Here is a 62,157-nt window from a genome sequence, read left to right on the forward strand (position 1 = left end):
TGGCTCTGCTTAAGGCAAGTTACATGCTCCAGACCTAGAGACTGGAGGTGGGTGAGGTAATATCTTTTATTGGACCAACTTCTGTTGGGGAGAGAGACAAGCCTTCATATTCCAGCAGCGGTAACACTGCATGCCCTGAAGTGAGTTGTCAACAGCAGGGATTGAACCTGGGATCTCTGCTTGAAGGGGTGCCTTAAAAGCATGAGCCTCTACTGCCTGAGCTAAAAGACTCAGCCCTACTGCAGCCTTATTAACCACTATATGTGGCTCAGCCATGACTGGAGGGAGACAGAGCCACACTTGAGTTGCTACACAACTACCTACTCAACAAGTCTACCCCCCTCCTGGCTGCTGAAAACCACTGAAGAACAACTATGGCTACTAGTAACAAAAATCAACCGCCCCCGCTGGGAAGCAAACCTGCCAGCCTCCCTGAGAAATGCAGTAGTCCGCTCAATCCTCAAAAAGCCAACACTCAATGCAGGAAAATGTACAGCTATTGCTCCATAATTTGGTTATTAGGCTCATGGAGCTCCTAACTTTCTTGGTCTGGAGCTGTTTGGCTTGATACCTCTGGAACCAAACCTTCCATAACTGGAATTACCCATGTTGTTAATATACACTACAAAGCAGCTGCAGTCACTGTTCCCCCCCCCCCCCCCCCCCAGTGATTATGTAAATAACACTCTTGGATGGGTCACTCACAGGGATGGAAACTAGAACACCTTGATCTAAGAGCATGAAATGCTGCCACTTGAGCTAAAAGGACTGGATCCATCAGCTTGGAGGCAGTAGCAGAATCATAAACCTCTTACATGGTCCAGCCACTAGAGGGGGACAAAGATCCGCACAGTGGCAGCATGGATTACCCTCGGAATAATCAACTACTAATAATCTAGTTTGGACAATGGCCCAATCAAGACCAAGTTTTAGATTCAGGGTATGGTGCAGCTAGTGTGCTACTGAGCACAGCCACCATTTTGAGCAACACTAAAAACCTCTCAAAAATAGACAAAATTCTAACCCAGACATACAGCATTCCCCAGCGTAAATGTTCATTCCCTTAAAACTCTTCCCCCCCAAAAAAACCTGCTTTGACTCTTAGAGCTCAATGAGATTTACAGAACAAGTCACGTTTAATATCTCTACATCCCTTGATCCAGGGATTTGTTGTCCCAACATATGTGATTGAAACGTAAGGGAAAAAATAAAATTAGATCATGTCAAGAAAAATAATTAACTCTGCTTAAATTCTCCAGAACATAGACTGAGACCAAGCATGGAAATTTTCAGCCAAAACTGAATTTGAGAAATTTACAAGCCACAGAAAAAGTGGAGTTGGAATGGAAATTGAAACTCAACCTTATATTTATTGCAGTCTGCCCCCGTACAGTGTAACACAGGACCCAGGAATCCTAAATCATACACATACAAAATGTTAAGCTAGAAAAAAAACAAAACCAGTTCAGTCACATGGAGATGAAATGCCAATAAAAACAGTCAGGCTAGAAGAGGGGTAGCTGTTTAAATGCAGAAATGGGGAGGGAAAGGGTTTCTCAAGGCTCCAACAGTGACACAGAAAACTCCGCTCACAAAAATAAATGCTCTTGCTATGGATTTTTGGGACAGCACGATGGCATACTCTACAGTATGTTCTTATAGTCTCACAGGTCAATAATCTGCATTTAACTAAGTCCCTTTGGTGTGTGATGGGCCATAACGCTTGCAAAACAGCTGCTACATGCTGAAATAATAATCAAGGAAGCTGAGAGCAGAGCTGACAATTGACTGTGCTAATGTGCCAGTCGAGACGTTGAGTTATTGATCTGCTGCATTTTAATGGCTCAGTGAGAGCTCACTGGCTGCTTTTGGAATTATTCACTTCATCGTTATGGAGATTGGGATCGTCCCCACTTCAGATTTCCACCTGCTGCAGGTCTCTTTCTGCCCATCTCCTTCAGCTAGAGTCCTTGAGGGCTACTAGTGCAAAGCAGCTCTCTAAGTCTCTCGTTCCGTTCACGACTGCTGGTTTCCTTCACATCGACACCTGGAGGGATGGAGGCTGAGCCTTAGAACACCAGGAAAAGCTACACTTTCTTGCAGTATATTCACCAAGAATTTACTTCATCCTCATTCCTTCCTCTCTCCCCCCAGCATAAGCCTCGATCCCCTTCAGACTATTGATCCCTCCCTTCTTCCCCCCTCAGCCTATATATAAATGAACCTTCTCACCTTTCTGACCTTCTACGGCTCCCCCTTTTTCCCCTCACAATCAAATCCTCTGGATTGGGAACTGACCGCAGGGGAGTGGGAATGTGGAGGTGTCCAAGCATCATGGAGGCTTTCTGGAGATGGGGACACAGGGACTCAGAGAAGATTTCCACTCTGTCCTTTGCCCCAACTGGCAGCTGTCCATCCCAACTTCCCTTCCCAACTTTCAGCCACCATGGCATTTTTCCAGGCTGTTGATCATTCTCGTCACCCTTATCTTCTTAAATGCTCCCTTTTAACCACTGGTGATCTAGTGGACCCACTCATTCTTTTGCAGGCTTCCTGCTTCACATAGACTTAAAGAATCTGGTTTGATTTTACACTTTTAGCTTTTTGCTCTTCAAAATCCATGTTGACCCTTCTGATTTCCCTTTTATATACTGCCTGCAGGAGTCAAAAAATGACTAAAAAAAGCCTTCCAGAGAGACTTCAAGAGCTCAGTCTATTTAGCGTATCAAAAAGATGGAGGGTGACTTGATGACAGTGTATAAGTACCTTCACCAGGAGAAAATACTGGGTTTCTAAAGGGCTCCTTGATCTAGAGGGAAAGGGCATCACAAGAACCAGTGACTGGAAGTTAAAGCCAGGCACATCCAAGTTACACGGTTTTAACAGTGAGTGTGACTGAGAACTGGAACAAACTACCAAAGGAAATGGCAGATTCTCCATCTCCTGGTGTTTTCATATCAAGACAGGGTGTCTTGCTGGAAGACGTGCTTTAGATGGGCAAATTTCTGGGCTCAATACAGCGGTAGCTGGGTGAAATTCTCTGGCCTCTGCTATACGGGAGGTCAACCTAAATGATCTAATGGTCCCTCTAGCCTTAAAATCCATGAATTCCAAATGCAACCTCTACCCAACACACACCCATACTAACAAACAGCTGCTTCCGAGGTGTTACCCAAGTGGAGACTGTCTGGTATTCTAAGGATTAGTGTAGAAATGTGATCCCTGCATAGCATCTAGCTATCCTGAAACAGCGAGAATGTCCCTAACCCATATGCCTGAACTCATGATTAATCAAGCTTCACTGGTGTCACTCTTTTCATTGCCTCTGAATATCCAGCTGAAAGTGGGAGGCAATTCTCCACTGCTTCTCACTCTGTTATTGGTACAGCTACACAGTCAGCTCGAATTTGTGCTTATTGGAAGTAAACAATGAGGACAGGCGACTATATGGTTCTGTCAGTCTTGCGTACCAATCAGCCGCCAGAGCTCCTTAGTGCTAGAGTTCAAAGAGGATGCGCATGTGTTATGAGCAAAAATCTACACACCCACCCCTTCATGCTCATTCAACAGAAGGTACAGTAAGTACACACTTGCACACACATCGCCAACCCCCGCTTCCAAGCCAAAGGCAGAATCAGAGGGGAGGTTATTTTGTTACCCATAGTGTTGTTCCTTTATTTAATTGACAATAAAAAGCCAGGGAGACACTGGACACTTGCCTACTAGGAAACTATTAAGAGGTGAATAACAAAACCATGGCACGTTGCCATGCATCTGCTGACAGAAGCGGGGAAATAGTGGTGAATTTTTGAACAAGTGACATTTGGAAGCCATGTTCTGGCAAGTCAGGCCTTGTGGTGACTGCAGCTGTTCATTGTCTCATGCAGTGGTTTCCTACTCCACACGCTACTTTGTGCCTCGATGTTAGCACACACGTCTGAGTGGCTGTGGTGGTTTTTCTGTTTGAAAAACACACTGCAAGCTTGATGAGAAAGTCAGCTCATTTGAAAGGTCACATGGTAAGAAGTTCTGATGTGACATAAATGCTGTACTGTGGTTGACATGAGAGATCTTAATGTAGCTGGGCTAGTCTAGAGATGCTGATTGGAGGCCACAGTTAAATGGAAAAACTGACGTGTTTTGTGACAAGAGTAACACTGAGAGCAAGAAGACAAGTCTGCATCCTACAACTGCCATCTTGATGTCCTGAGATCTTGCCCAAAAGTGTATGTTAAGCAGGCTCAGATCTGGGCAAGACTTGGCTAGGAAAGTCCAGGAAGTGTGTGTGGCTCAGCAAGTGGTGCTGTCCCCTCTGAATCAACCCTGAGCCAAAGCCCCGCCTTTTCAATAAGACACAAAGTCAAGGTCCTGACCTATTATGTTTCTTAAAGACCCTGTGACACTTTTAGCAGGGGGAAGATGTGACGTTCCCTTCTGGTGTTACCTGGACTGGTGATCTGCTAGGTCACTCCAATCCTTGACTCTGAGAGCCAGCCTTACCCTGCTCTGCTGTGAGAGCCCTCACTCCCGGGCTGTTCACACACAGCCTCTGGCAAGTAAGCTGCTCCTTGGATTGTGCAACTGAATGACACTAGACAATATCTCCAGTCCCAGACACAACCCTAGGAACCTCTATCTTGCAGTGTCCAGTTATGCCCTCTGAATATACAAATAAAAGGAAGTTCTTCTTCACACAGCGCACAGTCAACCTGTGGAACTCCTTGCCTGAGGAGGTTATGAAGGCTAGGACTATAACAGGGTTTAAAAGAGAACTGGATAAATTCATGGAGGTTAAGTCCATAAATGGAATGGTGTCCCTAGCCTCTGTTTGTTGGAGGGTGGAGATGGATGGCAGGAGAGAGATCACTTGATCATTACCTGTTAGGTTCACTCCCTCTGGGGCACCTGGCATTGGTCACTGTTGGCAGACAGGATACTGGGCTGGATGGACCTTTGGTCTGACCCAGTATGGCCATTCTTATGTTCTTATTACCTCATCACAGCAAAGTTTGTCATATTGGGTGTCTTTGGAAGGCTCGTGGTGTATTGACGATTGTTATGGTAGTGTTATAGTAATCATTGTTATAGTAATGTTGTAGGTTGTAATTTCATGTATATAGTTATGAGGCTGCAAATGTGTCCTCATGACTTAAAGCAAGCCCCGGCAAAAACTGTCAAGAATCAGAGAGGCAGTTCACACCTCATCAGGGCATATATGGGACAAACCTAGCCCAGCCTCACAGGAACAAAGGACACTGGCCTAGGCTACAACAAAGGATCTGTTGGACTCTCAAGTGAATAACCCCCCTTCCTTTGGTCAGTCTGGGACTACAATCATATTATAAGGATGAACATGGGTGTGCTGGGAGTTCCCTCGAGGTACAGATCATCACAGAAAAAGCATTAGCTTTGTTGTTGTTCAATACAGATCAGTACATTCTGCTTCACTAGAGTTCCCCTAAAGTTTCAGTTGGCTACAGTATTTATCTTCAATTCATTTTAAACAGAACTTAAAGTTAACCAGATACCTATGTCTCAGGAAAGGGGTGCACAACAAGGTCCTGGCAGGGACAACACCATGGTTAGAAGCCCAGCCTCCTTTCCCATCCCTGGCTGTGCGGAGCTGGACCTCTGAGCCTTGTTTGAGGACTCCCTCTTTGTCACCCTCCTGTGGCTAGTAGGTGTCTGATCCTCTGAAACTTCCATCCCATCTATCTGATGAAAAAGAGAAGGTGCTTCAGTCTCTTCTCTCCCCTCCACAACCCACTGGCTGCTACAAGACGGGTGGATTCTCCTTTCCACTACTCTAGCCCTCCCCCTTGCCTCAATTTTATTGGTTCGTCTCCCCAGTAGATAGCTCCAGTGCCAGATATTGCTCAACTTCCTGAGTCTGCAGCCAAACAGCTCTAGTACCTGACTTTGCTGGTGCTCAGAGTTTTCACCAAAAAAAGTGCTGAAATTGACATGGTTTTTGGCAGTGTCCCAGCTGCCCACAAGGATCTAGGTAGCTGCTAGTGAAACTGACCAGGCTCTTGTCAATTTCAGGCTTCAGGGTTTGGCAAGATAATAAACAACTGGAAAGGCAGACCCTGGACTGGACTCAAGAAGATGACACTGTAAGGCTTGCTATGCAGTCATAAGGGATACATAATTGGGTTGGGGGGTGGGGGGAATTAAAAAGAAAGCTTAAATTTTGAGGAAATGGATGGTTTAGGCTCTCACACATTCTCTAGGGGAAACTTCTCAGATGCCACTGCCAGTTGGACAAATATTATTGTCCACCCCAGTTCTAAATTTGCATAACACTGATGCATGCTAGTGTACCATTCCTATGTTTCCATCTAAAAGGTGGTTGCATTTCACAGAGGGGTGATGCAATTCTTGTTTATACTTGCATGTCAGATTCTCAGCTGCTGTAAACGACCATAGTTCTGCTGACTTCCACAGAGCTATGCCAATTTACACAAGCTGAGGATCTGGCCTACAATCTGTAACATAATGTGTTTTGAGCGCCTTTAGGTTGAAAAGTGCAATATAAAACACGTATTTCAGTGGGCAGGGGTCTGCACCATCTCAGCACAGGCCTGTCCCAACAGCTAGTGGCAACACTGTGTCCTGTGCCACAAAAGTGAAACACCATTTTGTCACACACAGTGTTTCACACCAGGCACACTTCTGCCAGTATTAAATATATGGGGGTCTGGATTTAAGATTCCTGAGCCCATTCCCAACAGCTGATACACCCTGAGACTGGAGGGAGAGCCCACAACGAGAGAATAACTCAGTGTGGACAAGAAACTACTTCGGCCTGAAAGCAGTACCGTTCCATTCTGGAGTAATAATCAGTGGAAGGTGGGTGGGAGCAGGCAGCACTGACTACAAGCCCCAGGAGTGGTAAACCACAGCCAGGCCAATGCTGCAGCATGAGGCCTGGGGCGCCGTCCAATCAACAAGCCAGTTCCTCAGTGCTGGAACCAGGGAGCCAGTTGCTGACTGCTGTCCTGACCACAAGCTTATGACACTTCCCTAAACTTGAAGGAACTTTCCAGTAAGAGTAGATTCACACATCTTGATACCCTCAGCTGCCTGGGTCAGTCAAGATTTTCCTGACTGATAGTGCGACTTACCTCATCCACTGTCTGAGTACAGCTGTGCCTCTGATTCCCTTCCCTGGCCACAGGCCGCCCTGTGGCTGGTAGGCTGGCTGATTTAGAGCTCCAGCCAAACCAAAACCTCCTTTTGTTCAGCAAACAGATGTCCAAATACACCTCAATGGCTTTTCACAATGGAATTAATCACCCTCTTTGGGCTACAACCCATTAGTCATGGCCCCCGTATGACCTCTCTCTCAGACAGTTCCTTGCTGCGTGACCATTTCCCCTCCAAGTCCTTGCCCATGGTTGCAGGGATTTCCATGCCACCAGTCAGTGGTGCTGTAGGGAAGCCCATTCCTTCCCTCTGCTACAGGCCCAGGGACCCTAAACAGCGAAGCAGCTGCCCAGCCCAAACTCTAAGCTACTTTGCTTCCCTTTTCCCCAGGGCCACTTCCTCTGCCATACAGCAAAGCCCCTGTCAGACTCCTTCCTCAGCCCCTAATCAGCCGGGATAGGAGGGTGGCCTTGATACAGACCCCGGTCACAGCCATTGAGAAAGTGGCTTGGCTTTTATCCTGGTTCCCACTTCCCAACAGGCCTTGCTTTCAGCCTACCCAGGGGAAATCAGGCACAGGTGAGAGCTTGGGCCTGAGCTCATCTAAAAGGCCCACTTCACTCTGCGGCACTGACTCTTGTCACCTGTGGGCAAAACTCCCTCTGCATGTTGTTATCCTCTATCAAAACCCTGTTCAACTGCCACATTTCTAAATCTCCTGTCTCTCATCATTCCTCATGGTTCCATCACCTAGCTTACAGGTCTGTAGAGAGATGCTGTCTCCTTTAGAACTGTCCTTTGCCTGTCTGATCCATTCTGTGGGGGATAGATCAGAGACAGAAAAGATCTCCCAGGACAACTGGCTCATTGGCTCCATTCAAAAACAACATTTCATTTTTGTATGGTCCCTTTCCTGTCTCACAAGAGCTTTGCATACCATGTGCACATCATCTCTGATGTGGAGGGTAGCACCTAGCTGGTGCACAGCACAATGCAGAGAAAGAAATGTTGACCAAGGACACTGGATATTCTTCCAGTAGAGGCTGTGGAATCTCAGGCTACGGTTACACTGTTCTGCAGTCCGCACTATGGGGGTGTTAATGGCAGAGTGCCCCAAAGTATTGTGCTGTCACTGCCCCATATGGGTGTTGCTGGCATGGAGTAAAAGGTAACTAGTTCAGGTTAGTGTAGACCTCTTTCATTCAGGACTACATTAATAGGAACTAGCTATCTTTGTAGTTCACACCAGCAACATCCACAGAGGGCAGTTACAGCACAACATTTTGGTGCGCTCTGCACTTCACACCCCCATAGTATCCACATAGTAGACACACCCCTAGTATCCACTCGGAGCAGACAAGAACTTGCCCTTTTATAATAATCCCCAGTGATTCAGTGCAAATGTAAATGTCTCAACTGATGGGATTTGACATTTCCAGCCATGATAGCTGAAATTCCTGCTATTCCCACCCATTATTAGTGTTCTGTGATCATGTATGATCCTCAAGCCCATGTGGCTTTGATGTCCACAAGAATGGCTGCATTTTGGCAGTGGGTGCAGTGGTCATTTTGGTGGAATTGAGGATGCTCAGCACCTTCCAGGATTAAAAACGTGAAATCCAGGCTCAATATTTCCATAGAGACCTGAGCTTTGGTAGCTCAGTGGTTTGAGCATTGGCCTGCTAAACCCAGGGTTGTGAGTTCAATCCTTGAGGGGGCCATTTAGGGATTGGGGACAAAAATTGGGGATTGGTTCTGCTTTGAGCAGGGGGTTGAACTAGATGACCTCCTGAGGTCCCTTCCAACCCTGATATTCTATGATTCTAACTCTAAGGATTTATTGGGATACTGCAAGTAACAACTCCAGCACACACCGGTAAGATTCAGAGTTACTACAAAAAACCATTTTCCAACCATACAACATACAAGACAACACCACTAAAATAAAGATATAGCACCACCTGTTGGTGGAGTTGCTGCCTACGCTGATCATTACAACTTCCCCCCTCTAGTTAAATAAGAATTTAAAACAATAATGAAAGTTTTAATATTGTTGCGACTCCTAGGAATCCAGGTAGTCTGTCATCCACACAGGTTTCCATCTTGGTCTGCTTACTTAAGAACATAAGAATGGCCATACTGGGTCAGACCAAAGGTCCATCCAGCCCAGTATCTTGTCTACCGACAGTGGCCAACGCCAAGTGCCCCAGAGGGAATGAACAGAACAGGTAATGATCAAGTGATCCATCCCCGTCGCCCATTCCCAGCTTCTGGCAAACAGAGGCTAGGGACACCATTCCTTACCCATCCTGGCTAATAATCATTTATGGACTTAACCTCCATGAATTTATCCAGTTCTCTTTTAAACTCTGTTATAGTCCTAGCCTTCACAATTTCCTCAGGCAAGGAGTTCCACAGCTTGACTGTGCACTGAGTGAATAACGACTTCCTTTTATTTGTTTTAAACCTGCTGCCCCTTAATTTCATTTGGTGGCCCCTAGTTCTTATATTAGGGGAACAAGTAAATAACTTTTCCTTATTCACTTTCTCCACATCACTCATGATTTTATAGACCTCTATCATATCCCCACTTAGTCTCCTCTTTTCCAAGCTGAAAAGTCCTAGTCTCTTTAATCTCTCCTCATATGGGACCTGTTCCAAACCCCTAATCATTTTAGTTGCCCTTTTCTGAACCTTTTCTAATGCCAGTATATCTTTTTTGAGATGAGGGGACCACATTGGAACACAGTATTCAAGATATGGGTTTACCATGGATTTATATAAGGGCAATAAGATATTCTCCGTCTTATTCTCTATCCCTTTTTTAATGATTCCTAACATCCCGTTTGCTTTTTTGACGGCTGCTGCACACTGTGTGGACGTCTTCAGAGAACTATCCACGATGACTCCAAGATCTTTTTATTAATTATTATTATTATTATTATTAGATTATTTGTAGTTAAATTAGCCCCCATCATATTGTATGTATAGTTGGGGTTATTTTTTCCAATGTTCATTACTTTACATTTATCCACAGTAAATTTCATTTGCCATTTTGTTGCCCAATCACTTAGTTTTGTGAGATCTTTTTGAAGTTCTTCACAGTCTGCTTTGGTCTTAACTATCTTGAGCAGTTTAGTATCGTCTGCAAACTTTGCCACCTCACTGTTTACCCCTTTCTCCAGATCATTTATGAATAAGTTGAATAGGATTGGGCCTAGGACTGACCCTTGGGGAACACCACTAGTTACCCCTCTCCATTCTGAAAATTTACCATTTATTCCTACCCTTTGTTCCCTGTCTTTTAACCAGTTCTCAATCCATGAAAGGATCTTCACTCTGATCCCATGACAACTTAATTTACATAAGAGCTTGTGGTGAGGGACCTTGTCAAAGGCTTTCTGGAAATCTAAGTACATGATGTCCACTGGATCCCCCTTGTCCACATGTTTGTTGACCCCCTCAAAGAACTCTAATATAGTGTTTCCCAAACTTGTTCTGCCGCTTGTGCAGGGAAAGCCCCTGATGGGCAGGGCCGGTTTGTTTACCTGCCGCGACCTCAGGTTCGACCGATCGCAGCTCCCAGTGGCCTCGGTTCACTGCTTCAGGCCAATGGGAGCTGCTGGAAGTGGCGTGGGCCAAGGAACATACTGGCCGCTGCTTCCCGCAGCCCCCATTGTCCTGGAGCAGCGAATGTGGCCAGTGGGAGTCGCGATCAGCCAAACCTGTGGACGTCGTAGGTAAACAAACTGGCGCAGCTCGCCAGGGGCTTTCCCTGAACCAGCAGCGGAATAAGTTTGGGAACTGCTGACCTAATAGATTAGTAAGACATGATCTCCCTTTACAAAAACCATGTTGACTTTTGTGCAACAATTTATGTTCTTCTATGTGTCCGACAATTTTACTTACTTGAGTCCTATATTCAGTTGTGGAGCTATCACTCATAGTTGGACCTAGATTATCAGTATATACAGGTTTCTTGTCCTCCAGGTTAGGCTTATCCAGTTGTAGACAGACTTTCTGTTGAAGACTGCAGTGGGTTGAGGTACCAACAACACCCCAGCAATTCTTCGTCCACAACTGGTCTCCTACCATGAGCCACAGGATTCTGCTGAGGTAACTCCAAATCTTCTTCTGCATCCCCCGGGATGGCTGTTGAGCATGCTCAGTGGTTGCCCTCCCCTTTCTTTCAATGGATCTGTGCACTAGGTTTTCAATGCACCAGAAAGGGAGGAGCTCTTGCTTTTTATATCAGCAAGGATATATTGTTTGTTTTCTTAACTCTTTCGTTAGGTCCCCTCCAAAAAGGAGTAAGTATGGAATTTTTTTTTTTTTTAAACCAGGCTGCTTTTTCCAGTTACATAGCCACATCTTATTTCCTTCCTGGATGGGCACATAATTCTTGTTTTTCCTGGCTTCCTGTACCTGGCATACTTGCTTCCAGCTCATCTCTTGCTCCACCTTTTGGAATGCTCTCCTCAGGTCATTGATGTAAGACTCCACTGCATCACCCACCTCTGTAGGTACAGGAGGCCTAGCTGGTTCTTGCTTCCTGAAGATCAAGTCACAGGGAAGCATGGGTTTGCAGAGTCCAAAAATAATCTCACAGGGAAAGTAATGGAAGGCTGAGTGCGAGCTGGTGTTTATGTAAAAATTACAACAAAAGATGTATTCATAGAACAGTTTTGTTGGCCCTTGCTGACTAAGGGCTTGCGTACACTTGCAGCGCTCCATCGGTGTGATTCCGCCACCATAGCACTGACTTGTCTGTACTACACAGTTTTGTTGACAAAAGTCAGCTTTTGTTGACAGAACAGTGGAGGTGTACACACTGCAAAGCTCCTCCCGCCGATGTAACTCCCCTGTTACACTGACATAATAAAACCACCTAAACGAGAGGCATAGGGCTTAGGCTGGTGTAGTTAGTTCCTTACATCGGCGGTTGGCTGTCATTCTTGTCAATTTCATGGCTCCAGTGAAGCTGGCTCCTGAGCTGGCCTGCTGCCCAGTCTCTGCTCCAGGCCAGGCTGCTGCCCAGGCTCCCCAGTCACGGCTCCCCAGTCACGGGGGTCACGGCTCCCCACTGGGAGCATGGCAGCCAACTGGACTCTGGGCTCACATCTCACCGCTGAAGGTGAGAAGCCCTGGGTGGCTGCCCCATGCTGGGAGTGTGGAGGCAAGAAACCCTAGGGGGCAGTAGGACTCCTGGTGAGGAGCTGCGTGGAGCTGAAAGCTCTGGCTCTCCACCCCCCACACTGCCCCTCTTCAATGGGTGGACGTGCTCCTGGTGAGGGTGCACGCCATGGACAGAAGGAGGATAGTGTGGACATCAGTCACCGCAGTAATTAATGCGGCGGCTGTAAGTCGACCTAACATAGGTTGACTTATCGCTGTAGCGTAGACATGAAGACGCTACCTATGCCAATGGCTGTATGCTGATGTAAGTTAGGTTGACATATGGTAATTTTATAGTGTAGATATGGCCTTGGACTCTAAACATGGAACCCCGCCCCTTTTAAAACATAGCTACCACTAACTGACATTATTTTCATCTAAAAAGAAGAGGAGTACTTGTGGCACCTTAGAGACTAACCAATTTATCTGAGCATAAGCTTTCGTGAGCTACAGCTCACTTCATCGGATGCATACTGTGGAAAGTACAGAAGATCTTTTTATATACACAAACCATGAAAAAATGGGTGTTTACCACTACAAAAGGTTTTCTCTCCCCCCACCCCACTCTCCTGCTGGTAATAGCTTATCTAAAGTGATCACTCTCCTTACAATGTGTATGATAATCAAGTTGGGCCATGTAAGGAGAGTGATCACTTTAGATAAGCTATTACCAGCAGGAGAGTGGGGTGGGGGGAGAGAAAACCTTTTGTAGTGGTAAACACCCATTTTTTCATGGTTTGTGTGTATAAAAAGATCTTGTATACTTTCCACAGTATGCATCCGATGAAGTGAGCTGTAGCTCACAAAAGCTTATGCTCAAATAAATTGGTTAGTCTCTAAGATGCCACAAGTACTCCTTTTCTTTTTGTGAATACAGACTTACACGGCTGTTACTCTGAAACCTATTTTCATCTATTCATTCGAAAAGTGAGAGTGCAGGAAATGGGAGCGAGAGATGGTGCTGAAGTATTCTGAAGGCAGGAAAACTGGAATCTAGGGACTGCTGTAGAGCAGGATCTTTTATAAGCTTGGGTCCCCCAACACTGAAATCCTAACTAGGCCCACGCTGTACTGCTGGTCATGGCTCTGTGGCTCCCGTACATGGTATGAGACCGCTACAATGGAGGTCTGCAGAGGCAATTCAGGATGGAGAAGGAAAGTGTTGAGTGACCGTCTGCAGGGTTGGTGAGCAGATGTGTCAGTTTATTAGGGTAAGCTGCTCTTATAAACCAAACAGCAAGTTAATAGCAATCTCATTTTAAAAGATGATACCCCTTAAGTGCACTGTTTTACTGTCCTGAGATTTTATACTGGCCACTAGACAATGTCACAGTTTCTGTAAGCGTCATGCATAAAAAAGATTGTCTATGAGACAAAGGAACTCAGAGGAAGGAAATTGCTGGGATCAGGGGTAGCTGAATTCTGAGTACATATAACCTTTTTCTACTCTTAGTATATTAAATTAAAATAAAACTGAGTCAGACCTTATTTTCCCTATTAATTCAGCTTGAGATAAACAACATAACAGAGGGAAAAAACAGGTCCAACCAGCTGAAACAAAACAATTATATACAGGCACATAGTCATAATAAAAGCAATTAGCATGCACGATATTAAAAACCTATCCCATCTTAAAAAGTCTGTGGGTCATAAATAGAGATGCATGAAGGATAGATTAGGAGCAAATCTCAACCTCTTCTGCCATCAATTCTCAAGTTAATTATCTGATAATCACCACAGCGTACATTTGCAAAATAAACACCCCGTGTAAATTTAAATCTGCATGTAAATAGAGTAAGAGTTAATTAACGCAAGGATCAAAATACCCAGTGATGTGAGCACTCCAGTGACTCTACTCCCCATTAAAGGGGAGAGTCTATGAGAACTTTGTGCTCAACTCCCTGATTGAACTACTCAGGGCTGTAGGGTTAGCAGCAAAGCAGCAGGTAGAATCACAAGGAACAGGGCAGCAAGTTGATCAGTGATCAGGATTCTCAAGTAACTTTCGGCCCGGATTCAGCAAAGCATTTAAGCTCAGGCTTGGGTCTATCCCTATTCAGCAAAGCAATTTACATATATAGAAGTCACATGCTTACATACTTTGTTGAATAGGTTTAGACATAAGCACGTGCTTCAGTGTTTTGAAGAAACAGGGGCCATAGGCTCCTGATTTTATATTAAAGCAATTAGCTTCCAGGATCAGACACTTCTTCCTAAATTCATGTTAGATGCAGCAGAGAGAGAGATTCTATTTGGTTCTCCCTGCTATGGCAGAGATTTTCTTCCTGCATCTTTCTTTTAAGGTCTTCTGTGGAGAGGAGGAGGGATTCCTAGGTTCTTTGTCTAACTCTGCCACTGACTCATGGGTCTTTGGCAAGTCACAGTGTCTCAGTTTCCCCATCTGAAAAATGGGGATAAATTCATGTGCCCCACCAGTGTACTGGGAAACTAAATAGCAGTTTGCAAAGCACCTTGAGATCCTTAAATGGAAAGTGCTATAGAACAGCGAAATATAAATCTCTCAGACCTTAACCTTGCCTAGTGACGCACAGACTAGGATTCCTTACTTTATGCAAATAGGATTCACATTCAAATGAAGCCTTTATGAAAGGGAGACAGCAGGAGCTGATATACCGTTGCCTTACACCTTGTGCAGTTATTTATCTCCGTACAAATCCAGTGCAAAGTAGATGTAAAACACTACCCCGATCTTACACAACAGCTCACAGGTCTGTTCAAGACATTGTGTACTGCTCTAAAAAGGAATTGTAGCCTGCTTCTACCTTAGAGCCCCTAACAGTGCAGAGTGTGGTATAAATGCCTAGCTAGGCTGCCTAATACTCTACAGTTCTGTCTTCACACAACTTGGACCTTTGCCTAAACAAACATCTCGAAAAGGTTTCACCAGCCCACCCTCTGACATGTGGCTGAAACTTATCATGCCCTCAGAGCCCTGCAACTAGCTCTCTGACTAGCTAGACATGCCAAACCCAGTCTGATGCGGCAGCAAAAATGACCCAGCAGCCACTGAATACCCCCGAAGCCTGGGTAATCTGCAGTAATGCACACAGGCTTCCAACAACCAGACACAGCTGCTTTCACCTTGTTCACGATGCTACTGAAGTCCTAAGCCCCCGTTACCCTGCAGAAGTCTAATGAAGTGATCTAATTACAGTAAGACTGCACCAGCTGGCATTTGCTGCCCTCCAACGAGACTTAGACATTTGAGATCTCCTAACATTGGGACAATTTCAGCCAAAATAGTATAAACTGAACAGAAGGCTCAAGACTGCCGCTTGGTGAATCCCCTACTGTTGAGGGCAAGGGACAAGGCAGCATCCAAACTGTCCACTCTCACCCTCACCAGAGCGTTACTCTACACCTTTTTTAATACGCTTAACAATCGAAGATCCATCCATTGGCAGAAGCTGACTCCACAGCATATCCCTACTAATACCAGGAAAAGCACCTTGAAGGTTTATGAAAAACCAATCCTACGTCCCAGATGCCCAGTGTCCTTATCAGCTAGAAACAGAAGGTGAAAGTGTTCTTGGCGGGTGAACAACACACCCTGCAAGCATGGCATCTCAGTCTCAGGATAGGCAGCGTTGAGTGCTCAGTGCCATAGGGCATTTGTCTTTGGGGAGAGTCAGGCACCACGCAGGGGCAGCCCTGAGTACCAGATCTGTGAGAACTATGGAGGCAGGGACCTGGTTCACGAGGTGGCCGGCATCGCCTGTAATCCCCACGGTTGTTCCCTGAAACAAAGGGAAAATCTTGTTCCTCAGCTAGGACTGAATCCCCAGCCAGTCTCCTGCCAGCTAATCCACCCCACTGCAAGCAGGTTGAAATAGCGCTAAGCAGTGTTCGTGCTCCGAGCCAGAAAAGCTGCATTGCCTCCCTCTGCCTACATATTGCAGCACAAACCAGTATCTGCATAATCAAGGATAAGGCAACAGGACCGTAAACTCTGCGATTCCCCTTTGGCACAATGGGATTGACTTGGTGCACAGGAGGGAATTTTCAGAATGGTGAGGGGGGACGTCCGTGACACAGCCCACACTGATGCCAGTGAGAGCTACGCTGCAGAGTTCCCATCATTTCAGACTTCCGTCGTTCCTCTCTGGATTTCCTGCCTCTCATAATGTTATCTGACTGAAGTGTACGTCCCACTTCGTTAAGCCCATAAGCCAGTGGCTGATGGTATCTGACTGACAGCCGTTTGCAATTTAAAATGGGCATATGCCTCAGATCAAAGCAGCAGAAGCGGGAACAGCAATTAGAATATCTCAGTCTCTCTCACTCCACTTTCATTGCCACAGAGTGTCTCACTGATTGCTGGAGAAATGAAAAGTCTTACAGTTCAGCCTTTTAGCCCCTGGCCGCTGCGTGAGGCATTCTTGCCACGTTTCACACTGATTGGTCATGGCCCTTCTCTTTCAAATTTGACAGCATGCCTCTTGTTGGCATTACCACCACACAAGGCGGACACAAAGAGTTGGTACCCCGGTTATCTTTCCATACCGCTGTTGGTATTCACGGATTCATTCCCAGGAGCTTTTTAAAAAATAATACAACTTTTTTTCCCCTGCCTGTCAGTTTTCATGCTCTATTGACACCAGTGCTCACTCTATCTGCAGTGCTCAGAAATGGCAGTGCTCACTCTATCTGCAGAACTGGTACGGAAAAGATAGTGCCGGCCCTATTCATCCACAGGACTCAGTCCTGACCTGTGAATTCAGGCTACCTGGTCCATTCAGTCTCCCTGGTCCTGCGGAGAGAGTGCTGACAAGAGTTCTAGATTAGCCTCAGATATGGTGCTGGTGTATTTCCTTGTTATAAGAAATCCTGCCCACTAAGAATTGGACAGAGCCCCACCAAATTCAATTCACAGGCCACTGAACAGCCATTAGATAATAACTTCTGGTCACTCACTACCACCCTGGGCCACATCCAAAATTCGGAATACTTGACGTTCTTTTCTCCCCTCCAGGCCTGCAGGCATTTGTGTTGAGCAAAATGGAAGCAGAGAAGCATTTTTTTCCTTCATAGTTTATGGTGGACATAGGATTGCTGTTTTCCTTTTGTAGAATTCTGAACAGAATTTGGTGTTCATGAAATTGAGGGGCTAACAAAACTCTGGCCAAATCAGGGCCTCACACACGTAGCTCCATCAATGCACCACTATCCTGAACTACAACGCATGCTGCTAGAAGCTGGGCATGGACAACACTTGCTGATTGCCTGGTTCTGTTCATTCCCTCTGAAGCACCTCGACAGGATACTGGGCTAGATGGACCATTGGTCTGACCCAGTATGGCCGCTGTTATGTTCTTATGCTAGCCCAGGCCTTGGCCCTCACTCAGCCGTGCCAATGTTTCTCAGTAACTCCCACTAATCCAGGCCTGAGAATAATCGTCACCCAGGCTTGTCAAGCGAACATCAGTCCAACCTCACAGTATTCTCTGCCCTTTGAGTTCTATCAAATTGTGCCAGCCAAAATACTGGGTTAGCTGGGTGATATTTGCAAATGAAGAGATTAGGGCGAGAGCACTAAACTCACTTCATGTGAACTGAGGTCTCCAGGGGTGAAAGGAGAATATATAAGGCCCTTTGTGCCAGGAGCCCCTCCCCAAAACACTTTTCCTTTCGGAGCATCTCTGGCACAAAACCCGCTCCTGTAAGGTTACAGAAGTAATAAGCACATTGCCAATTATGAACACACACTTGCATTACTTTCAGTGAGGTCGCAAATGGAGGTGAATGTTTTGCAACTGTTTGTACTGCTTGCCAGCACTCTCATCATTCTAGGGCTTTTGGGAAGGAGCTGGTTTTTATCTGGAAAGGACCTTTCCCTGTTGCAGTCATTTATAAACATGTAAATCTCTCTCACAGTGTAAATGACAAGTGTTAGGATATAGATATTCAGGTCTGTCTGTAAAGGCCTATACTCTAAGAATTTAGCTGTATTCTTATCACTTGGCTAGTTATAGAGGTATAAAAGAAAGAATCAAAATCACTGTCTGCCAGTGTAAGGGCCTTCTCTTACTGTGATAGTCTGAGGCCCTGTTCTTAGGCGAAGGCCTTTGGCTAAGCAACAGAGGCAGCCATAAACTGGGAAGCGACCGGTCACATCCTCACATTCCAAACTAGTCACACTGAAAGAAGGTGCTATTGGGCTGTTAGGAATACAATTCTGTCCTGATAGTGCCTATCACCTCCAGAGAAAGGGAAGGGCCTAGAAAATGTAAAAGGAAACTTAGTTTGATAGCATCCTGTCTGGCAAGAACTCACTTATCAATAGTTGGGATGTGAAATCCTCATATCTGTATTGTTTTGTCATTATAGTTCCCACTTTGCTATTGTTTGTCTGTATAATCTCTGTCTGGTTCTGTGATTGTTCCTGTCTGCTGTATAATTAATTTTGCTGGGTGTAAACTAATTAAGGTGGTGGGATATAATTGGTTACATAATCATGTTACAATATGTTAGGATTGGTTAGTTAAATTTCAGGAAAATGATTGGTTAAGGTATAGCTAGGCTGAACTCAAGTTTTACTATATAGTCTGTAGTCAATCAGCAGGTGAGTGGGTGGGTGTGGGTGGGGGAAATGGGAACAGGGGTGTGGAAATTGGAATCATGTTTGGCTAAAAGGGGAAATGGGAACAGGGAATGGGGGTAAGGAAATTGGAATCATGTTTGGCTAAGGGCAGGAATGGGAACAGGGACACAGGCGTAAGGCTCTGTGGTGTCAGAGCTGGGAAGGGGGACACGAAGGACAGAAACTGGAATCATGCTTGCTGGAAGTTCACCCCAATAAACATCGAATTCTTTGCACCTTTGGACTTCGGGTATTGTTGCTCTCTGTTCATGCGAGAAGGACCAGGGAAGTAGGTGGGTGAAGGAATAAGCCCCCTAACAACAAGGTGTAAAGCAACCATCTAAGTTGTGCAAAGTATAAATAGAAGCTCGTCCTCAAACTTCTCATTTGTGGTTTTGAGTTCCCTGCGTGGATTGCAGAAGTTTGTGCTGTCTGGTGTCAGGGTGGCTTTCCTGTTTGCGTTTCTAGCTGGGAACCTTTGGGAGACTGAACTACTTGTGACATCTGTGAAGTGGTAGATTTTAGAATGTATTCAGTAGAGCAGGGGTGGGCAAACTTTTTGGCCTAAGGGCCACATCTGGCTATGGAAATTCCATGGCGGGCCATGAATTCTCACAAAATTAACGGATGTTACTGAGGTGTGGCGGGAGGACTCATGGGGTGTGGCGTGGGGGGGCGGGGTGCCCTATAAGGGATGTTACCAAGGTGCGGGAGGAGGAACTCATGGGGCTGTGAATCGGGGGGCTCTACAGGAGCTGTCCCAGGGACTCCTAGGGGCTCTGCTAGCAGTGACAGCAAGGCTGTCTTACTAGGCACCGCCATGGAAGGAGACACCCTAGCTGGGACAGGGATGGCCCCTGGGCAGTTTTGACAGTCTCGAGGGTGGGGCCGTAGGAGACTGGAAGGGTCTGGGCCACAGTGATTGGCTGATGAGGAATGAGGGGAGTCTCTTGGAGGAACGGTGCCTCAGGGATTGGTCGATGAAGTAGCTCGTGGTTCCTAATCGGACTCAATTAGGGGTGGCATCCTGCATTGCTGCTGGCCTTGATCATTGGCTAGTTTGGGTGGAAGCCGGCTCTTCGGGGATTGGGTGCGGTGCGGGGTAGGGGCGGGGTTCCGATCCCGAAAACAGCGCCGTGAAGTCTCAGTAAGAGGTGCCTGCGCAGTGTGGCTCTGGGTGTAGGAAGATGGTGCTCACTGGGGGCTGGGGAGCACCGGGCAGGCAGAGTGGGGCAAGCCCCCAACCCCACGCCCCGGCAGGAGCTCGAGGGCTGGATTAAAAGATCTGATGGGCCTGTGGGCCATAGTTTGCCCACCCCTGAGTTAGAGGGCATTAGTCTAGAGATGCGGAGAGGGGCCATAGGGTGGGACAGAGCGAACACCTTTTCTGGTTTGAGCTCCACCACCTTCCCACTGCCGGAAATCTTCCCAACCACAACTAGTGGCAGTGGCCCCGAACTCTGTTTGTTTAAGAATCTGAACACTCCTCAAGACAATTTAATGCTGCCGAACCAATGCCTGGTCGTTCAATAGGCCATGTCCTGATCTCAACAAGGCCAATGAAAGTTTTGCTACTGAGGTCAGTGAGACCACTTAGTGCAGTGCCACCAGCTACCACAGGGAGAGAGGCAAACAGAAATGAAAACATTACTGTGCAAGTGTACTACCCCGTGTTTCTCAACAGCCAGTCCATGGACTGGTGCCAGTCCCCGAGATCTGCCTGCCACAGTTTAGGAAAGCAGCAAGCCAGTCTCTGGTATCTAAAGGTTGAGACATATTGTGTTAACCCACTCACACTGCTGCTTGCTGGTACTCAGGATGGTGCAGGCAGGACAAAGGTCATTAGAAAACTGTCATTACCAAGTTGGCATGTAAGGAAAGATCAAATCATGTTCTCAGCCTGGATGGACATGAATGTCAAACCTCAGAAACGCATCACTTCTTTGACGGCCAATGTGCTCGCCCTAATCTATTGGGAACGCAGGAGACTAGCAGCTGCTCAAAATGCACCCAGTTATTTGGGCACTTCCAAACCCTGTCTTCGCCACCTGTGAGCCACGAGAGCAACTAGTACCACCAGCAGCGTTACCTGTTGGACCAGTGGGAGCCGGTATACCTGCATCAGGGCTGCTTTCAGGGCAGGTCTGGAGAACTACCAGCTGGAAAGGAGCCTAGGTCTTTGGTCAAGAGGGGCCACTCAGCAGCCTCAAAGGGGAAGCTAGGAGAGCTTGCTGTGGGGAGGGAAGATAAGGAGCTGTGGATTAGTATTCTCAGGGCTGTAACAGGAAAATCAATCAAAGGGGTAGGAGACAAAAATACCCCTTTCCCTCAGTTTTCCAGAGACCAACGCTAGTGTGCATTGAAGCGTCACAATGCTCCCATCATGATTTCTTTGCCTTGTTCACCTGCCTTTTATTCATCTCAGAGAGACAGGTTCGCAGGGAGCGACCCAGAGCTCTATGTTACCAGCTTCCCGAAATAACTTCTCTCTGCTCAGGAGCACTTCGCAGCCCTCTCTGCCGAGGTGCAACACTATCACCACCTCATCCACTGGCAGGCATTTCTAGCCAATAGGCTCCAGTTAGCCCCCTGTGCACTATGGGAGATTATTTATTGGAATAAGACACACGGCCAGCAACATCACTGACAGCGTGGGCGCCTGAGGACAGCCACAGGGCAGTTATTTGCAGCTCGCTTAGCCCTCTTAGACTCTCACACTTGCAGCTGTGGCCTGTTCATGACTAGACAGTGTTCCTTGAGCCCCACAGGCATGGTCTCCTGACCTCCGTGTTGTTGACGCTCCACCTGACCATCAGCCTGAAAACCAGCAGTGGGAGGTAAGCCAGGCAGAACTGACCCTGGCTAGGTGGGCGGTGAGCTCGGACCTCCTGCGTGTTGAGCAAACACTAGGGTACCTTCCTGTCACTGCATCTTCTCCCCTCCTACCCTGTTTGTGTCCACCAGTTACATTGTGTCATAACCTAGATTGTGAGCTTGCAGGGGCAGAGACTGTCCTGTTACTGCATGTGCATAGAGTGCCCAGTGCAACGGGGCCCTGATCATAGAATCATAGAATATCAGGGTTGGAAGGGACCCCTGAAGGTCATCTAGTCCAACCCCCTGCTCGAAGCAGGACCAATTCCCAGTTAAATCATCCCAGCCAGGGCTTTGTCAAGCCTGACCTTAAAAACCTCTAAGGAAGGAGATTCTACCACCTCCCTAGGTAACGCATTCCAGTGTTTCACCACCCTCCTAGTGAAAAAGTTTTTCCTAATATCCAACCTAAACCTCCCCCACTGCAACTTGAAAAACGAACATCAGCCGGATTTGTAGGGGGAAGTGACAGAGAGTTGAAATAGGTTCTTTCCAATTCTCCTCCAGCAGCAGGGAGGAAGGGATCAGCCTTTGCGAGGGGTTGAGGCACTTGCTTGGTGGCCAAGAGAATGTTGGAGTCTCAGGAAAGAATCTACTTGCCTTGGTGCTCCAAGGTCTAATAAACGGAAGGACTCCCTGAACGACAGACCAGTGGGGGCTGAGGAAACCAAGCCCAGGATGTTGAAAGTCTGAGTAAGACCAAAGCAAACTCGAAAACATGCCCTTGTTTGTGACACTTTATCTGCAGTTTAAAACATTTCATCACAGGAACTAAAACAAACCCTATTTCAAAATACCTGGAGAGCTGATGGAAAGGAACCAAGAGACCATACTTGGCCTAGGAGCTGAGACAGGCCCAGAGGGACACCCTACAAGGTGAGCAATAGGAAAGCCCCTCTGCTGTTTCTGAGAAGTACCTGAAGGTTCAGCAGCTTTTCCAAGAGCCCTGGATTTGGCACTGTCAGGAAGCACGCTGGTGAGGTTTTCCCTGTTTCCTGAATATGGCAGCAGTACTCGTGCTAGCCCACGGGGGACCCTAAGCAGGAATATTTTGCCTCCCCCCACCATACTAAAACAGGGAAGTTCTTATAATAAAAAGTGAACGGGGGCCCTTGAGCTGCTTAAGGCCCTAAGCAATTGTTTAGAAATTATGCCTAGTGCCCGCTCTGTATGGCAGGGAAGCAAATACTGATCTATCAGCTCCAGGATGCACTACTTGCCTACCAACTCACCAACATGGCAAACTGCACCCCGTGCTGCCCCTGCTGAGAGCGTAACCCTGCCCATCTACCTCCTCAGCTTTGCAGTCCAGGGCACCCCATGCCCCACAGCTCCTTTCTCACCCTCCGCAATCATCTGCCCCACCCCAAGAAAGAGCCATTGGGGTGGCAGCACGTAAAGCTGATCTCCATTGTAGCATTTCTGCTTCTCTCCAAAGCCAGCTTGCCACTAACAACTGCAACAAGGGAACGCAGCTTGCAAATCGCTAGCTGAACTTCAGGGCTGACAGTTGAAGGGCTGGGTCTGGTTGTTTGATGCGAACTGGCTCTCTCCTTCCCACTACCATTTCCACCTTGCTTCCTCGGACATCCACACCCTCTTCCTCACACCCCATGAAAAAGAGCTTGGAAAACAGGGAATTGCTCACTGAAGAAAACCTTCCCTTGATTTCTTCTTTTTTGTGCCGACAGGCAAGTCGAGAGATAAGCTTATCAGAGCAAGATGGGAAGCGAGTGTATTTCTCTGGCAGCTTTCACAAAACCTGACTAACAGCTGACTGATTTGTTTTGGCCGCACTCTCCATTGCCCTCTAACATCCCCACCGCTATGCTGCTTTATGGTGTAAAAGGGCCATAAAGTCAGTAGATCGGCCCACTGTGTTACATCCCTAGCCCAGGGAATTCCCAAGGTGGGACAGAAAGCATGGAGGGGCAGAAGCACCGTTACACTCTCTGATTATTCTTAGTTGCTGCAATGCTCCCTAGGGGGCAGGTGCAGCTCAACATAAGTGAGAGAAGCCTGGAGGCTAGTCTAAGTTACACCAGGGGCCAGAACAGGGGGATGCACAAAGTTGGCTCCTCCCCTATTTCTATTCCTGTGCTAAGTAGGGTTCTGGCAGCCCTCTGTCTCTTTCCTTCTCAGACAGTGCTGGGCAAAATGGTCTCTTTAAAAATAGGAAAGTTTTGGAGGTTTTTAGGAGTGATAGGTCAGTTCACTCGCGGAAGAAAATCAAATTTGTTAAAATAAAGTCAAAGGTTTGGCTGAAATGCAGCAAAACCAGGAAATTCAAACACAAGGTGTTGTGCTTCTCTAGCCCCATCTAATCAAGGCTCTCAGAGCACTTTACAAGCTTTAATTAAGCCTCCCAACCCAGGGATGAAGGAAGTGCTGTGAGGGTCGGCCTGTAGCTAGTCAGGCAAAGGCGAGGCGGCAATAAGAAGGGAATAATTCCCCCCACTGGAATAAACACGGATATACCAGGTGCAGTTTTATTTTAGCAGATTTCAAACATTTTCAACAAACATCGGACCACAGCAAAGAAGCCCACCCGGCCTGGCTGTGGAATTCTCCAGGAAGCTACTGTGCCAATGGGATGTTAGGATCTGCTATTTAAATACCAGTAAGAATGCAACAAGCCCAGCGGTCACTGGGCCTCTAAAGCCCTCACGTCTCTCCATTCAGAAACTGGAGATTGGAACCAGTTTGTCTATCACATAGGTATTAGCACATGAAGCAGCAGGGCAAGCCACCCCCAGTACAAGCCCCTGCTAATGTGCCTAGTCCACTGGGACCATGGCCTAGAGCCAACCAAAGTTAATGCAAATTGTGATGAGGGGTTTGGGAAGCGGACACACTTCTCCACGAACAATTGGGCTGAAAGCTCTCTCTCACACACACACATTTCATAAGACAAATCAGATGGCAGAGACTTTCAGTCAAGACCAAATGGATCTGGATTGGAGCCAGCAACCTAGAGAAAAAAAGGCTCCATATTCCATTAGTACCAGTCCCCTGAGCCAGCTGGTCCTTATTTGGTTTTAATGCTGATTTGAGTGTATGGTGTGAAAAATGTAATTGTAAGGCAAATATAATAAAACCCTGTTTGTTCATTTTTAAAAAGAATTAACACTAACTGCGGGGAATCAGGGCACAGGTGATATTGCAGGAGAATGAGAAATCTGCGATCACATACACGTGGGCAGTGTTCCAAGACCGTAGTTTTGTGGGTCCATCTGTCCATTCGGTGTAAAGAGCAGACAGACATTCTCTATATTTAGGTTAGAACCTCTGGGATCTCTCACTTTCTTGTGCTGCAGGGCTCTGAGGCATGCCTGACTGGCTCTGAATGCTGCTGTCCAAATAACCAGTGTAGACTGGTGGGAGTAGCCATGTGGTAGCAGAATCACAGTTAAAACACTGCCAGACAACTCCAGGATCTCCCGATTTGCCACTTATGTATTAATTATGTGCTCAGCCCCTGCCCTAAGCAGTTTACAGGCTAGTCTGGACACATACAGTGCATTGCATTGAAAGAACTGGAGATTAATTTTGCTGAAGTCATTGCTGAAAGGTGCTGCATCATCCCAGCCATCCTGCCAGCCATGGGGAGTTATATGCAGCTTTCTCCAGAGTCAACCAATAAAAGGATGGAAACAGAAAGTCTGGCACAGCAAAGTGATTACATGAGTGACACAGAGCTAGCCTGGCAGCTGCGGTTTCTTTCTGTGATGCCCAGCTCCATATAACTCCCTTGCTGGGACAATAAGACCTTTTCTTGGACACCTTTCCAAGGCGCTTGGTGTTTTCCACATGGACATCTTTTCAGTCTCAGCTAGCCCTCACCTAATATAGAGCCTATCAGCTCTGTTCCGGGCCAGAGCTGGTACAACTGGAGTTTTAATTAGCAGATGGGGCAGGGCACTCAGGTCGTTTTGCACTGAGCGGCTAGCGGAAAGAGGGGTATTCATAGCATGCATTGGACAGAGGCGTTCCAGTGGGTGGGGTGGGGTGGGATGGGATGGGAAATAGAGGGGATTTTTACATTTATGTTTTTGGAGTGAATTTAATGCTGGATGGACAGCTTTGGAGAGTGAAGGCCTCTACTTACGCACTGCAGAGGCCCAGTAATAGGAGCGACTCTAGATTTCCCCCCTACACACACACGCTGTTCTGCCACTGTGCTTCCCTCCTGCCCTGAGGGGACCACTCTCTGAAAGGGGAGGGGAGTCCAGTCTCCAGGGCCCACTCAGATACGATTGCCAACAAGGAGGCAAACTGGTGGCAGCTGGAGTTGTGATTATTGATGCGAGGACTCCTTTCCCCTGAGACCCACCAACTCATCTCTCATAGACCATTCAAGCGTAAGTAGTTGGTAATGACTTTTGGCCCCTAGCCACTGACCACTGCACTAGAGCCAGCTAACGTAAGATGAAAGTTGGTCTGGTGGCTAAGGCACTGGACTAGGACTTGGGAGATGTGAGTTCAGGTCGCAGCTCTACTACAGCCCTCCTGTTGGACCTTGGTCAAGTCCCTTAGGCTGAGATTTTCAAAGTCGAATCTCGAATTTAGATGCCTTATTCCCATTAAAGTTAACAGGAATTAGATGTCCAAGTCCCTTTGAAATCTCAGCCTTGATCTCTCAGTGTCAAGGCTCCATCTGTAAAATAGGCATCGTACCTTCCTTTTTCACAGGGATTTTGTAAGGATAAATTGATTAATATTATGAAGGCCACAGAAACTACCATTATGGGAGGAGATCCACATAGGCACCTATGCAAGTAGAGAGGCAAGAAAGCTCCAGTCCCAATTACCTTAGCCATCCAATCTGTCTCCTATCACTTTCTTACTTTGCCACATTAAGGTGACTGAAGGAAAATTTCCATACATACATTTTCAAGGTTCAGAGCATATGATGCTGAACAGCAGCACACAGTCCCTTTCCCCCTGCATGCCACCTGAGCATTCAGTCCATTTTTTCCTCCTTCAGATTATTCATCTCTTCCTCCAGATTACTATGGTCAGAATAAGTGGGCTCAACATCTCCAGCCCCTTTCAAATCCACCCACAGCTCTTTTCCTTTCCTTTGATAGATCGATTCCTTGTGGGTCTGCCTGTTCTTGACATACAAGTAGAGGAGAGCAGCTATCAGGCCAAGGAACAGAATCAGGGGGTAGATAAGGATGAAGTGGAGCAGTGAAGGAGACGAACAGACCCTGGAAGAAATTGTTGACTCTGCAAAAAACAGAAAACAATTGAACACAGCAGCTAATTATACTTACTCCTCCTGCTGTTCAATATTCACAGCACTAATGGGGGATTATAGCTAACAGCCCAGTGGTTATGGCACTCACCTGGGTTGCACAAGACATGGGAGAACTACATTCATGTCCATGTTTTTCCTTATTCAGAGCAGGGGCTTGAATGTAGGTCTCCCACATCCCAGCTCAACCAATTGTGTGAGTCTCTCTTTCCCTCCTACACCCTTCACAATAAACTTTCAGGTTTGAGAAATCAGCAGTTTCCAACGATCTGCATAACACAGGCCACAGAAAGTCATCTCTGGCCTGCTTTAGCACCGATGGTCAGAATGGTCCCTTTGGTGTATTCCTGGTATCTTTGTTTGTTTCCTTTAGTTTTCCCCTTTATGCCATAAAACACCCAGGCATGCTGCTATAGGGTTGTTCATGAGTTTGGGGCTGTATATGTTGTTTTTTTGATCTAGGATTGTTCAGGAAGTGACTAGCCTGGAAGCCAATGTGGTCTAGAGAGTTAGGCAGGACCTAGGAGTCAAGCAACCTGATGTCTAGTCTTGGTGCTGACACTGACTTTCTGTGTTTCACTGGGAAAGTCACTTCATCACTCTGAGGCTCAATTCTCCCATCTGTAAAATGGGAGGAATTTACCCTACTCCATAAAAGTAAAAGTACTATATAAGAATTCTTCAGGCCAGGGAGTGTTAGCAGAGGGTCTAGAATTTAAGATATCATTCCTCTAGATCATAAATCCTGTGGGATGCATCCTCACCAGGACACACACATTTTTCGAGTGAATGGCACTTCCAAGTTTGTGTGCTTCGCTGTGAAAAATATCCAGTCTCCTGGAATTTTACGGAAATCAAAACACTGAGGATGCAAAACTACTTGGCAAAAATATATATCCAAATTCCATGGGAAATTTTCAGCAATTACTATTTCACTCAGCAACAACAAGGAGGGTTAATAAATAATCCACACAAAGGAACAGCTAGTGAAAGAAACATCCCAGTACAACAGAAAGCTAGCATCCAGTTACGAGGATGACTGAGATCCTAACCGCAGATGGGTGATGACAAATCTTCAGCACCTCCCTAAACACACTAAATAAGTTTGAAATCTTTGGTTCTGTTTATTCAGTTTCATTGCTGCAGAATCCCTCTGCATTTCCGAATTTTGTCCAGGCCTTCAACACACCCCAGTTTACCCCCCAAAGGAAGGTTGTTTCCAGTGGGGCCAACTATGAGAACAGACAGGACTGGAAGCATCACCATGAAAGCCTATTCCCAGAGGATTTCCAGGGGCTTTCTGCAATCTCTAGAGATTCGGATGACCACCCAAGAGTTTATCCAAGCTGAATGAAAGCCCTGATTTTTCTAAGTTTTTCCAAAAAAAAAAAAAAAAAAAAATGAGCCTAATGAGAACACAGGTTCAAGCTCCAAGATTCAGGTTAGGACTGTGAGGGCTTGATTTCACAAGGCATTGAGTGCTCGGTCCCAATCCAGCAAAGCACTTAAGCACAAGAATAGTTCTTTGGAAGTCAGTGGGGTTGTTCACATGCTTAAAGCTCAGCATGTGCTTAAGTGTTTTGCTGGATCGGAGTCAGTGCTCAGCACCTTGCAGGCCAAACCTGGAAACCCCCTCCCCTCCAGAGTTTGAGGTACCCAGCTCCTGGGTCTGGCCCACTAGAGAGCTAAGGGACAGCTGTGGGACTGAGTTCGGATCCCCCCTTAGTAAATTCCAAAACATTCCGTTCCGGGGTTTGGTTTGGGCCCCATCTTCACTCCTTCCCCTGCAGGGCTGGAGGCAAGGGAGAGGCTTTGGAAGGACTTAGAAAGTTGCTCATTGGTTACCTGCTGGAAGAATCAGCACAGTGATGTTCCCTGAGTGCCTTACACTCCTCTGATACCAGCCGCGCCCAGGGCCGAACACCCACAGCTCCCCATGGCACTGATAGTCCCCGCTGTCAGACACCTCAGGCCTCAGCAGCGTCAATCTGTACTGCAGCTCCCCAGGCCTCTCAAACCGCAGCCGGTTCCTGACAGTGCTGGTGGTGGCAGGGCCGTACTGAAACATAGAGCTGTGGTTCACACTAAATAACTCTTCTCTGCCTCCCCCGGTCATTCTCCACCAGGTGACGGAGAAGGCGGTGCCGCCGATGCCGGGCGATCCCAAGATGAAGTTGCAGTCTAGGTGGAGGTCCCCCTGGTTCTCTTGCAGCACAGCTGCTGAGCTTGCAACCTGCACCTGCAGGTCATCAGCTATCCCACAAGGAGAGAGAAGAGAGGCTTCAGGGAACTGGGTGGTTGTTGAACAAAAGCATCATGAGGTATATTTTCTGCTGGCAGGCACTCCTCCCTTCTTTTCTATTCCCTACATACCAACCAGCAGCACTCCATGCACTTCTGGCCCTCCCTCCCCAACATAGCTCTGCCTCCCTTCCCTGCAGCAGGCTATTCCTGCAACTGACCCCAGCACAGCTGAACCCTAACTTGCAGTCATCTCTGCTATTCCAGCTGTGCTCCCCTTTCCAGACCCTGCAGTGCCCCTCGACCCTGGCTGCATGGGAACATTGCAGAGAGGCAGCAGATGTTTGCTGGAGATGGGCAACGTCATATGCAGGGGAACTGGGAATGAGCCGGGGGGCGGTGGGGGGGAGAGCGTTACCTGGAGGCAGCGCAGTGAGCCTCGTGTACCCCGACACTTCCGACGCCCGTTGAACCCAACTGCCACTGCTGTCCTGCTGCCACTCCTGCACCTGGCAGCAGTACAGCCCTGCGTCGCCCGGCTCCACGCTCCGCAGTACCAGGCTGAAGTCACCGAAGGATGGGCGGCGAAGGTGCAGCCTCCCCGCCATCTTCTCCTCAGCATACTCCACCATGCCGTTGGCGTGGACTTTCACCAGGGTTTTCATCCCGGAGTGCTCCAAACCATGGAGCCAGATGGCAGAGAAGAGAGAGGCTGGTTGGGAAGGGCCCTGCAGGAGGCAGCTCATGGTCACGTCCTTGTTCTCAGTGGCTGTGATGCTGTGGTTTGTTTTTTCAACATGGAGTTTGTTCTCTGGTGTGGGAGGCAAGTGGAAGAGGCCTTCATTTAGGGACTGTGTTCCACAGCACAAAGAGACACACACAGGCTTGTTCGAGGCTGATCTGAGTCTCCATACAGTATGTGTGTGTGGGGGGTGGGGGGGGGGTTTGAGGGGCAAGGGGTCAGTGTGGATGGCCTGTTAAAGGGCCCCTGTTTAAGAACTGGAATCGCATTCTTTTCAGGGTTGATGGGAAGTCATGTAACTGGCTCCTGTGTGAGGCGCTCGGGGCTCCTTCTACTGCAAGTCCTAACTCCCACCCTTACGGCTCTAGCCCCTGCCTCCACAGCCCCACCGGCTCACTTGGGCAGGTGACCTCCGCACCACAGTGTTCAGAGGCTTCCTAATCGCTCACTCAGGGCTCCGGGCTGCAGGACGCGCCAGGCCAGGGAGAGGACAAGACGGGGGTTGGAAGAAGCAATCCCTGAGGGACCATTCCAGCCTGCATAATTGATCAAGGAAGGCCTTCCACCAGAGCTGTGTCTAGCATGAGCTCAGTACAGCTGGAGATCCAGCCTTTGCTTCTTACGGACATCCATGCTGTGATAAAGGATCCCTTCTAGGACAGCATAGTTACCGGAAACCTTGAACTCCAGCATGGTCTTTCCTGATTCCTTCTTTCCAAGTTTGTACCAGCCACGGTCTGGTGACCACAGCCACTCCTCTACCAGGCAGTAATACCTGCCACGGTCACCATGATTCACAGACAGAATATGCAGCCAGAACAGGTTGCTGGAGACCCTCTCACTGTGGAATTTCGATTTCTGTATAGCAGAGCTGAACTCTGCCCCGTAGTCCAGGATATTGCTATAGTTGGCCCTCACGATTTGCAGTGGGGCAGCATCAGCTGGAGAAGGCGGTAAGAAGTACCAGGTAATGGCTAACTGAGAATCCCTCTGGGTCAGTGATGTGACTCTGCATTCGATTTCTGTGTCTGCGCCACCAGAGATCTCCAGGGATCTATCTTCTGTGTTTACTCTTAGCTTGCTCTCTAAATCAACAGGAAAAAAAAAAAGAAGAATTTACTATGGCAGCTACCAGTACTAGAACACCAGCAGGAAAGGGATCGATTTCTTGAAATGATGGCTTACGAAGCCTTAGGAGAAGAGAAACTGGAGGGAACAAGTCTGAAATTACACATAAAAGGCTCTGTTCAGGTGTTAGAAACCCCGCATTCTGAAGGATGCCCGGCCCCAATTTCAATCTCCTTTCTTTTAGGAGTCCTTGCAATGTTTCGGTAATTAAAAAAAAAAAATCTTTGGACACGTTTTTCCTTTGCAGAACCCCCATGAGCAATCCTACAATAACAAGATGTGTGTCCAACTCAGCCTTCACAAGCAACCCTACAAGAATAAGCCTGCGCACACACGTTCAAGCACTCAGGAGCAATCCTACAGCAAACCAATCTGCACAGACCTACCCATCCGACCACCAGGGCTAAAGGAATGCACCAGTGAGAATCACAGAAGTCAGAGATAGAAGAACTCCATGGTCACTGTCAAAGGACTTGCCTGACTTGCAGCACCTCCTGCTGGCCAAGTGTGGCTCCGCAGCACCCTGCCTCTGTTCTTTCAGACCAGATCAGTCAGTTATCCAGACCACAGGAGTTCAAACATATACCACCTTTGTGGGGGCTAGTTTATTAACTCATTCTACAGAGGGTAACTTCTTTAGTTGCTGAAGTTCACAGCCACTCTGGGCCCATGAGTCCTGGGGCCAGTTTTCTTCCCTGCTCAGGAGGCTCTCACCCTCTTCCCAGAGCTGGCTTATACTTCAGACTCTCTCTCTCCTTAAGACAGGAGCTAGAGTTATAATTTAGGCCAGCTGTAGAGCCACAGCCAGCTTCCCCTCCAGCTGGCCCTTCCCCCAGTCAGTCCCCTTCACCCGCAGGCTAGGAGAGTTCAGCAGGCAAAACCTTCTGCCCCTGGTAGAAACCAAACATATACAATCCTCTTCCCAGAGCGCGTCCCAATTCACTGGGAAAGCACAGAGCCCTGCCTCGCCCACTCTGTAAGGCTCCTGGTCCTAGGCCCTTAAAAAAATGACAGCCTGGGTTTTCCCCAAGCCTTAACTATTTTCCCGGGACCATTTTCCTTCTCCCAACAGCTAGCTCTGTAGAGTGGATGAAGACCTAGGGAAGGCAAAGTCCCAGAACATAAGGGTCACACCACTGAAGAGGTGTTGACTGACCACTACAGGCCCTACTACCCTTAAGGGGACGGTCACCCTGTTACAGTCACCCAGCCAACTCCCTGCCCAGGCAGGATTGTTCCTTTCCAGGCATATTTCCCATACTTTAATAACGCCAATACAGTTTAGTTTTAAATTTTCTCAAGCGACGGGGCTTCCAGTCCTTCCCTTGGGAGACTGTTCTGCTATCTCACTGTCTGAAAATTTCCCCAGCCAGTTAAACCCATTACTTCTAGTCAGACCCCTGTGTACCATCCCAAACAATTCACCTGCCTTCTTGAGGTTTACTCCCTTCACACAGCAGTAGGTGGGCCCTCCAGGCGGCATTACTGGCATGGGATTGATGCACGAGCTGATAATGGAGGGGGACAAACCGGGAATGAAGATCCCACTGGTGCCAGTCCTCTTCGGTGAAGCAATGGGGCAGGGAGGAAGAGATGAATTAACACAAAAGTGCAGCTTTGGAAACTGAACAATGAGGGCCTTTCATCTCAGACAAACTAAAGAGTCTGCGTGGGTTTCACTAACACTTCCTGCCTCATCTGTCTGCCTTGGTTAATAACTAGAAATGTGGTAATGTGTTTCTGAATGTCCCTAGTCATTATACCTGGTAATTGTTCAATTAAGTGCTGAATGTCTCTAGTGCCAACAAAAGAAACATCCTAATCCGTCTTCAATTCTGCAACCATCTCCCACTGGAATGATACTGAGGTGTATCCTGCTAATGCAGTCTCTGTTTATGGGGCTTAGTTCCGATTGCATCACCTGTTGCTAAATCGATTGGGAAAGCAATAAAAAGCATGTGAACATGCAGGTCTCTCACGTAATCCTCCCATCCCCCATGCATACATACCCCACATCCTGCTTTCTAAAGGCCCGTTTATTTTAGATGGCAAGACTAGCCACAAAGCAGGGAGATCACATCTTTGGGGACTTTTCTCCTTCTCTTCTTTCCCTTTTCAGGCTCTCATTCACAGCAGGTGAATGAGGATATAGACAGCAGGTGCTGAGGATATAGAAAAACTATCCCATCCCAGAAGCTGCAGGGCTGGGTGGGTTGGACTGGGGAGTTGTTGCCTTAGAGTTGGGATCTGATCATCATTTTGGGGTGGGATTGAGGAGCTAGCAAGGGAGACTCTTTTGTCCATATAGATGGTTCCTGCATCCTGTCCTAGAGGCCCCCCCTTATGCATTCAACTGGGACACTATTCTCTTTGCTGGCCACCATGGCAAAGAGAACTGAATGGCATTGCCATATACTGAACATACAGAGGACTGCGGAGGACGGAAATTAGCTCTGGGGTCTTTAATCCCAGCTATGATGGTCAGTGGGATCTCAGGAGAAGCAGAAGAAATTGCCTGTGAAGATGTAGATGAGGTGCATGGCATTCAACATCCTGCCACCCTGGGAACAGGACAATTTTACAAACACACATGCACACACACTTCAGTGAGAGTCAGGAACGGTTGCATCAAGGAACTATTAATTCACGAGGTAAGAATTATGGCTCTGATCCTGTGAGGTACTGTGTCCCCTCAGCTCCCACTGATGTTACTGGGAGATGTAGGAGCTTGGCATCTTCCCCTATTCCTCAGGAGCAAGGCTTTTTGCCTCCTCCCTTCCTTCCCCACTGCCCTGAAGGCTCCTCTAACATCCCTCTCTACATCTGGTGTCCCCCACACCCTATCTTCTCCCAGAGGTCCCTCACTATTCAGAGCCCCCCCACATTTCCTCTTTCCTTTGGGGATCCCCTCAGCACCCCTATTCCTTCTCAGAACCTATGGACATTCCTTGTCTCCAGAGGGCCCCTCATGTATGCCAGCACCTCATGTTTCCCCTTCTCCTCTTCCTTCCCTCCGAGAGTTCCTCTGCACATCTCCCAGTGCCCCCCAAGAGCCTCACATTCCCCCCCAGCCCCACTGTGTGCCTCTCCCTTCTAAACCTAGGTGTTACAGCCCCTCAATTCTCCGGCCAAAGAGGAGTGTCTCCCTTCAGAGCTCATCGTTGCCGCTTCTTGACTCAGATAGCCTCCCTAACCCCTCTTGGGGCTTGGGTGGTGCCTCTGCCTCCCTCTCACATCTGCTAGCCAAGTCTCTCTTGCCTTTATCCCTGTGTTCCTTTCCCTATTCAATGCATCTGCATCCTCCCCTCCCCCTCAACTCTATGTCTTACTCTCTATTTCTCTCTCCCTTCCCCACCCCGCATCTCAAATCCCACTGGAGACATTAGCACATGTCGCTCTCAAATTGAAAACGCAATACACGGGGATCAGCCTCATAAATGTTTCAGGCAGGTGGAAAAGGCATGTTCCGCAGCCCGACTCTTTGCAGGCTGCCACGTCAGAGTGAGAACAGCAGCGAGGATTTGGGTCCTACTGTGACAAGAGTCATAAAGGGGTGATGGAAAGAAAAAAGACAGCTGCTTTAAATGGGGTGGCAGGATGCTTTGCTGCTCTGTATTTCCCAGCAGATGACATCTGTGCTTTGAAGCTGGGCTGTGAACGCAGGGACGGTTCTAGGGGCAGGCAAGCAGGGCAGCTTCTCTGGGGGCGCCAACTTCCGGGGGGTGCCGTACCACTAGCCTTCCTCCTTCCCCCTCATTCTTTGCTCTGCTCCGGCTGGCTGACCATTTTAACTCTGACTTTTTTGGCTCGACTGCTGAGGGGGAGGATTGCGGGGAGAGGAAAGAGGCATAGTTGCTAAAAAACATTTTCCACCCTGGCCAGCACAATAGCTAGGGCTGCTCCTGCGTGAATGCACAGAATGGCTAGGAAGCAAAGAGGAGCAAATGCATTTCTGTCTCAAGGGTCACCCACTTTAGTCATCTGTCCTGCTGCCATGCACCCCTCTGACTGTTCCATATCAGATCCCATGGGCTAAGCAGAGCTGAGCATGGGCAGGACTCGGATTTGACTTCATTTGTTTATTTCTCCATCCTTAAAATGGCACCCCTCAGAGCCAGCTCTGGGTATTAGCACAGATCTAATGCAGCATAGATTAACTCTTCATAACCTAAAACGGATTCAACCCCAGAACCTAACTGCTAAATATAACAGAAATGTCATTTGCCCCCAGCCCAGATCCGGAAGTCTTATTCTGTGCCCTGAAGGCCAAACACAGACTCTGCCACCGTCTAACTAAAAGTGGAAGGAAATTCCAGGGTTAAGAGGCATCCACTGAGAATACCTTGCCAGCAGGCTTTTAAATCTAGACTTGAGCACCAGCGGATCTCAGCTCTTATGGCAGAGCAGAGGTAAGGTGTTGCTTCCTCAGGAAGCTAGGACCCAAACCATAGGGCTTTCAAAATTATGCCACAGTCAATGGCATGAGAACACCTGCATATCAGAGGAAGTGGTGTGATGGCTTAATAGAGGGTGCTGTTCAATACTGAGTTAATTGCCTTAATCTCAGAGGAATAGTGAGCCATTTCTTAGATGAGACAAAGGCAAAGGCTGTGATATCACTTGTGGTCATTAAAGATACTAGGCTTCCTTATTAGAATAGGGCTATGAATTCCAGACTCCTAGCCTATTTATACAATCGCATTCTGATTCCATTTATTTCCACCTCCACTTTCAAAGGGTTACACTATTCTTCTTCATTTCTTTTCCTGAAAGGCTGTGACTTTTGTATCCTGCTGGTCAGTGTGTCGTGTCCCCTTCTGTGTCTGATCCACAGAAGATACCATTCTCAGCTCGAGAGACAGGCTCTTTAGCTCAATCTATAACAACTCATGGTTAGCTCTGAAAGTCCCTGGTTCAATCCCCTGTGATGGCCACCATAACTGTGGTCTCATAAGAGTAGGCTCATCATCTGAGATTCAAACTCCTTGTGGGCTTCAGACATTTGGAATAATCTTCCTCTAGATGGCAGCCTTGAGCATGGTAAAGCAGCTGCTTGTGACCCACACCAGAGTGGATGCTATTGCAGCAGTGGCAAATTGATTGTTGTATACAATTTGCAACGCACTCTGAGACCTTTGGAGACAAAGAGCTATAGCAGGGTCAATAATCTGAACTGAAAGAAGGGAAAAGATGTCTCACACTGTAACACAGATTCAGGCTAACCTGCATGGTGGTCTCAATCATAGAACATCAGGGTTGGAAGGGACCTCAGGAGGTCATCTAGTCCAAACCTCTGCTCAGAGCAGATCAATCCCCAACTAAATCATCCCAGCCTGGGCTTTATTAAGCCTAACCTTAAAAAACCTCAAAGGAAGGAGATTTCACCACCTCCCTAGGTAATGCATTCCAGTTCTTCACAACCCTCCTAGTGAAAAAGTTTTTCCTAATATCCAACCTAAACCTCCCCCACTGCAACTTGAGACCATTACTCCTTGTTCTGTCATCTACTACCACTGAGAACAGTCTAGATCCATCCTCTTTGGAACCCCCTTTCAGGTAGTTGAAAGCAGCTATCAAATCCCCCCTCATTTTTCTCTTCTGCAGACTAAACAATCCCAGTTCCCTCAGCCTCTCCTCATAAGGCATGTGTTCCAGTTCCCTAATTATTTTTGTTGCCCTCTGCTGGACGCTTTCCACATCCTTCTTGTGGTGTGGGGCCCAAAACTGGACATAGTATTCCAGATGAGGCCTCACTAATGTCGAATAGAGGGGAACGATCATGTCCCTCGATCTGCTGGCAATGCCCCTACTTATACAGCCCAAAATGCCGTTAGCCTTCTTGGCAACAAGGGCACACTGTTGACTCATATCCAGCTTCTTGTCCACTGTAACCCCTAGGTCCTTTTCTGCAGAACTGCTGCCTAGCCATTCGGTCCCTCGTCTGTAGCAGCGCATGGGATTCTTCCGTCCTAAGTGCAGGACTCTGCACTTGTCCTTGTTGAACCTCATCAGATTTCTTTTGGCCCAATCCTCTAATTTGTCTAGGTCCCTCTGTTTCCTATCCCTACCCTCCAGCGTATCTACCTCTCCTCCCAGTTTAGTGTCATCTGCAAACTTGCTGAGGGTGCAGTCCACGCCATTCTCCAGATCATTAATGAAGATATTAAACAAAACCGGCTCCAGGACCAACCCTTGGGGCACTCCGCTTGATACCAGCTGCCAACTAGACAGGAGCCATTGATCACTACCCGTTGAGCCAGATGATCTAAGCAGCTTTCTATCCACCATTCATCCAGCCCATACTTCTTTAACTTGCTGGCGAGAATACTGTGGGAGACCATACCAAAAGCTTTGCTAAAGTCAAGGAATAACATGTCCACTGCTTTCCCCTCATCCACAGAGCCAGTTATCGCATCATAGAAGGCAATTAGATTCGTCTGGCATGCCTTTCCCTTGGTGAATCCATGCTGACTGTTCCTGATCACTTTCCTCTCCTCTAAGTGCTTCAGGATTGATTCCTTGAGGACCTGCTCCATGATTTTTCCAGGGACTGAGGTGAGGCTGACTGGCCTGTAGTTCCCCGGATCCTCCTCCTTCCCTTTTTTAAAGATGGGCACTACATTAGCCTTTCCAGTCACCCAGGACCTCCCCCGATCACCGTGAGTTTTCAAAGATAATGGCCAATGGCTCTGCAATCACATCCTCCAACTCCTTGAGCACCCTCGGATGCAGCCCATCCGGCCCCATGGGATTCAAGATGAACTCACTGAAAACTGGGACCTTTCCAAAAATGTCAGGATGGGTTGTTAGTCCTAGCTAGTATTACAGCAGCCTGAGAGTGGGAGGGGACCTCACTTTAATGTGTGTGGCTTGGCAGTCTCCTCCCAGGAAATGTTCCAGAGAAACGGATGGGGGTTCAGCAGAGCTCACACAGGGAATTTGCTCACATAGCCTGCTATTAACAAGGGACACTTGATTCCCATGAGAGGAATTTTTGTTGCAACTCCTCTAAAGATCGTCCCCAAGAGGCAGCAGAGTGCTTGCTAAAGCCCCACCCCTTTTGCTTTAAGCTTCTGTCTCTCACCACCACATTGCTAAAGTTCAATTACTATAAAAAACAGACAGGCCACTTCCCTCTATAGAAAGATGTGAACACAAAAACAGAACCAATTTCAATTTAATTAACTAAGCAGAATCTCCCACTGATGGTCTCGTTTTTGAACCCTGTCTGCTGACAATGCACTTTCTGCTCTGACAAGCTGGGGAACAGCTGGAGTATGCAAAAGAACCTACCTGCTCTCGCTCTCTCTCAGACAGACAGACACACACACAGCAGCAACAGCACCACCAGAAGGGCATCTCTCGGGGTTCTGGAAGAATCCATTTGGGCAAGAGCTAGAAAGGAGCTTTATCCTTCTCTCCAGTAGAGTGTTAAGGTGCATTATGGGTAGATTTAAACTTCTTCTGAAGCAATGGGTATGGGCAACCCTAGGGAGGTAGGATGCTGAACTGTCAGGGCCTAAATTAGATATGGACGTAATCTGTTTTATAATCTAGCCTCCTCCTGCAAAGGAAGGATTGTTTCTTAGCCTTCATTTTCTAGGGAATTTTGCCCAGTCTCCGTTTAAAGTGTCCCAAACAATGGGGCTCCCATCTCCCACTTGATAATATTACTTAGCCTAGTAGGTTTCATTGCAAAAGTTTTTTCTGATTTGCAGCCTCCTTTTTCTGTTACTCAGTTTCATTCCGTTATGCCTAGCTTAATTTCCCTTCCCCAAGCCCCTGTACTATCCTCTCTGGTACTTTTGTCCACCAGATAGACTCATAAGCCGATGACTTTCTTACCAAAGCAGTACACAGCTAGCTTTCCAATCAATCCCTCCATCCCCCTGATCATTTTTGTTGTTCTCCGCTCAACTTTAGTATCTTTCCTGTACTGCAGTTTCCAGGAATGAACACAACATCCTGGGAGCATACAGAGCAAGCCTAGCCTCTTCCTGCTCCATGACCAAGATATGTCTGCATAAGTAACCTACAGCCTTCCACTGGTGTTTTTTGTGGCCATTTTAGATTAAAAAATTTAAGTTTGCTTCACTATCACCCCTTGTTCCCCTTCAGTGTTACTGTTTCCCTGGGTCCTCGTGCTCACTGAAAGTCTGTATTCCAGATGCAAACCAGAGAGTCACAATGGCCAAATCCTTGGGGAAAGAAAAGGGGCAGCAATGTTGGATGGTGGGAGCAATGATAGCCTCAGTTTGCCAAGCTGGGAATGAGCAACAGGGGATGGATCATTTGGTGATTACTTGTTCTGGTCATCCCCTCTGGGGCACCTGATATTGGCCACTGTCAGAAGCAGACCCGTCCCTTGGGTATGGCGAATCAGGGCAACTGCCCCAAGCCCTGCACTTTAGGGGAACCCGCGCTTCAGTAAAATCGTGAGGAGGCAGGCGGGGAGGCGAGCGGCAGGCAGACAGGCAGGAGAGGGATGAGGAGGCAGGCAGGCAGATAGCGAGGAGGAGAGCAGCAGTCGGGCGGGAGGGAGAGGAGACTACCAGTGGCCACCGGCAGCCCCCCTACCAGAACCTCCCCCTCCCTCTCAGCACCTACCTCCTGCCACGGATCAGATGTTTTGTGGCATCAGGAGGTGCTGGGGGGAGGGGAGAGGAGCGACGGTGTAGCGCGCTTGGGGGCGGGGGGGCGGAACTGGGTGGGAAAGAGGTGGAGTGGGAAGTAGTAGGGTGAGGGTGGGGCCTGGGCGGAGCACCTCCCCAGCCCCCGTAGATTAGAAACTCGGCGCCTATGTCCTGGGCCCAGCAGCCCCGTAGGAAGCACCCTGGTCGGAAGACAGGATACTGAGCTAAATGGACCTTTGGTCTGACCCAGTATGGCTGTTCTTGTGTTCTAAGAAGTTATGGACCTATAGGGAGTCATGGCAGTCGGGCTGAACAGGAGAGGACATATTAAAATACACTACAGCAAGCCCCTCAGTTATGACCGCAGAAAGCTCAAGATTTCAGTTCATGGGACTGCATTCCCTATTAGCCAAAGGCCAGGTCTACACTAAAAAGTGGGTTGACCCAGCTATGTAGCTTAGGGGTGTGAAAAATCTACACCCCTGAGGGACATAATTAAACTGACCCCACCTCCTGTGTAGACAGTGCAAGGTTGATCAAAGACGTCTTCCATCGACCTAGCTGCTGCCTCTCCGGAAGGTGGATTAACTATAGCCATGGGATAATCCCTCCTGTCCAGTTTAAGTGTAGATACAGCCTTAGGTTAAGTGGAAAAATTAGAAATAGTTCAAGCAAAAAAAGACTGATTTTTCGTGAACAGAACTGGTACTAGGAAATCCCCATGGTAACAGGGACACAGTCCTCGGCTTGGGCTTCAATGGCCTAGTGGATCAGGCCTGGACAGTCACTATGTATTCTCAAGGGGCCAGATAATTAGCTGCTGTAAGTTGATGTAGCTCTATCCATTTTGATGGAGTTACACAGACCAGCTGAGGATCTGCACAAGGAATTAAATTCACTAACAACATTCAATGGTCCCATATGGGGAATTTCAGTCTGTGACTTCCTACAAGATACTGGGAGACTCTCGAGAGATACGACACAGAGTACAGATCCCTATCAAAGTTCTGGTTACTGACAGAAAATCAGATATACAGATGCTGTTTAATCCAGGATGTACCATGACTCAGAGGGATCCTTCCCAGCCACTGGAGTCAGAAGGGTAAAAAGTACAAAACACCCAGATCCACTCAGCTTCTTTTTCACAAGCCATGACACCTCCCAAGTAGGCTATATTGACCTCTAGTGTATATAGGCTGGTAAGAAGAGAAGAACGTGTTGTGGATACATTGGACAAGTGGAGACTGGAAGGCTCAAGGGACTGGTAGTAGGGAATGGAGCTTTTTACATCCAAGTCACTGGTTCCTGTCCAACCCAAAGCAGTAGTGACCATATGGTAGCCATTCGGGGGCCTAGGATAGATATGTAGCCTAGAAGAAACCTCAGTAGGTCATCTAGTCCAGTCTAAGTATTATCTAGTGAAATGAGGTGTTCATGTTTCAGAATCTCCTCCACTGGCCCCATTTTGTGACAGTGTGAGCAGAGAGGCCAAAGACTGAATAGGCCACGGAATGAACTCTCACTTTGCCCCAGAGGTTAGGTTTAAAGCCCACCAGCAAGGCTGTGTGTGTGTGTGTGTCTCTCTCTCTCTCTCTCTCTGAGTCGGGGGGGAAGGGTGGGGAGAATCTTCAACAGCCATTCCCCACATTGTACCCATTCTATGGATAACCAGAGGCTTGCACTCACCAGCACTAAGTTCACTTTAACATGCGTAACAGCCACACTGGATGAGGCAGAATTAATACAAGCAGCACCTGCTGCTGTGGCCTTGGTGCATGATCCAGCCCGGAGGGATTCTAGCAGCTTTAGGACCATGGAGACAAAGTAACTGCTAATTACATTTTTGGATTTATGCAAGTCGCACAGCAAGAAGCTGCTCCGGAGGAAAGCATTTGCTGCAGCTCACCTGGTGGATTGACCTTTATCTCCACAACGTTAGACTTCACAGCAGCAGCTGCTGCCATCGCTGGGTGTCGTGCTTGCTGGCAGCTTCTCCTCCAGACCTCCACCTCACACCTGTACCTGCCCGCATCCTGCTCTGTGGCACTGTGGATTAGAAGTTCGGAGGAAGATGCAGATTTTGTGACTCTGGTCTTCCTCTGAAAGTGAGGTTGGGCAGCCCCCCACTCGATGGTGCCACAGGGCATGATTTTGACCAGCTGTTGATAACCATTAGCCTCTGGGATGGTCTTGAATTGCCAAGTTACCGATATTGGCACTTGGGAGACGAGATGGGTGGCAGAGACCTGGCAGAACAGTTCAAAATCCTGAGTAAATTTGACATTTGCTGTTCGGCTTCTCAGTGTGGCTCTCAAATTCAGACCTGTTAACAGGGAAGCACATCATTGGTACTGGGTTTGTAAGATTATAACAGAGATTGTACAGTCATTCTCCCTGCTTTTATCCCTTCACATGCAGCACTATCCTCCCCTGCCGGGAGCTGTTCCCACACTGATTGGGTGATTTGGGATTTAGCTGTTTATTTTACAAGTGAACTTCGGGGTCGTGATACTGGGAAACTAATAGCTCTGTCCTGATCATTATGTAGGAAGCATTGACCCAGCTTCCCTGCCATTCCACAGCTCTGATAACACACCTTGCTCCTTCCTTACCCCTCAATGCTATTTCAATCTGGGCTGCCCCGCGCTGTCAGTGTGCCTCCGTCATGACACAGAGCGCCCAGGCTATTCTGGATCATACAAACATTGCCAATACAATTCGATCCTGATTAAAGTCATCCATCCCCTGCTCTCCCATTCCTGTGCCCCTCAGTTCTCCGAATGCATCTCACTCCTGACGTGCACCTTGCTATTCCACTCCTGATCCCATGCGCAGCTCTGGCATTGTGCCTAAATCCTGAGCTGCAGCATCTCCTGCTATTCCAGGCTCAGGCCTGAGCTACACTTTTATACAGGCATAGTTGTGTGGATCAGGATGTGAAAAACCACATCCCTTAGTGACAGACCTACATGGACAAACCCCCAGAGCAGACACAGCTATGTCAACAGAGGAAGGCTCCTGTCAGCACAACTACCGTAATAGGGAGATGGCATTCCTGAACCGGTAGAAAAACTCTGTCAGCATCCACTGCGTCTACACTAGGGGGCTCTGCCAGCACAGGCTCCTCAATGTAGATAAAGCTTTGGGTCCCCCATGCAGCTCTGCCAACAACATACTTCAATCCTGCCCTGCAGGACAGTCTGGAATTCCATCACAGCTCTGCTAACGGAAGGGTCTGTTTTCGATTAATGCTAGGTGCTTCATTTTGCCAAGCACACTTTCCCCACTGACCATCCGCAGTATTTATTTACATATTTATTTCGTTTTTTAAAATGCAATGGCCCATCCAGTGCTACAGGCACCTAGCCCATACTAGCCCGTAAACTAAAAGTCTAAACTAAACTAGCCCATAAACTAAGAGTCACCACGTGGACAGAAAGAAAGGTGCCTAAATAGATCCACGTCAACCCAAACCCTCCTCAACAGCCAAACGGGAAAAAAGAAAAGGGGCTTGCCTGGAAAAGTTAACCAAACGAGGCTCTGGGGGGGGGGGGCAAAGAGTGCTCCAAAATCAAGGACCCCCCACCGAGAACTCTTGTAGTACAACTCAGCCAGCCCTTTTGTTCAGTTTCATTTCCATATACCATTGTGGCAATAGATTAATCCCTTCTCGTTTCAAGAAGCTGAGGATCCAAAAGGGTTCCTGCTGAGTAGTAATTGGTATTTACACAGTGCCTGGCATTCAGGGGTCTCAGAGCACGTTACCAGTGTTCATTGATAACCTCTCAAAACAGCTTGCATGGCGGGCAGGCAGGTTGTATCCCCCCATTTTACAGGTGGGGAAACCAAAGCACACAACTGTTAAGCGATTTCTCTGCAGTCACATAATATGTCAACGGCAAAGCTTGGAGCAGAACCCAGGTCTCTTCCTTCGCAGGCCCGTATTTTAACCAGTAGACCACCCTACCTATGATAGAAGGTCATCCAACTTTAACGTAAGGAAGGGATTCTATCAACTTACTGAGAGGGCTAATGGCTACTGATGTTTCCTGTGCCTGTTTCCAGCTCCTGTCCTTGGACCACTCTGTCACTTCACATTTGTAAGACCCTCCATCATCGGTGGCTGAAGTGTTGTAGATTGCCAGAGTGAACGTGGTAGAGTTCATCTTCTCTAGTCGGAGGTCCCTATTAGCGCTGCGTTCCTGGTAGGAGGGGCCTGGCCTCAGCATGCCATCCTGTTCCATCCCAACTATGTGCTCCGGTTGATCTCCGTTCTTTCGCAGGTGCCACCAATTCACCAAGAGTGGGCTTGTTGCTCCACTCACCTCACAGTGAAGGATCAAGGTGTCTCCTTCCACTATCTGACTTTCACCGCCGAGCACAGACACATGCATGTGGCTTTCTGTGAACAACAGCAGCAGCAATTATCTTTCCAAGCTAGTCAGGAGTATTCTCGTGACAAGGTAAATCTCAATGTAAAGGGTAGGGGGAGTTGTCCTGAAATTTGGAGCCATCTTTTCAGTACCCTGAAGTACATTTCTTTCTGCCAGTGGCATTCCTGGAGTGGTAGCATTAGGGAATGTGTCAGTGAATACACTCAGTTGGCAGAGTCTTGCCTATTGCATTGAGACAGGCAAATTCTGGGCTCCAGTGCGGACACATCGCGTCAGCTCTTCACCACTGAGCCAGATGCATTTAACTTTCATTTTAAAAGGGTTTTTTTTTAAAAAGACACAAGAAGAGTTGTGACAAATATATTAAAGAAAACAAATTATTCTCTTCAGGTTCTTGTGCTATGCCCATCACCCTGGCATTTGAGCACCTGTGGGTATTAAATAGAACGTATGAGCTGTCACGGCTAAAAGAGGCCTGCAGTAAAACACCTACTCCACACGTTTCAGAGTAACAGCCGTGTTAGTCTGTATTCGCAAAAAGAAAAGGAGTACTTGTGGCAATTGTGGCACCTTAGAGACTAAACAATTTATTTGAGCATGAGCTTTCGTGAGCTACAGCTCACTTCATCGGATGCATACTGTGGAAACTACAGAAGACATTATATACACAGAGACCATGAAACAATACCTCCTCCCACCCCACTCTCCTGCTGGTAATAGCTTATCTAAAGTGATCACTCTCCTTACAATGTGTATGATAATCAAGCTGGGCCAACTGTTGCAACAGTTTCCACAGTATGCATCCGATGAAGAGAGCTGTAGCACACGAAAGCTTATGCTCAAATAAATTGGTTAGTCTCTAAGGTGCCACAAGTCCTCCTGTTCTTTCTACTCCACACGCCAGCTTTTACCTACATGTCACAATGCATGTAGCACCCTCTGAGGCGAGAGCAATTGCCTCTGTTTAAAGAGCATGGGTGAACTGGAACAGAAAGTGAGGTGTCCTCTGGAGAAGGAGCTGAGATAATAGGGAAGGACAAGTCGGGCCAAGCCATGATGAGGGAAAAGTAGTCAATACTTGCAGACACACCAAAGGATGAAAAGGAGTAAAGGGTGCATCCCAAGCACAACTGGATGGTCAAAGCAAAATCAGTCAGTCAGATACCTCTTTTCACCTAGCACAGTTGCAAAATTCACACAAAAAGAAAAGGAGGACTTGTGGCACCTTAGAGACTAACAAATTTATTTGAGCATAAGCTTTCGTGAGCTACAGCTCACTTCATCGGATGCGTGCATCCGATGAAGTGAGCTGTAGCTCACGAAAGCTTATGCTTTGTTAGTCTCTAAGGTGCCAAAAGTCCTCCTTTTCTTTTTGCGAATACAGACTAACACGGCTGCTACTCTGAAACCAAAAATTCACACAGCATCATTGTATGAACAAAACCAAGTAATACAGAAACAGTAAGAACTCTTCTAGCTTGGATATTTTTCTAGAGTGGACTCCTGACTTATATGTGCATGACCTTCATTATTATTTGTGTTCCAGTAGTATTAGAAGCCTCAATTAAGACAGGGGCTTCATTGTGCTCCTGTGTGTACGTACACACACGTACACACACATACACACACGCACACAAACAGCGTAAGAGACAGCCCCTTCTCCAAAGAGCTTCCAATCTAAACAGGCAAATGCAGGGTGAAAGAGAGTAGTATTATTGTCCCCATTTTACAGATAGAAAACTGAGGGACAGAGAGATTAAGTGACTTGCTTAAAGTCACTGCAGCAGAGCAGGGAATTGAATCCAGATCTCCTGAGCCCCAGTCCAATGTTGTAACCACCCCTGACAGTTTATTCACAGGAACACCATGGTGATGGTTGTCTCCTTTGCAATGTTGGGTAGAACAGCATGCCATGGTAGGAGAAGTCATTGGGAGTGTCAGTAAAGCTCATTTAGCCATCCAGGCCTTAAAAAAAAATACTGCAGTATTCTACTATAATAGCCCCAACACGGCAGTATTAATACTGGAAGCTGTCCGACTTTGGACCATTACCATGTAGGCTATTGTAGCCAATGCTTAAAGCGGTTTGCGAAAAGTATGTGTATGGGGTGGGGGGAATGGGGTGGCTCAATCTGGGAGCAGGACCTTTGGTAAGACAGTGCTTAAAGTACATCTCTCAACAGCCCAGCTTGACCTGAACTTTCTTTGGAGGGGCGGAATCTGCCCTCTCCCCCCACATCTCCCCACATTTTAAGCACTAATTGTACCATGCATAAGCATAGGCAATAAAAAAGGCAGTAAGTAGAGAGCCCTGATGAAACTGGGACTGATCCTACCAAATGTAGGATCTCAGTCACCCTGTGTGCACAGGCAGCTGCCTCAGAAGAGGTGGTGGAAACTGCAAGAGGGACTGTAGGTGAGAGGGAAAAGACTCTTATGCCTACTGGAGAGAGGAAGCAGGTCATCTGGACACTCTGTGGAGGTGACCCGGTGAATTGGTGCAGACAGTGAATTAGAGCGCACACTTCCCTTGCTACAGTAGAAATGTTACGTGTGCCAGTGTGAATACCTTGGTTTCTATCACTGTACCGAGCACTATAGCCCACCTACCCCTTTTGGGGGACGGCTTACTTGTGCCAAGGCAGGAGGCCAAATAGCAGTGGAACCCAGACCAGGGACCTTTTTCAGATTTCACTTAGAAGAAAGGGCATTTAGTTTCACTGACCTATTGGCATCACATTGACATCAATGTCTGACGATGTCTTGAACTGGGTGGTGGAAAAGCCTGTGGAAGCCTTCTCCATCTCTGAAACCTTACAGCTGTATGTGCCTTTGTCTTTTAACTCCACCTGGTATACTTTGAGGATATACAGTTCATTGCTTTTCTTCACCACTTGGAGATGTCCCAAGGCAGCTCTCTCTTCATACTCCTCCTTCAAGGCCAGTACCCCATGTGGGTCAATCCTAGCTACTTCTACTCCTTTGAAGAGCCAAACCACTTGGAACCATCGGTTTTGGCTATTCTGGGCTTTCACAGAGCAATTTACCTGCAAGGGCTCCCCTTCTGCAAGGGAACTTTCAACAGCAGCAATATTAGCTTGGAAATCTCTGTCTGTAGAAAAACAAAAGCAAGGCAAGTGTATGTCAAGAGGCCCTGTTCAATCATCCCTTCCTATTACTAGCTTCATTGGAGTCAGAAGGGACCTCTATCAAATGGGTCCTTTAGTCCATTTCCTTTGGATAAGATTCTCCCTTCTTGGAGGGCAAAGTATTTTTAGGTCTAGTACAACGTAGACCAACTTCCATCCTTGCTGAGGCATCTCCCAGGAATTCTTAGATTTGAACCAAAGCCCCAAAAGGTGATTCAGGACAAGATTTTAATAGAAACTGGTCACTGCTGAGTGAGCAGGGAATAAGATCCCCTACCAAACTCCCATGCATGGAACTAATGAAATCAATGAGAATTCTGCGCAAAAATCAAACGCAGAACATATCTCTGTCTGTATACTGGTCGCATTTTTACATGACCATTGCGTTGACTCCTTAGATTAATACTACACAGACAACACCTAGCTCCAGGGGAAATACCATACATTATCATCCAAAGGTAAAAATACAGTAACTCCTGAGATTTACAGCTGCTTTAAGTATTTATTGCAAATAAGTTATCCTACAGTTTTAAATGTTTGGTTCATAAACAATTCAAGAAGAAACATCCTGATTCCTGCACATATGCTTGGTATTCCCAAATATTGGCTGAATAGTTTATAGGCATAATGAGATCTAGAGGCCTCCACGTTCACACAATGGTGTAAACTGTTCAGGTACCTGGGTGATGAGTATAATACACTAATCTAAGTAGAATAGAATTCTCAGCCTATAGGGAGTTTCAAAACTCTTTACTTTGACTAATCCCTATTCATGAATCATAGCATGTGATTGGTAATTGAAGTTACGTGGTATTGTTTCTGCTTTCTGATTGGATGACGAAACTTTAAACAGGAGAATAATGAAAAGCAAATATTCTTGTCTGCTATGAATGTTCATATGAACTGCAGCTGTTCTCCAAACAATGGTGCACACAAAAACCTCTCCTATGAATGGGAACGAGGGGTACAAACGTTGTCAAACCTGCCAGCCATTCCAAATTAAAATCTATGGTCATGAAGAGAGAATTTTTGCAGTGTTTGACGGGTGCACAGCATGGAATCTTGCCCACAGCTTAATGAACTGTTTGAACCATTTAGCTCAGTGGGTTTCAACTTGTGGTCCAGAGACCTCTGGGGTCCTCAGACTGTTTCTCAGGGGTCCGCAAAAAGTTGTTACCATATAACAGTGGTTTTCAACCTGTGGTCCGTGGACCCCTGGTAATGGGTCCACACTTCCATTAGAAATTTTTTAGGTGTCTGCAAATGAAAAAAGGTTGAAAAACACTGATTTAGCTATTTGTTTCTTTGGTTTCCTGTTCTGAATCAGGGTCTTTACTAGATGCCAGCTTCCTTTACCCCACACTCTAAAACCCGATCTTTCCTCTCCACCCAGGCCACTAACTTTGGCCCAAACCATGGTCATTTCTCACCTCAGCGATCAACATCCTCCTTTCCTCTGGCCCCCTTACATCTCAAATCAGCCACCCTTTCCCAAAATATTTCTGTGATAGCCTTCCTTGTGCACCGTTCCCACCACATCACTTTCTAGTCAGACCTCTTCACTGCATCCCCCGGCTCGCTCCAGCTCCTTGTCCTCGCCAGGGCCAGTATCCTCCATTAAGCTCCTTTCTCTCTCACTGCTTTAACTTCCCTACCCCACCCCAGGCCTAACCTTCTGCCTTTGCTCCCTTCCCACCTTCCTCCATGCTACCTCTGTGCTTGCTATAATCCCCTTTGTCTTGGTCACCAATGCCTCAATGCTGTACCCACTGCAGTCAATGGGAGTATTGCCTACATTTGTATCTGGGAAGGTGTTCGTGTTGCCAACTCTCACAATTTTATGAAAAGTCTCACACTATTGGGTGTTTTTAGTGGAGTCAGGTGATTATATGAGAATCTCAGTTTTCAATTAAAAAAAACAGTGTTTCTAGCCCTCATGGTTGCAGAGAAAAGCTTGAAAACTTGAACCCTAAAGGCTCAGATGCCCAAAGAAAAATAAGAACCCAAAGTTTGTTTTAAAATGTCATGATTTTTAAGATGATCTTAAAATTTGTCAGGGATTAACTAATGATGGGAGAGTTGGGCCAGGCAATATTGAGTCATCCCTCCCTTAAGCACTTCTGATCATCACACACAGGATTTGTGTACATCTGGAGCCATTCTGTCTCCTGTCTAGAGCCCCTGTCAGTCAAATGTTACAGGACCTAGACCTTCAGAAATCTCATTCACATTAATGCTGTTGTGTAAAATGACATTTTGTGCAGTGGCTTAATGACTGGGTGGATGAAGAGGCTTTAGAGACACACAACAATCCTGACTCTCATTTACATAAAAGGCATCTTTGTAGAAAGGGTAAGCACGAGTTAGGATCCCTCTGCAGTCCCTAAGATGGAAGCGGAGGTATTTTATAACGACAGTGCGTCTCACCAATGGGCTGTATGCATCTTACCATGGCTTCTGATGGTCAGCGATGTCTTTTCCGTTTTTTTCCGAGCTATGTCTTTCCAAGTCCCATCAGGATCCTGTATCCACTCAACCGCCTCACAGTACACTTGGCCCTGGTCAGAGGGCTGCACTCTGCCAATAGATAGCTTGTATGTGGTGTCCCCAACCTTGTCCAGCCGGACATCTGACAAAAACCTCTGCGTGTAGGAGGAGCCCGGAGTCAAGATGAAATCCTTGGACAAGGAAAGGATCACCATGGCCTGACCATCTCCTGATCCCTGGAGATGGTACCAGGCAACAGAAAGGTGGGTGTGTTGAGCTGTGGATTTTGACACCTCACAGGTGAGCTCTAGTGGATCTCCTTCCACTTGGATGAGGGCCTGCGGTGTCATGGTGGCGGAGAGGGTGTCAGGGATCACTAAACACAACAAAAACACAGCCATGCTGGTCACAAGTGGAACAACTCTCTGTCTAGACATAGATACCCTGCTTATCAGCCATGCCCTCCTCCTGGTGCAGGGATTTCCACTCTGTGGCATTAGCAGCTTTCACTGCTGATTGCCACCGATACATAAAGGGGCTCAGCACCTGGGTGGGCAGAGCATGTCTCCTTTGCTGCAACGCTCTCTTGCGCCCTCTTCAGTCAACGTGAGCCAGTGTTAACTGACTCCAAAGAGAATCAGGTGTAGGCCAAAGAGTATGGGCTGGTACACCCCAAGGATAAAGGGAAAACGTGTGTGGAGGAGGGGGAGGTACCCCAGAGGCCCCACCAAAGTTACCACAGAGCATCTCCCTCTAGGGAATGCTGCACTGTCATTTACATAGGAGAGTTCAGAATAAGGCGTTTTCTTTTGCCTCTCCCACCCAGTCATGCTTCCCCCTCCTAGCTCTCTCCCCGCTTCCCAAAGATGTCTCTTAGGATGGTCACCCTTTCCGGAACATCTATGGGCATCCCACGTATGTCAGAGTGACCCTGTGTCCTATCGGCATGGCCTAAAGGATGCTGAGGGTCAGTTTTGAGGGCCTTTGTATTCATGGAGATGTTCTGATGTGATCTGCTAGAGCTCTGTCATGACTAGGGGTTCAAGAAATGAGGTGTGGAGAACACGGCTCCCCTTCCTCAACTAATAGCAGAGCGGCAGCTCCCCTTCCTTTCTCCTTTTCTGGCTGGGGGGGGGGAGCTCAGCTCCTCCTCCCTACTGGAAGTGAGGATTCACCAGGAAAGGAACATGAAGTGGGAGCCGCTGGAGGGGTTTGTGACTGGCTGAGGGGTCCCCCGGGTGGAGCAGCAGCAAAAGCCCCAGATGGGGAAGAAAGAAAGGCCTAGCTAAGAGACCCTATTCACCTCCTCTCCCAATACCACACCATCTGCCCCTTCCCTTCAAGGAAGAAGACACCTGTCCCTCCATCTACTCTGAGGAGGTGGGGAGAACAGCCATCTGATGTCTCTGTGCTTTTTAGACCCTGCACTTCACTGGCCTCTCCCTTTACTAAATGGGATGCTGACATACAGGGTTTCACTGCCAACTTGGGACCGCCACAGCTGGACAGCGTCAACAGCAAAAGAAAAGCAAAACCTGAACCGTCCTATCTCGCCACCCTCACCCAGTGCCTCAGAGCAGCCGATAGAAGGTGGCCGAATGGCAAGTGTGAGGCTAGCAACCTTCTCTAGTTCTTACCTGAGAGGTTCATCTTGGCGCTGTAACTCCCGAAGTACCTCTCGTCGGTGGTGGGTGTGTGGCACTCATACTCGCCGGCATCCCGATCCTGGAGCTCCGTGATGTGCAGCAGGGCAGAGTCCCCCTGTACCCTCTCTACATAGATCTCTCCACTCCGCACACGCTGGGTGTAGATGGCGTAAGGGAAGGAGGGATCCATGGTGCTGATAATCTGCACTTCCCGCTCTGGGGCAGAGGGCAGGTAAATGGACCACTGGAAATTCTGCTCTGAGGGCCCCTGGTAGCCACTGACCTTGCACCAGATGGTGATGTGATAACCTCTAGCCCGGTAAAGACGTCCTTTCTGAACCAGCACTACTCTCTGGCCAACGCAGAGGCCTGCTTATGAATAATGAAACAGCAGTAGTGTTATGCGGCAATGCAAGTTCTTCTAGAGGCACATCCCAAAAGAGGGGATTTGGGATTTAAAAATACCTGGAATCTGAGTTGTAGAAGTGGGGTGCTTGCAGTCACAGGCTTAAGTCACTTGTGCATTTACCACAATTGCGAGAGTATCAAGTATCAAGTATCAGCGCAACTGTCATTTACAAGTGCGGATACCCAGGTGGCACATACAGCTCCAGTGACTGCATGTTCAAACCGAGAGCCTCACATTTTAAGGAATGGCGTCCTTTTAATGATTATTCTGCCCACCTTGGTGCTGCTTAGATCTCTGTTTGGAGGGGAGAGCAGAGTGACATGGGGTTGAGATGGATGCCCCACAGTTCTAATGAGACCAAGTGGGGCCAGTTCAGAGGAGAGCACCAAAGAAGATAACAGGTTTCAGTAGGGTCTTATGAAGAGGTTAAGAGAACTGGGCGTGATTAGCCTGTGAATAACACAGCTGGGGTGAGTGGATATCCGAATTTCCTATCAGTATCATAAGGGATGTTAGAAAGAGGGCAGAAAAAACTGATCTCACTAGCCAGCATGCACATCTGATGGGCTGCAAGTGCAGTGGGGGATAAGGCTGGTTTGCCATTAGAAAAACAGCTATAGGAACATGTCAGGTGATGAGCCGTGCCAAAGGAGGCCTCATCAGAGCAGACAGATAAGGACATCCCAGCAGAGGTGAATAGTCTGCAAGGGCGGTTCACCCCTCAGCTGTATGGCCCATCCTCCTTCTGTCTGCATGGGGCCTGAATGGAGTGGGAATGGGAAGCAACAGGGTCATCTACTCAGCTGGTAGTTTTTCTCCCCTCATTACAAGTGGAGTTCACAGAGCAAGTGGTTTTAATCTACATTTTATTTGAGAGTCCCAAAAAGGGCTTGTCTACACAGAGACATTGACCAGAATGACCATTAAGTAGATTACACTAACCCAGAGAAAGATGTTTGTATTCTGGAACACAGTGTCCACCTGGAGAGTTATATCAGTATAACTACAGCCCTTATAGTCACACCCTGCGCTATACTGGAATAGCTTCCCTTGGAGACAAGCCCTTAGTCTCCTGAGTAAAGTACAAACAGCACCATAAGCAAAAGGACCAATAACAGCAGGTGCAGCTCCCAAGGGAGGCTGTGGGCCAAATTAAGTTGGGATGGAATTTATGGTGCAACATGCAGATCCAGTGTAAGCTAGTGATAAATGGGGGTATGCAGTAAGGTGATGTAACGTGTGCCAGTCGGGCATTCAGCAGTTGTACAAAATGGAGTGAAACAGGCAGGAGTTTTTGCCATTTATTTTGGAGAGATCGTCATCATATTAATCAAGGGCCAACCAGGAACAAGGCCCCATTGAGCTAGGCACTGTACAGAGAGAGTAGTAGGGGGTCTTGCCCTGGAGTGCTTCCAGTCCAAATAGCCAAGCCAGGGCAGGGGAAGGGCTGTCATACACAAGCAGCGTGAATGATGGGATGGCAGCAAATATCATGTTAGCGCCACAAGTTTTTGGTTTGGCTTTTTCAGTTGGGAGGGGACCAGGTAAATGGACAGAAAAGGGAAGGGAGCGGGAACATTGAAGGGGGAGATCAGGAGTAGCTCAGCCAGGGGAGCATAGCAAGAGGAAGCAACTAAAAGGAGAGTGACAGAAAGCAGCCCCACCTGTCCAGGCTAACGTACCTCCACAGTGCTCTCAGCACCCCTATGGGCCATGCTAAGCCACTGACATGGGGGCATCTCTGTCCACGACTGAGCCCTAGTGCACCTCATTGCCAGCTCAGTGGCCAGCGCGACAGAGAACCCCAGATACACCCAGAACCCCAGGGGCTGAGTCCCCTCCCTGAGAGGAGCCAAAGGAGTGGGTGGCTTTGATGAAAATCAGAGAAGGGGGATGGATGGCTTGCACGTCTAAGCCCTCCCTTTGGCCTTTGCCTACACTCCCTCCCACCCCCACCCTCTCAAGTGCTGAATGGAGAGGAAAGCCAACAAGCTCCACGACACTCACCGAGGACGAAGAGAAGCAAAGCGGCCGAGCGCTGGACAGACCCCATTACAAACAGGTGCAGACGGGTCCTTCCCCTGCAAGTGGCAGGAAGTTCTCCTCAGACAGCTGCAGCCACCAAGCCCTGCAAGAGCCACCGGATGGAAGGCAGCCGGCTCACGCCGTGGTTTCCCTTTTTTCAAGGGGGGGGGCAGAAAGAGGCTAGCGAAGTGACTTATTTCAGAGCTGCAAAGGCAGGGTCCCAGTGCACAGACACAAAACCAAGATGTTACGTGTCAGATGCCCCCATTTCCTTGCCGTGCTTTGTGATGCATCTCACCCAGTGCTGAGGTGCAGCCTGCTTAGACTGTAAGCCTCTCATTGCAGGGACTGTGGTTTCTCTGCTGTCCATACAGCACCTAGCATGCAGCAAGTGCTCTGCAACGGATGATAGAGATCACCCCCCTCGTTTGTCACTGTGGCCACCATTAAAATGCTCACCATACAGCCCCATGTGCCCAACACTGGGGTTCACACCGCTGTGCTTCATTTTGTTATTAAACAAAAACCTAAAAAGAGACCCCAAACAAACCAACCAAAACAGACACACCCCCACACAGCAGAGGGAGAAGAGTTAGCAATTCCATAGGAGACTACTTTGGGATTTGGGTACTGCCCCCCCCATTGTGCATGGAAGGTGCTGAGGAGCAATACAAAACCCTTACTTAGATCCACGGGGGTTCACATGATCATGTATGGCCAAGAACTTGGCATCACAACTTATACAACAGGCAGCGGGGCACCTCCACTACAGTGTTGGGGCACGGACTCCATACTGGCTCCGATTAAGACCACATTTGATTGAGCCACCAACACCACTCTTGGCAACCACATTTTCCAGCGGGGGAAGAGAATCTCTCTCGTATCCAGATGCTGAGTAGGCCCAACCTGTGCAGCTTATTAGCGCTCACAGGATGACAGCCCCTTAGCGGGACAGCTAAAGGCCCGCTGATGTACTGATCTCCACCATCAGCCCCACTCTGCTTTAAATCTCAACACAGATATGGGTTCCGGGGCCTCGTTGATGGAAGCCTCCCCTCCACTTATCTGCCCTGCAGCTGGAAAACAGCTGCCTGCTTCCCCACCTCCACCCCGCCAGCTCCCTTTAATACCATGAGGTGGGTTAACGGGAGACCGGAGCACCTGCCCCACGGTTCTCTATGACCTTATTAGAGGCTGCGTGCCAAAAGCGGGCGTTTGCTTCAATTAACTTTTATGGCCAGGCATTGGAAAACCCCTGAACATGCCTCCTGCTTCCAGAACTTCTGGGATCCCTTTCTGCAGTTGCTGAGGAAATGGCGGCCACAGAATAAAACGAGACACCCCCACCCCTCCCCCCCCGGCTCAGCAGTTTGCACACACCCACAAAATGCAGCTGAGCAAAGCAAGGCTGGTGGAAAGGCAGTCACGAGCAAGAGGCTCAGCAGCACCCAAGGCATCTGCAAACATTTGAGGAGACCCGGAGAGCACTGAGGAGGGCGGGGGCACCGCAGTGGAAATTGAGACTCCTGGTTTTTGGAGTTGTGGCAGCAGGGTCTGACACACAGCTACAGAGAGGAGCACTGCTGCTCCTCTTTCCTTCTGTGAGAGGGGAAGAGTTGCATCCTGGCTAGTGCTGCTTTCCCATTCATTTCAACGGGACGGTTTGGAACACCATGACCTCTCTGGCTTTCAGCTTCAAGCTGCCCCCTAAAGGGCATCCTGGGGTCTGTCCACGCCATTTCTATCCACACCTGGAATCTGCAGGAGAGCAACACAGCCTGATGCACAGCCCAGCCAATGGGAAATCCAGCCCCCCCCCCCCCAAGGCATCTGGCTAATCCACAGAAAATGGTTTGAATTGGAGGGACTTTCTGAAAGGAGTTTTCCGTAGGAAGAATGTCGACACAACATGGTTGGTCGAGAGTTGTGCAGCTCCGCGCAGCACGGATGGGGTAGCAGCTGAAACAGACCACTGGTTCAGGGACGTGGCGTTGGAAGGCAGATTGTAGAACAAATGCTGTTAGCGTGAGCCCACCAGACTGGGAGAGGGAGCAAGGGGCATTTAAAGAACAAAACCAAACATCAGATCTCTATTTTCTCCTTTTAATCAACTGATTCATGTGACAGAACCTGCAGGTCTGGGAAATAAAGACAGATACTCGGTAGGTTATTCGCTCCTACTCAGGCTGCTTGTTAGCCTGCTTGAATGATTTCAGTACAGACAAGCAGCCCCAGCGACAGAGACCAGCCTCCATCCTTGGTGACACACATCATACAGAGCTCCCCGCCAGAATGTTGCCTCTCTCCTATGTGCAACCATATAAAAACAGCATGTGCTTTCAGGGATCTGGGGGAGTACAGGGCCTAATTCTGCTCTCTGGTTCCACAAATGGCAGGAAGCAGAAAGTGGCTGATCATGACAAGCAGCAGCGTGTCTCTCTATAGGGATATGTATATAGGGGAGGGAGTAAGCTCTGTGGGACCTTCCCCAATTGCCCTCCTCTGCAAAACTGCAAAAGCCCCTCATTGAGACAAAACATCATGGGAGAGGACTGGCAAGGTGTGGGGGTCAAGCAAATGGCTGAAGCCCATGGCATTGTTCCTGGACTAAGTTAGTGCTTACCACATCTGCTTTTGCTTACCTTAGTTCCTCCACCCCAGCATGAAACCCCCTTGGGCGGGGGTTAGGGAACATTCTGGGAGCGGTCTACTGTCATGGGCTCCCTGTGGATGACTCTGGCCTCTCCTACTTGAAGATCCCAGGTCAATCCCCCTACCAGGTCCATGGGAGAGCAAACTGCCATTGCTACCCCAACAGAGCAATGGAAAGGAAACACAGAGGTCAGACTCACTGAGTTTCCTACAGTCAGTGTAGAAACAATAACACTGGGACAATTTGGCTTTGAGTCTAAGTCAAATGATGTGTTAACTGACCTTTGCATTTGCAAAAGAAAAACTGGATACACTTGAAAAAAGGAGGAGTACTTGTGGCACCTTAGAGACTAACCAATTTATTAGAGCATAAGCTTTTGTGAGCTACAGCTCACTTCATCGGATGCGTGTAGTGGAAAATGCCACAAGTCCTCCTGTTCTTTTTGCGGATACAGACTAACACGGCGGCTCCTCTGAAAAGGATACACTTGCTTTACCCAGCCCCACAGGTGTGTGTATAGAGCTCTCTAAACAAAGAGAAACAACAACTCCCAGCCTGGAGGAATTTGCAGTCTTTAAAAACACTCCTCCTCAGAGGGAAAATGTTAAAACAAACATAGGGGAGGGCTAGCAAAGGCAGAAAGCAGAAAGAAGGGAAAGGATCAGAGTCCTTTACAAAGCTGGTTAAAAGTTGCCAATTCTGTTAAAAACCATATCAGCAAAGCCAGATCAGTGGCTAGAGGTTTACCAATTCTATCTTTCAGGTACCTGGACAAAAAAAGGAGGGATGGGGAGCGGGAAGAGAAAGAGGAAAATGAAAAAAAATCAACTAAGACCAGGATAATATATAGACCAGCTATGCACTAGCTCACAGGGAATTGATTAGATATGAAATTAGAGCTGGAAAAAAAATTAGGGCACAAATAGACACTCACTTGTACCTTGAATGATGTGTTACGAGTGTTACTCTAGCACCCTCTGGGGGCAGATGTTGTTACCTCTCATCGCTTTCTCAGGGGAAGCTCGATCAATGTAAGAATTGGAATAGTGGAGACTTTTTAAAATCTATAAATACCCGTGTAACACACACACTATGTTAAAACAACATTAAGGTTTCCTATTCTAACTTGAGTGCTTGACTTTGACACAGTAAAAGCTGCCGCTACAATCTTCATTCAGCCCCCTTGCGCACATGCATTATGATACAGTTTTAATCACATGATCACACTCTCTTTTCCCTCCTCCTCTAGGCTCCCTGCCAATGCCTCTTCCTTATTCTCCTTCTTGGACATGGCCGAACCATTTTGGCTGAAATTTTCCAGAAAAAATGAGCCGGAGAGAAAGTTCAACCCGAACAGTTAAAGCTTGGTAAAGTGACAAGCAACTGAAAGTAGGGTCTGATAATGAGATGCATCAGGGCCACCTTAATATGTGGTGCTACCAGGTGTGCCTATAAATGTTAAACTTTCCAGAGGACAACTCTTACAACGCTCCATTTAGGATCAACATTTTAAAAGCACTTTGGGACACTCATCCAAGCGGATGCCTTAATTGGCCTGAGAGAACAGGGGCCTCGCATGTGTGGTGCTATGGGTGGCCAAGCAAGATGAGCCCATTCCACCATGACTGCACCGGGTGAGGCAGTGTTTGAGAAATAGGAAAAGCAGGGCTACATCTTTCAAAGGGTGAAGAAGAAGCCATTCAAGCCGAGGCAAGAGGATCTGTGTTCGGTCACTGTTTTAAGGGGGCAGATTGAGTTTTAAAGTTGAGTCATTGATTTCCATCCCCTTGCCTGGTATAGGCTCCCTGTTACATTAGATTTCAGAGTAACAGCCGTGTTAGTCTGTATTCGCAAAAAGAAAAGGAGTACTTGTGGCACCTTAGAGACTAACCAATTTATTAGAGCATAAGCTTTCGTGAGCTACAGCTCACTTCATCAGATGCATATCGTGGAAACTGCAGCAGACTTTATATATACACAGAGAATATGAAACAATACCTCCTCCCACCCCACTGTCCTGCTGGTAATAGCTTATCTAAAGTGATCATCAGGTGGGCCATTTCCAGCACAAATCCAGGTTTTCTCACCCTCCACCCCCCCCCACAATCTTGGGAGACAGGCCAGTCCTTGCCTACAGGCAGCCCCGCAACCTGAAGCAAATACTCACCAACAATCACATACCACACAACAGAACCACTAACCCAGGAACTTATCCTTGCAACAAAGCCCGTTGCCAATTGTGCCCACATATCTATTCAGGGGACACCATCACAGGGCCTAATAACATCAGCCACACTATCAGAGGCTCGTTCACCTGCACATCCACCAATGTGATATATGCCATCATGTGCCAGCAATGCCCCTCTGCCATGTACATTGGTCAAACTGGACAGTTTCTACGTAAAAGAATAAATGGACACAAATCAGATGTCAAGAATTATAACATTCATAAACCAGTAGGAGAACACTTCAATCTCTCTGGTCACGCAATCACAGACATGAAGGTCGCTATCTTAAAACAAAAAAACTTCAAATCCAGACTCCAGCGAGAAACTGCTGAATTGGAATTCATTTGCAAATTGGATACTATTAATTTAGGCTTAAATAGAGATTGGGAGTGGCTAAGTCATTATGCAAGGTAGCCTGTTTCCTCTTGTTTTTTCTTACCCCCCCCCCCCCCCAGATGTTCTGGTTTAACTTGGATTTAAACTTGAAGAGTGGTCAGTTTGAATGAGCTATTACCAGCAGGAGAGTGAGTTTGTGTGTGTATGGGGGTGGGGGGGGATGTGAGAAAACCTGGATTTGTGCAGGAAATAGCCCAAGTTGATTGTCATGCACATTGTGTAAAGAGTTGTCACTTTGGATGGGCTATCACCAGCAGGAGAGTGAATTTGTGTGGGGGGGGTGGAGGGTGAGAAAACCTGGATTTGTGCTGGAAATGGCCCACCTGATGATCACTTTAGATAAGCTATTACCAGCAGGACAGTGGGGTGGGAGGAGGTATTGTTTCATATTCTCTGTGTATATATAAAGTCTGCTGCAGTTTCCACGATATGCATCTGATGAAGTGAGCTGTAGCTCACGAAAGCTTATGCTCTAATAAATTGGTTAGTCTCTAAGGTGCCACAAGTACTCCTTTTCTTGTTACATTAGAGAAGCCCTTGGCCAGGTGAGGATCTGTAATTGACAGCACCTGCCTATTCAGAGTACTGCCATTCTTCCTTGCCAACAGCTGACAGAGCTTTTGCTGGGGTGGTCTCCACTCCTTCTCAAACATCTAGCACAGCCTGTTCCTCCCAGCTTTTAAAAACCATGGGCAAATCCAACTTTTCCCAAGAAGTGTTTTCAGCTTCAATTCAGGGGACTCCCTACATAGGACTCACCCCTTTAAAAATCATGCTTCTAACCCTCTTGCCTTGTGTATGCAGCATAACTAATGACCTTGCTGAGTAGTACCTGGATTGATTATGGTGGGCGCTGTAGCTGCTATAGCAGCGAACCCTTAATCCTGACCTGCAGCACCTTTCTCCTTCCAGTCCTGCCTTCACACAGCTCCCCCAATGAACCACCACCCTGTTCAGATGCCCTTCTTGCTGTTCTGCTGAGGAGTGAAGAATGCAGATGACTTGAAGTTGGGGTCTCCAGTGTGAAGAGAGGAGTGAGGGAAGTGCCCCACTCCCACTTTGTTTCTTGGACGGCAGCAAACCCCATCTAATGTGTTTTTGTTAGGCAAGATGGTCCGGCAAGTAGGTCCCATCTCCTGCATCTCAGGGCTTGGTGCAGTTTGGGCTGAAAGGGGCAGTGAAGGCTTTTCGGTTGACAGCATTATCACGTTTAGCAGCTCTTAGAGGTATTTAATAATTGGCTGCAGCAGTGGCTGTTTAATTCTCTCTACCGTTTCAAATGTAACCATTTAATTTAAAAAACCCTCGGCCGCTGGAAATCCTGTAATCGAATCCAAGCCTCTGTCAATCTAATTAGTTTTGAAATACTGTATCTCCAGCACTTGGAGACCTAAATAAGCAGCTTAATATTAAAACCCAGCTTCTTTCCCAAACATTTACTGCTTATTTCTTTTAAATTCCAAAACAGAAGCCTCATGAAACAATAGTCAGCTGAAATTTTTATTTCCATTCCCCTCTTGGGTCCCCCCCACCAACTCCCGGCATTTGCCTTAAGAGCTTGGGTCAGGAAGCTGGAAGGCAGGTGAGGCGCGATGTGCATCACCTCTGCCATTCTGTCCATCAGGCATTTTGAACCGTGCATCACTATTGCTACAGAGGCTCGTGTGCCTTCACATCCCAGCGCAGACAAGGTTTAACCAGGTTATGTAACAGTTTACAATGCCCTGCTGTAGCCTAGCTCAGCAGGACCAGCAACCAATGAGACCGAGGCTATCACCTGCTTTTTTCAGCTGTTTAGTAAATGAGTAGGTCCCATCTGTGCTGGAATAGGGGTCACATTCCTATTTAAAAGAAATTAGGCTGCATTGTCCGGGGCCGGGCTGCTCTTCCTATGGGGCATGGCCAGGAACGGAGTTGTGAAGGGCCATCTGCGGGATTGCACCTTCTTGGCTGAGACAGCAGACCAATCCCATACTCCACGTGTTCCAGCAGGGAAGAGAAGCAGGAGCTTTCTTTCTGCCCTCCCTGCTGATGCTTTTGCTCTTCCCTTCTCTGCCCATCCCGGGCAGCAGAAGCGTGCTTCAAAGGGCCACGGGGTTGGATTCATGGTTCTCTGGAACAAGGAAGTCCCAGAGCTGAAGGATGTGCAGGCAGGAAGGGGAGAGGAAAGGGAGATGGCCCCCCGCACCACTAGGTCCATTCTCCACAAGTCCCTCAACCCACAATATATCCAAAAAGAACTGTGATCCAAATCCCATAGTCCTTTAGGATACACAGAGTCATGGGACAGGATTTCCTCCCAGGCCCCAGCCATTTCATCAGTGGCAGACAAAAGGGTTGAGAGACTTGGTTAGTGGGACAGGGCACAGGGCGAGGAGACATGGGCTCTATTTTTGCCTTAGTCACATACAGTGTGACCTTAGGCAAGTCACTTAATCTCCCCATGCCTGTGCTTCCCCATATGTAAAACTGGCATAATGATACTTAACCTCCTTTCTGAAACAGCTTATGATCCAGAGATCAATAAAGCAGGGGCCTGATGGTGCCATTATTCACCATGGGTCCAGTCTGATTTGAACAGCGATTGACTTGATGCACACTATTCCCTAAATAACTTACTCAAAGAATAACAGCAAAACTGTGAACACGATTCATTGACTAACAGCTGAGTAGCTCTATTTATTTTGGCTATCACAGCTTGCAGTCTAGGTCCAAGGAAGTGACAGCATCCCCGCCCCCTCCCCCAACGACTTTAATTTTAGTTTAAAAACCATGGGTTTTTAAGCTCGGGAATCAATAGCCTCCTTGCTGCACAAACCTAACCCTCACACACACCTTTCTGCTTTCAAAGCTACCCAGGTGGTTCATCACTACACCTCCCTTAACTGAACCCTTCCTCTTATCTGAAACCAGGTCACAAAAGCCCAGGGGGGCATTAGACAAGTGAGGCTCAGATAACAGTGGCTG

General features: G+C 47.7%; 1 protein-coding gene across 1 annotated transcript; it reads right to left on the reverse strand.

The window, feature by feature from the left end:
* Positions 1-26,219: 26,219 nt before the first annotated feature.
* LOC140905428 (immunoglobulin superfamily member 2-like) lies at positions 26,220-53,941 on the reverse strand. Its single transcript, XM_073328765.1, has 10 exons — positions 53,896-53,941; positions 51,471-51,851; positions 49,796-50,209; positions 46,923-47,309; positions 43,825-44,205; positions 41,710-42,126; positions 30,714-31,127; positions 29,719-30,111; positions 28,905-29,312; positions 26,220-27,031 (listed from the first exon to the last, which is right to left on the reverse strand). Exons 1-10 carry the CDS (start codon positions 53,939-53,941, stop codon positions 26,763-26,765), a joined length of 3,510 nt encoding a protein of 1,169 aa, XP_073184866.1. The 3' UTR covers positions 26,220-26,762.
* Between the last annotated feature and the right edge of the window lie 8,216 nt (positions 53,942-62,157).

This window comes from Lepidochelys kempii, chromosome 1 (genome assembly GCF_965140265.1).
Source record: "Lepidochelys kempii isolate rLepKem1 chromosome 1, rLepKem1.hap2, whole genome shotgun sequence".
Taxonomy (NCBI): Eukaryota; Metazoa; Chordata; order Testudines; family Cheloniidae; genus Lepidochelys; species Lepidochelys kempii.

Coding starts and splice junctions, on each gene's coding strand:
- LOC140905428 (XM_073328765.1), bottom strand. CDS start 53,941: ATGGGGTCTGTCCAGCGCTCGGCCGCTTTGCTTCTCTTCGTCCTCG. Junction 42,127..43,824: donor AGTAGCCATTAGCCCTCTCA/GTAAGTTGATAG, acceptor CCCTGTTAACAG/GTCTGAATTTGAGAGCCACA. Junction 29,313..29,718: donor GCTCACTGCGCTGCCTCCAG/GTAACGCTCTCC, acceptor CTTGTGGGATAG/CTGATGACCTGCAGGTGCAG.